The 72,089-nt window shown below is 43.9% G+C and overlaps 1 protein-coding gene across 3 annotated transcripts; it reads right to left on the minus strand.

The window, feature by feature from the left end:
- Positions 1–6,451: 6,451 nt before the first annotated feature.
- LOC147097332 (uncharacterized) lies at positions 6,452–54,360 on the minus strand. 3 transcript variants are annotated; one of them, XM_085972213.1, is made up of 14 exons: positions 54,250–54,360; positions 47,748–47,859; positions 44,026–45,635; positions 43,385–43,449; positions 40,960–41,117; positions 39,221–39,348; positions 38,015–38,073; positions 36,063–36,199; positions 35,270–35,394; positions 26,645–26,706; positions 25,422–25,576; positions 14,036–14,145; positions 12,360–12,461; positions 6,452–8,765 (listed from the first exon to the last, which is right to left on the minus strand). In XM_085972213.1, the coding sequence occupies exons 2-14, from the start codon at positions 47,806–47,808 to the stop codon at positions 8,706–8,708; spliced, it is 2,832 nt and encodes a 943-aa protein (XP_085828339.1). In that variant the 5' UTR covers positions 47,809–47,859; positions 54,250–54,360; the 3' UTR covers positions 6,452–8,705. The 3 variants fall into 3 exon arrangements, with proteins under 3 accessions (XP_085828339.1, XP_085828338.1, XP_085828337.1); XM_085972212.1 differs by lacking the exon at positions 54,250–54,360 and adding an exon at positions 54,000–54,236; XM_085972211.1 differs by lacking the exon at positions 54,250–54,360 and adding an exon at positions 53,953–54,236.
- Between the last annotated feature and the right edge of the window lie 17,729 nt (positions 54,361–72,089).

Consider the following 72,089-nt stretch of genomic DNA (forward strand, 5'->3'; position numbering starts at 1 on the left):
TGGGCGTCGCTGGCTGGCTAGGCCTGCATTTAGTGCCCATCCCTAATTGCCCTTGAGAAGATGGTGGTGAGCCGCCTTCTTGAACCGCTGCAGTCCATATGGTGTAGGTACACCCACACTGCTGTTAGGAAGGGAGTTCCAGGATTTTGGCCCAACGACAGTGAAGGGACGGCGATACAGGTCCAAGTCAGGATGGTGTGTGGCTTGGAGGGGAACTTGTAGGTGGTGATGTTCCCATGCGTCTGCTGCCCTTGTCCTTCTAAGTGGTAGAGGTCGTGGGTTTGGAAGGTGCTGTTGAAGGAGCTTTGGCGAGTTGCTGCAGTGCATCTTGTAGATGGTTACACTGCAGCCATGGTGCGCCGGTGGTGGAGGGAGTGAATGTTGAAGGTGGTGGATGGAGTGCCAATCAAGTGGGCTGCTTTATCCTGAATGGTGTCGAGCTTCTTGAGTGTTGTTGGAGCTGCACTCATCCAGGCAAGTGGAGTGTATTCCATCACACTCCTGACTTGTGCCTTGTAGATGGTGGAAAGGCTTTGGGGAGTCAGGAGGTGACACTCGCCACAGAATTCCCAGCCTCTGGCCTGCTCTTGTTGCCACAGTATTTATATGGCTGGTCCAGTTCAGTTTCTGATCAATGGTAACCCCCAGGATGTTGATAGTGGGGATTCAGCGATGGTAATACCATTGAATGTCAAGGGGAGATGGTCATTGTCTGGCACTTGTGTGGTGCGAATGTTACTTGCCACTTGTTAGCCCAAGTCTGAATGTTGTCCAGGTCTTGCTGCATATGGACACGGACTGCGTCAGTATCTGATGAGTCTCAAATGGTGAACAGTGTGCAATCATCAGCGAACATCCCCACTTCTGACCTTATGGAGCGAAGGTCATTGATGAAACAGCTGAAGATGGTTGGGCCTAGGACACTGCCCTGAGGAACTCCTGCAGTGATGTCATGTGATTGAGATGAATGACCTCCAACAACCACAGCCAACTTCCTTTGTGCTAGGTATGATTCCAACCAATGGAGAGTTTTCCCCTTGATTCCCATTGACTTCAGTTTTGCTAGGGCTCCTTGATGCCACACTTGATCAAATGCTGCCTTGATGTCAAGGGCAGTCACTCTCACCTCACGGGTTCAGCTCTTACCCATGTTCGGACCAAGGCTGTAATGAGGTCAGGAGCTGAGTGGCCCTGGCGGAACCCAAACTGGGCGCGAGTTAGGAGGTTATTGCTGAGTAAGTGCCGCTTCATAGCGCTGTCGACGACACCGTCCATCACTTTGCTGATGATTGAGAGTAGACTGATGGGACGGTAATTGGGCGGGTCAGATTTGTCCTGCACTGGCGTGTGACTCATTGGAGAGCTCTATCAAAGAGCCGGCACAGGCTGAACGGCCACCTCACGTGCTACATCATTTTACGATGCTTGCAAACATTGCAGCTTATCACTAGCGGAATCTCCTTTCTATTCATGCATGAAACTGGTTAAGAAAGAGACAGTTGGACAAAACCACAAATTGCTGCTCACGTAATACTATTACTTCACTTACTGTCGGAATTATTCTAGACACAGGGGTCAAGTTTAAGAATTCAGGCTAGTAGCAATGGGCTTCAGCAACTGCACACATTGGAAACTCATCGGCTGCGCCCCCCCCCCAAATGACCAGAACCATCCATTAGTGCACATTCGGACGAGTTCCTGTCAGAAACCCAGGGCAATTTTATTAAGCGCCTTCTGAAATTTTAAGAAACATGTCGAGTTTTTTTTTAATGGAAAAAGTTGCATTCACATGGCATCGCAGCAGGACATTTTCAGCACCAATGAATTACTTTAAGTGCAGTCACTGTTACATAAGCAAGGTAGTCACCAATTGCACAGTGGCCATTCTTGACTTTATTGCCCTAATCTCAGCTGTTCACACATCCAGTGGCTTAGAACTGTTTAATTTCTCACATTATCCCTCCTATTACCCCATTCCACCCACTTATCAATGGATGTTAAGCACCTGAGGCCTCATTCTAAGCTATTCAGTTCTCTTGTTAGAAAGATGTCCATTTGCAACTCTTTCCAATGCTTGATCCCATCAAAGATCCATTTATCTGCACTCTCCACCTATGCTCACTGATGTGCATTTACAGCAAGTGTGTTTCTGGTCCTTTTACTGGCACAAGTCACAACCCTTTGAGGAGGATACAAAATGCGCAGTTTGATCAGAGAGACTGCACGCACCTTGCCCCAGAGCACCACTGCTTAAAAGAATGTATACTCTGGAAAGTGATTTATTTAATTCAACTTACTTATAGCAGTCACCCAAGTGCAGCAAGGAATTAGGATGAAGTACAGACAGGAAGAGTCCATTCGGTCCGTGCCAGTGTTTAGGCTCCACACAAGCCTCCTCCCACCTTCATCTAACCCCAGCAACATAGCCTTCTATTCCTTTCTCCCTCATGTGTTTATCTAGCTTCCCCTTGAATACATCGACTATTCACTTCAATTACTTCCTGTAGTAGCGAGTTCCACATTCGGAATTCCCTATTGGATTTATTAATGGCCGGTCTTCATTTATGGCCCCTTGTTCGGTTCTCACCCACAAGTGAGTCTTTCCTACATCTACCCTAGCAAGCCCTTGTCACCCCGCAGTCGTCTTTTTTCTAGAGGAAAAAAAAAAGCCCCAGCCTGGTCAATCTTTCTTGATGGGTAAAACCTCTGTTCTGGTATCACTAGTAAATCTTTTTAGCACCTGCTCCAATGCCTCTACATTTTTTTTATTTTTTTTTTATTAAATGAATATGGAGACCAGAAATCTTCACAGAACAGAGTGGGGTCTAAATCAAGGTTCTATACAAGTTTAACAACTGCTGCTTTTCAAATCCATCCCTTTAGAAATGAACTCGTGCTTAGTTTGCTTTTATGGCCTTATTAACCTGCATCACCCCATTTCCCCAGGCATATGTGGCCTCCCACCACCAAAATAGATGACCTGAGAGATTGGGCTTATATTTCACTAGAGTTTAGAAGAATGAGGGGACCTCATTGAAACTTATAAAATTCTAACAGGACTACAGACTAGATGCAGGAAGGATGTTCCTGATGGCAGGGGAGTCCAGAACCAGGGGTCACAGTCTAAGGATAAGGGAGCAAGCTATTTAGGACCGAGGGAGGAATTTCTTCCACAAGTTCACCACTCTGGGTGAATTCTCTACTACAGAAGGCAGTTAAGGCCAATTCATTAAATATATTAAAGAAGAAGGAGTTAGATATATTTAAGGCTAAAGGGATATGGGGAGAAAGCAGGGACAGGGTACTGAATTTGGATGATCAGCCATGATCTCCTTGAATAGTAGAGCAGGCTCGAGGGGCCAAATGGCCTACTCTTGCTCCTATCTATGTACCTTCAGGAGGCTTACTTTAACTCAGTTTCTAAATTAAGGCAGTTGCTAAATTAAGGAAGTTTCAAAGAGTGATAAATTTGAATACTATCCTTCCTGCAAATCAAGTATTCAATTCTATTGCTGATCTAGCCGTTTGAGGAACTTGCTCATTCTTGGCAACATTTAGTGCAAACACTAAACCTTAGCCAAAATAAAAAACCAGAAGGACTGGTTATTTAGGAGCACCTTTCCCTCTGCTCAAAACTCTGCATTCCAGTGGCGGTGTGGCAGCCAATTTGTGCACTGCATCACATTCAATGAGTCTCTTTGCACTTTTGCAAAGAACAGAAAACGCTGGAGAAACTCAGTAGGCCAGGGCAGCATCCGGGGGGGGGGGGGGGGTGGAAAAAAAAAAAGGTAACATTTCAGGTTGATGACCCTTTGTCAGAACTGGAAAAAAAAAAACAGGAAAAGGAATAGATTGTGAAGCAAGTTAGGGGCTGGGAAAGGGGGGGGGGGGGGGGGGGGGGGGGGGGGGGGGGAGAAAATACAAACAAAAAAGGGAAGGTCAGTGATAGGATAGAAAGCAGGAGAGATTGAGAGACGGAGATAGTTTCCTGTACCACCACCTTGCCTTTGGTTTATCCGGAGGTTGTATGTCCAGAAACCTCAATCTACCAGAAATCAGGAGCCGTTTGTTTTTTTTCTTCTCGTGGCTGTGTCAACAGTCGGGCTCTGGAAAGTCTCTGAAGCTGTTGCTAAGCTAGAGACGCTTCTAAAAAAAGGTACAGCCGACTGTTTAGAAGCTGTTGCTAAGCAAGTGTTTGTTGTCAGATACAGAGCTGCAAATCTCCGTATGCTTCAACATTAACATTGGTGTCTGGCAGTTTTGATAGATCGGCAACAGCTCGGTCCCGTCGGTGCCGGATATCAAAGTTTCCTGTAATAGGACAGGTTAAGGAACAAAGGATGGCTCTGGATGAAGTGTGAATTGCGCTGGCAGAATGAAAGACAGCCACCCTGTGGGAGGGAAGAAAAAGGCCAAACAAAAAGTGGATTAAAAAAAATGTAAGAAATTCATTGCATGTTTTCAATGGTCTTGGTTAAAGGATGACTATTAACCAAGAAGAACAGCACCAATGACAACTTGCATTTTATATAGTATCTTTAACAGAAAACCATCAAGGTCGGGCATCAGAAATAAACAGACACCGAGCCAAAAGGAGAAGATTTGGAGGGGTGACCACAAGCTTGGTCAAGAAGTGAGTTGTAAAAAAAAAGTGCATGAGGTGGCGGCTTATAGTACATATGGGTGGGACCTAAACAGCTGAAGGCACATTTGCCAATGATAGAGCAAAGGGAAGGAGGATGAATGAAAAGGTTGGAGGAACAGCTGTAGAGCATCAAAGAGAAGGGCCATGAAATCCAGAGAACAAGAATTTTAAATTGAAGGTGTTGGATGACCAATATAGGCGAGCAAGGACAGGGGCAATAAGGGAGGAGGACAATACAGGCAGTAGAGTTGAGCGTGCTGAAGTCGAGGATGGCAGATGGGAAATCAGCTAGATGGTCTCAAGCTTATAGTGACAAAGTCATCCATGGGCTCCTTGTAACAAGACCACTATAGAACAGTTAAGTGCAGCTTACCTTACTCACCAAGCAGCAAAGGCCAAGTCAGGCACAACTGCATTACCAGTACTACTTGTGGCTACTTCAACTAATGCGAGGAGGTTTGAGAACAACTTGCATTTACAGAGTGGTCCTCTTGTGCAGGAGAAGCCCAATGCCTCACAATAAGAAGGGATACAATGGGCAATAAGGGTGTGAGAAAGATACATGCTTTGACTATCAGGTTCAATCAGGGAATCATTATCTTCACTGCACCCCTCTCCAAAATGTGAAAATGTCATGTACTATGGTCTCAACAGTAAACCTATCCAAATTAAAACAGCAAATGAAGGGGGGAAACCAGAAATGCAACTCCTAGGTTTTATCTCCATGCTGGAAGTCCATTAGATAGCCATGGAAGGATGCAGAAGAGATTTATGAGGAGCTCTGGATGAGAAGCTTTAGCTTTTCTAGTCTCTTCCCCCATAACTAGAGCCCTTTATAGCACAGAAAGGTCACAATGAGAGCAAAGAGGCTTTCAAAATTATGATGGGGTTTTTGACAAGGAAAACAGGGAAATTATTTCTACTTGTCAGAGTGACAGTAAAGAGGACATCAAACTGAAGAGGGAGGTAAATAGAATTAATTTTGAAGAGAATTAGAACATGGTATACCCTACCAGAAACCCAGGGGGAGTGGGGGTTTTGGGGGGGGGGGGGGAAAGAAAGAGAAGGGTAGAGAAAGGAAAATCAGAATCAAGAGTTCTTGGGAAAGGAAGGTCCATAAAATGTTTGAAAAAAATTGAGGGTATAGGAAAGGGGATTAAGTGGACAGCTCAGCCAACAAGGGTGCAATGGGTAGAATGGTCTCCTGTGCTAGACAGAATGTGATTCCATGAGCTGAATCTGTACATCAGCAGCCAATGAATGTTCTCCGGTACCAACAGCAGACCCACTGCAGGCTAGTGTGTATGGTATAGTGTAACTTGCATGCCATTAAAATAGTGGGTTATTTAAAAATATTTAAATCCATCATGGAGCAAATATGGTTTATTAAAGTTAAGGCTATTGTTAAATGATGCCATTCCCTGCAATCTAGTTTTCCCCCTTTGATTCTCATTTTAAACTAGGACATGTTCCAGCTAATTGCAACAAGCCACTACAAATATAGCTAACACCAAGTCAACAGCTACTATTGAGCACACAATAGTGTCTTTGCTCCTAGACTCCAGAAAGACAGACATTTTCTAAGTACTAGCTGAACATGGAGATTTGCATATGAAGCAACTTGGGACACACTTCGGCTTTAAAAAAAGTGCTATAAAAATGCAGGGTGTTGAACACTAGACTCTGCTTAATGCAGCTTTTTTTTTGTTCCATCGAATGTTGAACTTGTACAGGGTAGGTGGTAAGAATGTGATTCAGACAGAGACTGTGCACGTGTGGGAAGAAAAATACAAAGTGACTAGAAAGTTTCAAAAGTTCACTTTTTTTATTAAAAAACCTTACAAAAATATTTGACCTACTGAAAACTAACCTCACCACAGGCCCATTTATACATAAAGATACCAAGCATTCTGGTATTTTTTTTTTAAACTAATTCTTCAAGCAAATTTTAAACCACGGTCAGCAGTTTAACACATTAAATTGGTGCCGATAGTACAACTGGTCAATGTTGGACAACTTCCAATCGTAAACACAAAGCAACTCAACTGCACTGGTCAAGTTAGTGACCAAAAAGCATTACATTTAAATCGTGCTCATATACCCGAAAAACTCACAAAACAAGCCATCATGACAGAAATGTTCTAAAATGAGAATGTATATGCAGAAGCCCAGTACAACGACCATTACAAGCAGTCACACCCAGTTGCAAATACCAACCTACATTGGAATGGAACGGTGCATCATTACCACAGCGTTTCTAAAGCCAATGTGTTACTGGAGGAAAGCATGAATTATATAATTGCATGTATACCGAAGTTTCTAATAGCCATTAGCTGGAGGTTTGAAATGCCATCTTGCTAAAGCCGAGGCCCATGATCTCATTGTTGGCCCGAATGATGATAGCAGTTGGAGCCTAGTGCCATTTTGCTCAGGATTTTTTTTTACAGTTGAGTCAGCGGACCAGTTTAAGAGGATTTGCCATTTCAGGAAATGCTTGCGACACATTTACCAGAAGCTAAACTCAGTTCAAACTTGCAATCCTGGCTGCCTGTTCAACAGGAAGCTCTCAAATGGGCATTGGATGGCATCCAGGGAAAAAAAATACACACCCCCCCACCCCCCACAGCTCAGTACAAGATTTCATTCACTTTTTTTTTTGGAAGAGTCTTGTTTTCAGGTACAAGTGGTCAGAACAAGTGATTCACCAACATACCCCTGGATCTTTTCAAATTTGTGCATTATAAAACACTTTTAAAATATTTAAATTTAAAAAAAAAGTTGCGAATGTGATTTAATGTGAGCCAAACGTACACATCTACTTTTGCCACCATTTGTCAGTATTGGTCACTCCCAGCTCAAATGGCAGGTTAATTTTCCAATGGTGCTTTAATTTCCAAAAGCTACTCCCTACACTGGTGTAGTGAATATACGACCATAGTGATAAATAAAGGGCAGTGTCCAAATGTGAGCCAATAGCCAAGAACTTGGATTGAAAACCGGTGGGACTCAATCCACAAGAGAGCACGGACAATGCACCAAGTCATTAAGTCCTCTTTCACACCTTCAAGCCCTTAATTCCAACAAATAAACTCAAGTGCAGTGCAAAAGCATACATTTTTGAAAAGCATATACAGGAAAAATAAAACAAGTGCAAAGACCAGTAAATCCTCACTGTCCTAATTAGTTATATTTTGGGACGTGAATCTGCACAAGATATAGTTGGTCACAAAGAGTTAACAAAAAGTTGGTGGACATGATTATAACTACACAGAAAATTCTTCAGTGGATTTAGTTTCCAACCACAACAATCTGGAATGTGACACTTCATTCAGTTTGCAATTGTATGTAACCTGAATAGTGCATCTGATGCAAAGCAGCCGTTTCTCCGCAGCACCTTCAGGTATTACAGCAGAGAGTTTGGCATTAGAAACAGGCACCCCAAGGTGAGCAGCTGCCTATACATCACTTCCATCAGCTATGTACAAATGGCAGTATCCCTTTTTCACCAAGCCAGGTAGAACCACCTCAGGAGAGAACATTGACCAAAGCCCACCCAGGCAAAAGCCATTAACTGCACATGCCCCATTACTAATTACAGCCACCATTTTGACATTTGTCCACACTGGAGTAGGTTCTATCTACTGGGTGCTGGTGATGAGATGCACACACTAATCTGGAAACAAGATCACCAAGGAGAAAGCAATCATTTCCCAACTGATTATTTTGCTGCAATAACCAACGATCCCAAATCCTAACTTTGACTGGCCTGCATCTCATTGCTAAAACAAGGTCAATGGCAACCATTTGAAAAGGGATACTGTAACTAGTAATTATATAATTAATAAATGAAGGACCAAGAAAGCCTTGTATGACTGAGAGTCTGAACACAAAGGGCCAAATGTCACCAGCAAGGATAGAAACATGAATACCAAGAAATTTGGGAATAGCTTGACCTTCCCACTGAACCTAGTTCATCACAAATACTCCTGTCAAGGTGATAGCAAAACCAAGTTAGGATCAATTACATCTTCACTTCTCCTGATCATCTTGGCTGGAATCATCATGACTCAAAGGAATAATTGACATATGCTTCATGGAGTCTGTAACTTTCCCGATTTACCTGTTTAAACAAAAACATAACATGACCACTAGGCAGTGTCCTTCTCACTAAAAAAAATTAGAACGCAGTACTGAATTTGAAAAAAAATTGTATCTCAGTCTCCATCAGTCACAGCCAAGTATCTGTAGTCTACTCAAACTAGAAGTTAATGCACATACTACCACCACCACCTCCGAAAAGAGCCACACGGTTTTCAAAAGGTTTGGTAAAACCATATCCTGAGTTTAATTTCATACAATTAAAGTGGGTGAAAACCTGGCAAGAGGATTAGCCCAGATCACCAAATTATCCAGAACCCCATTAGACAACTAGGGAAGCTGCTCAGATGTACATCTCCCCATAGGCAGAACTGAACAAAGCAAATAATCCTTGATCTCAAGATGGAGTCTGCATCCTTCATAGGGATTGAAAAGGTGGTGTGGTGAACTAGTTCTTGCTCCTCCACTCAATTATGCAGTTATTAATTGAATTTCTCAATTAATTTTAATGAGTCAGTGTACTGGTTGTTTGAGGAGGTCAAAAAGAGGGGAGTCATAACATCTTTAGAATCACCAAGGGTTTTGGTTTCAACAAAAATTTGCATTTAGGAAACAGGAAAACCTGGAGAAGAATACAAAGGACAAGCAGTGTGTACCATCTACAAGATGCACTGCAGCAACTCGCCAAGGCTTCTTCGGCAGCACCTCCCAAACCCACGACCTCTTCCACCTAGAAGGACAAGGGCAGCAGGCGCATGGGAACACCACCACCTCCAAGTTACATTTTTTCCTCACATGGCAGCTGTTGATTCTGCCATTGCCATTTACACTTCATCTAGACTCATCTGTTTCTTAACTTGTCCCATTGCCATCTCCTTTTGCCTTGCACCATCATCCCTTGTCTCAATCTCTCCTGCCTTCCATCCTATCAGACCTTCCCTCCCTTTCCCTGCCCTTGCTTAAAAACCAATTACATCAACTTTTTCCAGTTCTGAAGGGTCATCGACCTGAAACGTCAACTCTTTCTCTACAGATGCTGCCTGACCGGAGTATTTCCAGCATTGTTTTTATTTCTCACACCATCCTGACTTGGAAGTATATCGCAGAGCCTTCATCGTCACTGGGTCAAAAATCCTGGAACGCCCTACCCAACAGCTCTGTGGGAGTAACATCACCACATACTGCAGAGGTTCAAGGCGGCAGCTCACCACCACCTTAGAGAGCCATTAGGGATGGGCAATAAATGCTGGCCTTGACAGGCACCCACATACCGTGAACAAATGAGGAAAAAAAGTGGGGAATTCCAGGATATTGACCTGGTGAAACAGCAGAGACATGTCTAGGTCAGAGTGCAATGGGGTGGGGAGGGGGAAAAAAAAAAAGTTAAGGTTGATGGTCATCACAATACTGCTGTGCATCCTTGGTGGTCGAGGTCACAATGAGGGGAGATCCTAGCAAAAAGTAAATTGGCAATTGATGCAGTGTGCCTAGTAGACAGTACATACTGCAGCCATGAGCCAGAGTGTGGGTGGATATGGATTGCAACAGCGATGTGCCAATTTTAAGCCAACTGCTCAGCCCAATAATGAGCATTGCATCATACCAGAGAGAGAGAGAGAGAGAGAGAGAGAGAGAGAGAGAGAGAGAGCTTAGTAATGCTTCTAAATTCCAGGTGCCATCCAGAGTTTATATTTCCCACCCCAACCCCAAATACTTCCCCCCCCCCGGTTCACTTGCAAGCAGAAATATCTTCATTTTTTTAATGCAGTACCTAAGGAATTACTAAATTCCTTTTGTAATGAGCCGACATCTAGTGGCAGATAGTGATTACAGCCTGTGATACAGCTACACAGGCCACACATCTTTCCACAAAAGCAAAATAGGCCTTTTAAAAAATGTCAAAAAATTCATTAATGGTCAATCTTGGTCTGAGCACCATCAGCAACTCTATACACCTGCAAGTTAAGCACTGCCAGCATTTAACAATTTACTAGGAGCCAGAGCAGAAAAAGTTAAAAGCTCATTCCAAACCATCCTGGATGAAGTTTTCCTCTGCAGACAGTTAGCAAACTGGGTTGTTGTGGGCCCCACACATTCCAGTTAAAGCATGTCACTGGGCCCAGCTTCCAGTCCGACTAAGGTTATGCACTATACTGTGGTCATGCAACTAGGACAATGTACAGGGGGTGCACCAAATTACAACAGCAACCTGTGCCAGTGGAGCAGAATAGATTTGAGAAGTTGCACACTATGAAGAAATGTGAAAGAGGCCCCATCTGGTGGATGTAAATGATCCCATGGCACTATTGCAAAGAGCAGGGAGCTCTCCCTTGAGTCCTGGCCAATGTTGCTACCCCAACCAACTTCACTATAAACAGATGATCTAGTCATTTATGGGATTTGCTGTGCATGTAAATTGGCAACTTATGTTTCTCTATATTATAGCACTGACTTCAGCCATTGAAGCACTTTGGGACAGCCAGAGGCTGTCTGTAAAAAAAGGGGTCCCATAAATGCAAATCTCATTTTGGCTTCAGGCTTCAAAACAGAATAAAGTGGAGTGTGTCCCTCAGCCATGTTCAGTTCATTTCCACTAGTCATTAGGCAAAATGTACATTAAAAAAGTGCAATTACAAAATGTACTGTTGAAAAAAGTGCAATTAGAGTAGCTTAACAATTCAAAAAATTGAGTCTTCAGGGTAGTTTTCTGCAAAAATATAATTCTAGAACCAACAAGGGAGCAGGCCAGATTAGATTTAGTAATGGTGATGAGCCAGATTTAGTCAACAGGCCTTTCAGGAGTGAAGTTAGGAAACACTTCTACACAAAGGGTGGCAGAAGTTTGGAACACTTCTGCAAACTGCAATTGATGTTGGGGGTCAATTGTTCATTTTAAATTGGAGATGGATAGATTGGTGTTAACCGAAAGGTATTCAGGGATGTGGCAACGGTCTCATTCAGATCATGGCTGATCTGAATGAATGGTGGAACAGGGGAGGGGGAACATAGGCCAGAGGGGCTAAATGGCCTACTCCTGTTCTTCCAATGGTTGTCAAATGGAGTTTAAAAAAAAACAAATACACAAACTGCACCTCTTGCCCCAAATGGGGAAACCCAGATTAGTTTGAGATTTTAATGACTTCTAGATCATTTATATGGCTCCTTTCAGGTAGCAAGTGTGCATAATTGATCGACAGTCAGAAATAGTGAGGAGAGAAATGGAGGCGGCTGAAGGCAAATCCTAATTTTGGGGGGGGGGGGGGGGGGGTGGGTGGGAAAAAAAAAAAAAAAGAGACAAGGTGAAGAGAAAATTTAATGCGATACAGAACAAAAAAAATGAAACTGCAGAGGCTTTAAATCTGAAAATTGAAAAAAAACTCGGTGGTCAGGCAGTATCTGTGCAAAAAAGTCAACATCTCCGACATCTTCAGGAAAGAGCTAAAGGCTTGAAACTGTCACAAGGCCAGAGGCTGCCTGGCCTGCTGAGTATTTCCAGGGTTGTCTCAGCCAAACAAAAGCAATGGTTACATAGCAAGACTGCGACTCATTAATTAGGTTTGTAGGTGATTATTTTACTTTAATGCTGGGTGGAGTGTAAGAATTTTTAAAAGCTCACCTCTGGCAGTGGTATGTGGACACTTGCGTTCTCATGCTCGACATCCCATGCTTCGAACGTGAAGCTTTTCTGGCATGCAGCACAGAACCTGTATTTCCAGCACTAAACCCAAGACAAGAAGTCACATCAATATTTTATATCAACACCACACAACCTGTTTTTCAAACCAGCCCTTAAATAAACAGATACCTGCAAGACTACATTTAATGCTGATCGCTGCATTCAAATCGAACCCATTATTTCTGGACACAAGTTACACCTCCCTCTTTTAGGGAGGGAAGCCCCACACACACAAACAAAGCCATTTAGAAGTGTGAACTCAACTCTTCATTCAACCTCTTAAATTTGATCAGGATCTATTGGGAATCGACAGTTATAAAAGGTGGTCCTTCATGAGGGCATGGCACTGAAGGAAGCTTCATACCAAAAAAAAATCCCTCATGTCCCCCTCCAGCAACCCAAATAGGTTACTGTGCCACTCATTCCCTTCCATCTTCCAGGGTACAGGAAACTTTTAAAAATCCAGCGCGGACAGGACCGACGTGGTGCCGGTTCATCAAAAATTCCAGATAACCGAACGCTATAGTAAAAGATACGGAGCGGAGAGCTCCATATAAAGCAACAAACCCTGTTGCTTAGCAACAAGTTCAGAACAATGGCCACAAGTTGCAAGCGTCTCTAGCTTAGCAACAGCTGCAGCCACACCCTTGCACAGCAACAGATGGAGGAACGCAAGTCAATATGAAGTAAAACCTTCCTGAATTTTGCCAGTTAACCGAGATTTCCGGTTATTTAGGTGCCGGTAAATCGAAAGCTTCCTGTACATGATTTTCTAGCAGCAGTCACTGGGTCAGTACAATCTGCTAATGGTTTGCTTATTTACCAACAGAAAATTAAGTCTTTTGCTGCTCTTTAACCAGAACGGTTAAGGAAATTTGGGCTTGATTATTGCCAAGCAATGGAATGGCGTTATTGTACAAAAGACATTTCCTTGTTGATTAGCCCGAGGAAAGAGAAGGGGACAATCAAATCCTGAAAAGGTGGTAGAGGGAAAAACCCTCACATTTTAACAAGTACTTGGTCTGCAGCCTTGTAGGTTCTGACACCGAGTTGGAAAGTGGGATTAGGCTGGATAGCTCTTGCTTGGCCTCCTTCTGGGTTGTCAATTTCTATGATTAACCCAACCAGCAGTAAAGCCGGATTCTTGTGCCCGTCCTACAGTTAACTTGGCCCAGAGCTGCGGTGTACACAACCTTGGCATATTTACAGCAGGGCTGGACTACTTAATCACGTACATTCCAATCAACCCAATATTCCCACTTCCAGGGAGAAATGAAAAAAGTTCAACCTGCTTTTAGTAGGGATTGATTGTATACTTGGTATGGTGGGCAGCACCGACAAGATTCAACACACCCAATACTGCCCACGCATGTAGAGATTGTGGAAAACCAGGTGTGCCAAATTGAACACATGGCTGCAGTCAGGATGAACAACTGTAGCCTTAGCAGTAAAAACACAGGATATTGAAATCCATAAAAATTTAGTATTTAGCAACACTTGAACAGATCAAAAGATCCTCGTTTTTTTTTTTTTTTTTAAAATAAGTCACAGCGTTGGGTCCTGCACAAGTGAATGCCACACAGCATGGAACTCAATGTGACTTCACTCTCACTCACAAGAAAAGCCAGCACTGGGACAGCGATGACCGCCAGGCCACACAGCAGGATGATTGCGATCCCAAATCCCGGGAAATGAATGCGTTCATATGGCCGGTCTAGTCTTGCAGCTGAAAAATAAATTTTAGATATTCATAGCCATGCTTTCTTATTTTTGACAAGATACAAATAAAACTGGCTGGCAGGTTGGAGACTCAGTTATTACATTTACGTTGAAGCTAATTGATGGGGACAACTAATGAACTTCAATATAGACAACTGATAAGTATGAGGCAGCACACTTCTTGGAAATCAGTGTCTAAATGGTGCAGATACACAAATCACAAAGTAGTGACACTGGTTAATAAGGTCATTACAACAGTGACTCCACTTAAAAAGGTACTCCATTGGCTGTAAAGTGCTGCGAGATGTCCAGTGGTGGTAAAAGGCGCTACATAAATGCAAGACTTTCTTTTCTTTCATAAAAGGAAACAAAACACTGGGGGTTCATTTTTTTTTTTTTTTTAAATAAGAGGGATAGAATTGAAAAGCAGAGAAGCTATGCTGAACTTGTATCGAACCTTGGTTAGACCAGAAGTACTGAACAGTTCTGGTCTGCATATTATAAGAGTGAGGCACTGGAGAAGGTGTAAAAAAAAAAATTTTATTTTATTTTTTAAAATTTTATTACTTAACTAGAATGAACAGGTTATACCCATCAGGATTGAGGAGGCCGAGGCTCTCTAGCGATGGCCTGAGTGAAAGGGTCAGAGAAAACATTTCCACTTGTGGGCAAGACCAGAACTAGGGGCCATAAATAAAAGATAGTCATGAATAAATCCAATCAGGAATTCAGGAGAAACTTCTTTGCCCAGAGAGTGGAACTCGCTGCCACAGTACAGATACATTTAAGGGAAAGCTGGATAAACACAGGAGGGAGGAGAAGGGAATGGAAGGATGTGTTTTTGGGGCGAGAGGAGGGGCAGGAGGAGACTCGTGGGGAGTATAAACACAGCATGGGACCAGTTGGGCTGAAGGGCCAGTTTGTGCTGTAATACTTTGTAGCCCTTTGGTAAAGGCACTGCATCAATGGAGCCCCACACTATTGGGATTATCTAAACATGGGATGATCTGTGCTAGTCAAAGAAACACAGCAGCAGCAGGGGCAGAGAATCAAACAGCAGCTCGGAGGACACTTACTACAAATTAGATAAAAACCATTTTTTTTTATTCCACCTACACAAATCTCCTGTTTTAATTAGAACAGGTTGGATCAGGTCAATGCATGTAGGCATGATGAAAGAGAATCAACTTCTGGCAGGGAAGACAGCAGCACACTCAAGTGGCCATTTGGCCCATCGTGCCAGCTCATTGAAAGAGCGATCCAATTAGTTCCACTCTTTCCTCATAACCGTGCAAATTTTCCCTTCAAGTACATTTCCAATTCCCTTTTTAAAAAAACGTATTAATCAGTTTCCAGGCAGTACATTCCAAATTTGGCAGATGGAGTATATGTGGGAAAATGTGAGGTTATCCACTTTGGAAGAATGAAAAAGCAAATATTTTTTTATTTTATTTATTTATTTATTTTTTAAGTGGAGTGAGCTTGCAAAATGCTGCAGTAGAGGAATCTGGGGGTCCTTGTACATGAAACACAAAAAGTTAGCATGCAGGTACAGCAAGTAATTAGGAAGGCTAATGGAATGTTGGAAGTCACACCAGGTTATAGTCCAACAGCTTTATTTGAAATCTCAAGCTTGGAGTGCTGCTCCTTCATCAGGTGAAGTGAAGAGATGCATAGAGGCACAGTGCATATAGGCACAGCATATATAGTCAGAGAACACCGTCATCTGGCAGTGTTCTGACTATATATGCTGTGCCTATATGCATCTCTTCACTTCATGAAGGAGCAGCGTGATTTCAAATAAAGCTGTTGGACTATAACCTGGTGTTATGTGACTTCTCACATTTGTCCACCCCAGTCCAACACCAGCATCTCCACATAATGGAATGTTGGCCTTTATTGCAAGGGGGATGGAGTATAAAAGGAGGGAAGTTTTGATGCAACTTTATAGGGCACTGGTGAGACCGCACCTGGAGTACTGCGTACAGTTGTGGTATCTATATTTAAAGGAAGGATATACTTGCATTAGAGGCAGTGCAGAGAAGGTTCAGGAGGTTGATTCTTGGGATGAAGGGGTTGATGTATGAAGAAAGGTTGAGCCTATACTCATTGGCGTTTAGATGAGGGGATCTTATTGAAACACAAGATTCTGAGGGGGATTGACAGGGTGGATGCCGAGGAGGTGGTTTCCCCTCGTGGGGGAATCTAGAACTAGGGGGGCATAGTCTCAGAATAAAAAAGGAGTTGCCCATTTAAGACAGAATTTCTTAGAGGGTTGCAAATCTTTGGAATTCTCTACCCCAGAGAGCTGTGGAGGTGGAGTCATTGAATATATTCAAGGCGGAGACTGACAGACATTTGAACTGCAGGGGAGTCGAGGGGTATGGGGAGAGAGCAGGAAAGTGGTCTTGAGGCCAAGATTGGATCAGCCATGATCTTATTGAATGACAGAGCAGGCTCGAGGGGCCGATTGGCCTGCTTCTGTTTATGTTCTTATTGCAACTGCGTAACAAATTCTCATCCCCCTCTTTTGCCAATGACCCTAAATGTGCAGCCTCTGGGCACCAAAGCTCCAGTGGAAACAGTTTCTCATTTACTCTGAAAACCCTTCATAATTGTGATTATTAAATTTCCCCTCAACGTTTCCTGTCGAGATCATTCTCTGCCACTCCAAACTAGTTAAAAGAAATTTAAAGCACCTCAATCACCATGAGCAGATTCATTTAAATGCTGATGTTAAATACATTAAAACAACAGGTTCTCTCATTGGCATCTTCCTTAAACAGTGGCAATAATGTGACGAACTGAACAACCACTAGAGGACACTGCAGTACCATTTCACTGCTGCTGTAATAGAATTATATTGGATCATCAGTCACAACAGTAATGGGAGAGTTTAAACTGGAGTGGCCATGTCTTGCAAGATGCTCAGCGGCATCGGTTTTACCAACATGAGGGAGTCGTCTGCCAAGCAGCGCTCCCACTAATACGATAGCAAAATACTGCCAATGCGGGAAATCCAAAACCACACTGGGAAAAACTCAGGCCAGGGCAGCATCTGCCCAGCAGTCAGGAGGTCCTGAGCAAGCTGCTCACTGGCCTTTCAATTGGTGGTTTTTGGTTTGGGGGGGGGGGGGGGGGGGGGGAAAAAGGGAAGAGGAGAAAAAGAGGGTGCATGTGCGGAAATCTGAAGGGCCACGGAACCCGTTAAAAAGGGACCGTGCATGGAAAAAAAGGGAACATTGCTGGATATTGGCATCACTGGCAAGGATGGCATTTATTGCCCATCCCTAGCTGCTGTAGAGAAGGTGGTGAGCTGTCTTGAACCACTGCAGTCTGTGTGGTGATAGTCCCAGTCTGTTCCAGGATCAAATGTGCAGCAAAATGCCAAGCCACATACAGCGTCCTCATTAGAACGCTGGATTGGTTCTGCTGTCCTAGTGCTACACTTCACATCACCTTCATGAGTCTAATAAAACAGCACACCATGTGGAAACTTCTTGGGAAGGGAACAAGTGATTTGCAGCTATTAATTCACATTCATCTAGTGCCCACTGCAATAAAAAGCTGCAACTGAGCTAACTAGACAAGTGCAGCTAGTGGAACGTGACTGCAAAGAAAAAAGACTTGCATTTATATAGCACCTTTCACAGCCACCAAACGTCTCAAAACGCTTTAGTCAATGAAGTACTTTTTGAAGTGTAGTCACTATTGTAATGTAGGAAATACTGCAGCCAATTTGCACACAGCAAGCTCCCACAAACAGCAATGTGATAATGACCAGATCATCTCTTTGTTATGTTGATTGACAGAGTGCTGCACTGTCAGAGGTGCCGTCTTTCAGATGCTCTCAGGTGGATGCAAAAGATCCCACGGCACTATTTCGAAGAGCAGGGGAGCTTTCCTGGTGTCCTGGGCCAATATTTATCCCTCAAATCAAATCAAAAAAAGAGATTCTGGTCATTATCACATTGCGGTTTGTGAGAGCTTGCGGTGTGCCGTGTTTCCTACATTACAACAGTGACTACACTTCAAAAAGTACTTCATTGGCTGTAAAGCACTTTGCGATGTCCCGAGGTTGTGAAAGGTGCTATAGAAATGCAAGTCTTTCATTTAGACAGCAGCCGATTGTACATGTACAACTGAAATTACAGTCCATCTTGCTGGCTTCGACATAACTGCTAAACAACCACAAAGTGTTAATTGCACACGGTGTAGGAAACAAATTCAAATACAAGCTTTAACAGTTTTAAAGTTTTGCTATACTTTCTAAAAATATTATTTTTTAAATCTAGGACACGTCAGCACTAGAAATAGCTGCATCTTCAGCCAGCTCACTACTGTATATTGTTATTCAGGCAAGCACCCAATCAGAAAACGGCACATCTTGCTTTTGCCCACTGATTTCAGAAGCTAGTCTCTGGAGGCAGCTCATTTCAGCCCACAAGACCTCCCAACCATTAAACAGAGGGGAAATAAAAACACGCCAAATTACTCTATGTTAACGTGGCAATAGAACAATGGTTGCCAGCCAACGCTAATGGAACAAGACAAATCACTGGGGGGTGGGTGGATGAGAGGAGCGACTAGAGACGCACTTGAGAATTTACTCGAGTCAGGAGCATGAATATCACCACCAGATCGTTCGAAAGTGGTGTGGTACAGGACAGCACTTCCCCACTGCTGAAGAAATACATTGACAGATCAGGAATTAACACTTTGAATGAGCAATCACATTTGTTCTGGGTAGGTGATTATGTAGGATAATAGAATTTAGACCTGCAGCAGCTGAATGAACAGATCAAGACCAACGGTTCAGTATCGCAAGTGTTCTTACGGTCTCTTAATGGTATCTGCTCAGCAGCTACTTTGTAAATAAGAGGATGTTTGAACAAGGAAGGCTGGGTGTATTATGCAACTCGTATCCAGTTTATATTACAGTCCTGCTTCGAGAAGGCTGAAGCAATATATAAGTGGGAGGCTGACTGCATACCTCATGGAAAGGACCCTAGCTGCTGCAGGGACTGTTCTCACTGGGCATGCTCTTACAGGCTAGCTAGAGCGACACTGCTGCCCTGTGCAGGTCAGAGACACGGAAGAGGGTCCCCACACCAGAATAGGAAAAGGAAAGCAGCAACATGAAAGTTGAGATTTAGCAGTTGCACGAATGCAACACTATCTTGCGTTGATATAGCACTGTTAAGGTGGGGGAAAAAACACATCATGGTGCTTCACAAAAAGGTGCAGTCAGACTAACAATGGATGCTGAGCCAAAGGAGATGTTGGGAGGAGCAGCAATAGCTTGATCAAAGAGGTGGGTTTTTGAGGATCTTTAAAAGGAAGAGGGTGAGGTGGAGTAGATCTTGACCATGCAACAAGAGTCCTTGTTGGTCACCAAAGCCACCCAGCTAAATTCAGAACCTGAGGAACAGAATCACAACTACCACTGGAGAACGATTCTGCAACACAAGCTAGCAATTTTCTACAGGCCATCAATGAAAGACTAGCCATCCTGAAAACCCAAGAGGACAAGAACTTCTCCCCTGCAGTAGACATGTGCAACAGTCAGCTGATGCTGTGTCAAGGTGATTATTACAAGGACAAAAATCAGACTACATGAACCACACCATAGCTCCTCAGTGGCTTTGCCTTCATTGGGAGCGAGAGAAGAAATCAATTGGGCAACCAGCTAGGGTCAAATGGATGGCTTTCCTGGTAGAGGTGGGACAGGCAAGAATATAAAAACTGTTGCCCCAAATAAAGCAGGGTAAAGCTCAAAATTGGATGACTGCAATCTGTGCATCATTGGGGTGATACGACTTGGTTCGGATCACCGAAATGGATTCAAACATGGCTGACAGACGATTCTTTACTCAAGTGAGCCACCGTGAACCATTATTCACTGGAGGGACCAAATTGCACAGTTGAGGCAAGGCATGTTGAAATTCAACCGCAATCACCCCAGGACTCAATTACTCCAAAAACAGGCCACGAGCAAAAATATTTAAGACCTGCATTTCTACAGCACCTTTCACAACCAGACGTCCCAAAGCGCTTTGCAGCCAATGACGTACTTTTTGAAGGGTCATCACTGTTGTAATGTAGCAAATGCACCAGCCAGCTCCCAATGACCAGATAATGTTTTAGTGATGTTGATTGAAGGATAAATATTGGTCAGGGCACCAGGGATAACGCCCCTGTTTTTAAAATAGTGCCATACTCTGACCCGTGCAGTGCTGAGGGAGTGCTGCACTGAGTGAGCCTAGATTTGTGTACTCAAGTCTCTGGAGCAAGACGAACCCACAACCTTGTGACTCGGAGGCGAGGGTGCGACCCATGGCTGACACCAATAGGATAATGTGACTGGCAATGTGAATCCAACTCCTCTAAACCCCTCTTAAAATATTAAAAGTTAGTTGATGCATTTAAATCACAGGAGTCTTGCAACTGGATGAGAAATGGATTAATTCCCAAAGCCCATTAGATGGACATTTGACACTCCAGGTTGTAGCTCTTGCAAGCTGCAGACAGACATTGTGTTGACATTTCTGTAGGATTAGAAACTTTGACTTTTTTTTTCTTTTTTTATATAAGACCCACCAGAATTAGTGTCTTTAACGTAGTAAAACATCCCAAAGGGCTTCACAGGAGTATTAAGACAATAAATGACACCAAACTGCAAAAGGAGAAATTAGGGCCGGTGACCAAAAGCTTGGTCAAAGGGGTAGGTTCTAAAGAGCGTCTAAAAGGGGAGAGAGAAGAGGTGGTTTAGGCAGGGAATTCCAGAGCTTAGGGCCGCAGCAACAGAAGGCACGGCCACCAATGGTTGAGTGATTATAATCAGGGTTGCTCAAGAGGGCAGAATTAGAGGAGCACAGATATCTCAGGGGGGGTTGTGGGGCTGGAGGAGATTAGAGATCGGGAGGGGCGAGGCCATGGAGGGATTTGAAAACAAGGATGAGAATTTTGAAAGGAGGTGTTGCTTAACCAGGAGCCAATGTAGGTCAGCAAGCACAGGGGTGATGGGTGAATGGGACTGGCTGCGAGTTAGGACACAGGCAGCCGAGTTCTGGATGGCCTCAAGTTTTTTAGGGTAGTACCAGGGGTATCTCTCAGGGCACAAGTTGCTGGGAAAGAGATAAAAGAAATTCATGTAAAGCTATAATTAAAGGATGTCATCGCACCTGTAGTATACAGCAAGGGCTGTGATTAATTTCCAAAATTAGTGGTGGTTTTATAAGCTACTGCAATTAGCATTGTTTTAAACAAAGATCGGTTTAGTTTACCACACAAAAAATCTGATCAAAATCTTCAAGTACTACTAAAGCTAAATACAGCTACAAGGATTACACTTTAAATCTGAAGCAACACCCAAGTATCGGATATTGTACACAAAGTTGCACTCCGGTACATAGAGGACAAGGGGATTGCTTACGGGAACCATTGTTGACAAAAAAAACCTACGAGGAAAGGGGGAGGTTAAAGCCTAAAAATGCAAGAGTTGACTGCTCAGGGCAGGTGCTGTCCCTCAAGTGGGACTGGCAGACCTGAAGGCAGCACACAAGGAACCTCAGGTGGCAATGCCTGGGACTCTTGAGTATTGCTTGAAGAAAACTTTCCATCTTCTTTCACAGAGGGAGCAACAAGCTTTTAGCTAAAGAGACATTTAAATTGGGCACCTAGTATTAGTCTGTTCAGGGGGGGCACCTAGTATTAGTCAGTTCATTTTGGGGGGGGGGGGGGGCAAAGAGGCAGCAAGATAAAAGGAGTCAAATATAGCAATCATTTTGGTGTAACCATGCATGTTGGCACCCAGAGAGCCCCAGGTGGGCAGAGGAAACACTTCAAGGACACCCTCAAGCCTCCTTGAAAAAGTGTAACATCCCCACCGACACCTGGGAATCCCTGGCCCAAGACCGCGCAAAGTGGAGGAGAAGCATCCGGGAAGGCGCCAAACAGACTCTTCGGCAGGAGCAAGCGGAAGCCAAGCGCAGGCAGCGCACGTCCAACCCAAGCACCCCACCCACCTGCCCCTTCAACCACCATCTGCCCCACCTGTGACAGATTGTAGGTCCTGCATTGGACTCAGTCACCTGAGAACTCATTGTTAATGTGGAAGCAAGTCATCCTTGGTTCTGAGGGACTGCCTAAGAAGCAGCTTAAGAAACCCGATCCTAAATGGCTGCCTCAACTAGGAGGGCCAAATGAACAAAGGTCAGTATCCAGACTCTAGGTAATTAAAAAGGTAGCTCCTGCAAAATTTAAATTACCAAAACATTCCCCGGAATCCTGTTGCTAGCTCCTTAAAATGGATAGGAAACATGCAGCCTATACTACTTCAAACCCTAGGATGTACATTTAATCCAGAGGGAACATTGTAGACCTATAGACACAAATTATTGTGGCGTCTAAACTTCAGAAATTACATTTTTTTTAAAATTTTGCAACAACCTTTAAACTGACCGACTTAAATTGCAACAATTCACTAGTCTTCAGCTCCAATCATGAACTTCAACCCACAGTGAAGGCTCAATGACCCCATTTGAACAAAGAAAGTAGCCACAATGCCACTAGTGGCAGCTGGAATATACACACACAGCTGCCAGAATTCCATCATATGAAAATAAGGTCATGTGGAAAAACCTTCATGAAACCATGGCAACACAGGTTGCCTGCAGAAGGCAGTTAGTCCCATGAGAATTTTTTAATTTTTTTTTTTAAAATCTTCAACCAAGCCCCAAGTGTTGCTGAAACACTAATTAGTGGTAGCGTCCACTGGGACTCCATTACCTTGTGTAAAGTAAGCTCCAACAGCAAGTCAGCCATCTTGCCCCAATATTGGTATGGCTTATTTTCTACTACACAACAGCAAGTGATTTCTGTATCCATTTTAAGACAACTGCATGTCAAATTTCACTTCTGGAACTTGTTCGGGGGGGGGGGGGGGCCGCGCGTCAGTTTTATCCAGAAAACCAGGAGGAAAAATCAGCCCTCCATTTTGTTAATCCAGTGAGGAGAATTGGCCACAATAGCCCCCATGGTCAGATTGCACAACACTCAACTCTAGGCTCGCATGACAAAGGGCATTTAGATAAAAAGGTACTGGAGGACAATTAGCACTCATGGAACTGATAGAAGTCCATGCCTTCAGGAGAAGGGGGAAGAAAAGAAATTGGCCAAGTAAAGCAGCCTCATTTTGTAGCAGATCTTGATCAAAGGTGGCAGGTATGCACCCAATTTATTTGCCAGTTCAAAGCCTGGTGTAAAAATTTGATTCTGTTCCAGAACATCACTCTGTATATGAAACAGTTTGCAACAAGTCTCATCCGCACATATTTCATCCAGTCTGACCAAGGTCATGTCAGGCCAAGAGTAAAGAACCAAGGATTTACAAAAAGGCTAGGCCCAACCAGGAACATCTTCCACATGCACTTGAAGCCACATTAAGTATCATGCCAACAATCTACACAAATAGGTAGCTCACATCCATGGTGTAGTCTGCAGTTGAGGCAATCAAAAAAGGTACCATGTTCTTGCTAATTGCTTCACTTACAGGAAAGCTGTCCCAAGTACATGGAGGCTGCCCTTTCCATTTACCCACTCCCAACTGGGCCATGGATTTTAAGCCAATAGAAACATAACCAAGAGGTTATTGTAATTTCTTAGCAGAGCCGTCTTTGGATGGCACCTGTATCTTCTGAAGGCTGCAAAACCAGACACAATGAAAGCCAATGCAATTTTAGATCAGCTTCACCAATATGGGCTTCCATGGTGCAGTGTCTGGCCCATCTGCATTTCATGGTGGACAGATCAAATCAATCAATGGCCACACATGGGTTGAGAAGGAACCATGGACAACAATGAGAGAATGCAGACAATCCCAAGGTTCAGACCATGAACACCAACCCACAAGGATGACAAACTGACCAAAACACCTTAGTCCAGTTTACACAGTGAAGGCTCAATGACACCATTGAACCAAGAAAGTAGCCACAATGTCACTAGTGGCAGCTGGAATATATACACACACAGCTGCCAGAATTCCATCATAAGAAAATAAAATCATGCGGAAAAGGCAGAGTCCAAAATCACACTTTTTGGACTCTAGGGGAAATCAAGGGATAGCGAGATTGGGCAGGAAAGTGGAGTGGAGGTCAAAGATCAGCCATGATCTTATTAAATAGCAGAGCAGGTTCGAGGGGCCGTATGGCCTACTCCTAATTATGTTCAGAGGCAGAAGATGGGCAACAGAGGTTAGAGTGAAATGAAGGCGGTTCGCCAAAGCAATGTTGAAGATCAATGATTTGAGGGGTTTCCACTGGCTGTGCCACAGAAGGCAGTGGCTTATGTTTGATTATTTGTTAATACGGCAAGGGTTAGCTGGAGGGTGCTCCTCTTCCATATTTAGGACTGCGAGAGATAGGGTGGACACTGGGCCCTGGCAGCCTTCATTGGTGAAGACACAAAAACATATTGCCTTTCATTTCATGCCCAGTTTTACAGCTCATGGATGGCACTGCAAAAAGCACCATCAAATCTCATGAGGGTCATTGAGAAGTAGGCAGCAGGAAGAGTTTAGACCCAACATTACAGGCCACAATTGTATAGCATTAATTGGTGCTTTGATCCTAAATAGTATTGCAATATATTTTTCAAGAATAATCATTCGAAAGGGAATGGCTTCCTTGAAAGCCAGAAAAAAGGTCAGATTTTACATTTTTGCAAGAGAGCAACTCAACATTAATATGCAGACGCATACAAAACAACCCCGACAAATGAAACTGCAAAAATTTGAATCCGATTTGTAATTAGACAATTGCTTTTGGATTCTGCTACCCACAAAAAAAAAATCCTTGTACAATGGGTTTGGGGCACGATTCAAATCTTGGGATGTTTCAAGGACATCTGACTTAAGGATTACACAACTACCCCACCATTTGCCTGTCTGCACTCACTCGCAGCAAGTCTAAACAGCACAATTAATGATCTCTTCACAGGGGAAAAAAAAAGTAGCTCGAGGTTAGAATAGGTCTTCACGGCATTGTAGGTCGACTTTATACTATGAACATGGATCATGGGAAAGTGACAGGCTCACACAAGCCTCGGGTGATTTACTGGCTGAGAAAAATGCTCAAGTTCGCCAATAAAATTCAAATCAAAGTGGTCATGACAATCCATTCTTCTATAAGCCGATTTATTTTGCCTATGTTTTCAGAGGTTATTGGAGTCAGAACTTTTAAATCAAAAAAAAAAGTGCACAATTCACACTACAGAACCACTTACCTCCAACAGTGAAGGAGTAAGCGTCAACTGTAAAGTCCGTCCCTGCCAAAAAACCCTCCGAATCAACGGAGTTGAAGAATACATCCAAGACTTCATCGCTTGCAGGCGGGGTACTCAGGAATACCAGGTCACTTGTTGAAATCACAGATCCACTCCTTTGGTTTGAGGGTCAATATTAAAAAAAAAACTTGTTGATTAGAACAAGCCAAATCATAAACTGAATACTTGACAAGCTACAAGGAGGAATTAATATGGCTACTAATAACCATCTAGGTTTACATGAAGACAAAATAGACACTTCACCCAGAAAGTGGTTAAGGCAAATAGCATAGGTGCCTTTAAGGGGAAGGCTAGAAAAGTACACAAGGAATAGAAGGTTATGCAGATAGGGAGAGATGAAGTAGGGTGGGAGGAGGCTCATGCAGCACAGATCAGTTGGGCTGAATGGCCAGTTTCTGCGCTGTAAATTCTACATCATTCTAGAAGGGTACCAGCATCCAAGGAACCATCCCTCTGCAGGACTTAGTGCTTCAGGAATGTTGCCTGTACAACCCTGGCTCCCTCCATTTTAAATAACGGAGTTTTTTTGTCTTCAATCAATAGTGACAGCACTGTGTGCAGGGTAATTCCACAGGAGCCAATGCCCACAATTTACCAGCACCTGGTCAGTCAGCTGGGTTGACCAGTGTCCATTACTGTCAAGAACTACTTCACAATTTGCACACACCTAGTCTTGCTTTTGAAAGAAAAAGTAGCTTTTCACAATTAAAGCACAATGCAACTCTCCAAATAATTGAATTGTGACTTTGTACTTTGATTCAAAATCATTAAATTCCCACTGTCATGTACATTGCGTTTTTAAGCACAGTAACTCAAATCATGAGTCGGCTGTAATTCTACGAGATGTCCAAAAGCTTCTTCCTCCACTACTGGAGGACAGTAACCTTCTGCCCAGACTCACTGTTCCTTGGGTGGGGGTGTGGTGGGTGGGGGGGGGGGGGGGGAAATTTAATTTAATTTCCCCTTCCCACTTCAAACCAGGTCAAAGTTTTAAGCTGGTGAATCAGGAGGTGTAATCTGAACTCCATTCAAAAACTAAGACCAAAAATCAAAACTAATAATTTGGTATCACACAAGATTGAAAACAAATTAAAGAAACAATTAGATATAGTTATACAAATAAAGGATTGAACAGCTGTTGTGGGAGAACAGCAAACACTTACCCAAACTGTTTCATCACTGCTTGCATGAAATGGCTGTATCTCGGCTTCAGGATTGTCTGCAACTAAAAGACGTCATTGAATAGCGCCACAAAAATCAAAACACTCCCAATATTTTGTGGCCAAGCAAAAAAACTTTTAGCACAGGTATTCAAGAGGCCAGAAAGTCCACCAGAACTGCTTGATCACCACCAAGGACAAGCTAATAACCAACACAAAGCATTCCAATTTTCCACCGCATGGAAACTTAGTGGTCTTCTAAAAAAAAGCTACAATAGGGGCATGATAAAAATCTGGCCTTGCTATTCCTGCCTAAAAAAAGCTATAACCTATCAATCCTATAGCACTCAAACAAATCCAGGAGACACTTTGTTCCCCAAAGTGGTAAGAATATGGAACTTGCTACCACAGGGAGCACTTGAGGTTAATAGCATTGATTCATTTACAAAGAGATAAGCATAGGAGGGATTACATAGGATATACGGCACAGAAACAGGCCATTCGGCCCAACCAGTCCGTGCTGATGTTTATGCTCCACTCGAGCCACTTCCCTCATCTAAATCTCTCAGCATAACCCTCTAGTCCCTTCTCCCTCATGCTTGTCTAGCCTCCCCTTAAATGCATCTATACTATTTGCTTCAACCACTCCGTGGTAGCAAGTTCCATATTCTCACCACTCTGGGTAAAGAAGTTTCTTCTGAATTCCCTATTGGATTTCATGGTGACTATCTTATATTGATGGCCTCTAGTTATGCTCTTCCCCACAAGTGGAAACATTCTCTCTGTATCCACTGTCAAAACTTTTCATAATTTTAAAGAAGTCCATTACATCAGCCCCCCCCCCCCACCTATTCATCCTTGCCCAATGTATACCCTCACATTTCTGGCATCATCCTTGCAAATCTTCGACACCCTCTCCAATGCTTCTATATGGCAACCAGAATTATATGCAGTTCTCCAAGTGTGGTCTAACCAAGGTTCGAAACAAGTTTAGCATAACTTCCCTACTTTTCAATTCTATCCTTCTAGAAATAAACCCATGCTTGGCTTGCCTTTTTTTTTTATGGCTTTGTTAACCTATGTTGATACTTTGTGATTGGTGTATTTGTACTCGGATCCCTTTGCTCCTCTACCCCATTTAGATTCTTATTTTCCCCAAGTAATGTGACCTTCCTATTTTTCTTACCAAAATGTAATACCTCATGTTGAATTTCATGCCAATTATACACCTATGCTGCATGTTTTTTTAATGTCTTGTAGTTGCAGTCCTCCTCCGTATTGACAATCCCCCCTAATTTGGTGTCATGCAAATTTAGAAATTGTTTTTTATTCCAAAGTCTAAATCTTTAATATAACTTATAAACAGTGATCCCAGCACGGATCCTTGTGGAACACCACTTCCCACCTTCTGCCACTCTGAATAGCTACCCTTTACCCCTACTCTGCTTTCTGTCTTGAAGCCAGCCAGCAATCCATTCTGCTACTTGGCCCCGACTCCATATTCCCAAATTCGTTTATTATGCGGTACCTTATCCAAGGCCTTTTGAAAATCTAGATAAATTACATCTACTGCATTACCCTTGTCTACTCTGTTACCTTGTCAAAATTTTTTTAATTAGGTTGGTCAGGTAAGAATTTCCCTTTTGAAATCCGTGCTGACTTATATTTTTGGTTTCTAGATGTTCTTCAATTTTCACCTTTTGTAGGAAATCTATTATTTTTCCTACCACTGATGTTAAGCACCAGTTTCCTGGACATGTTCCATCTTCCTTCTTAAAATATAGCTATTACATTAGCCATTTGCCAGTCCTCTGGCACTACACCTTTTTCTAACAATAGGTGTAGTAATGCCTCAGCTCTCTTCCCTAGATCCTTTTAAAATGCACGGATGTAATCTGTCTGGACCAGGGGTTTTATCCAGTTTCATATTTATCCTGACGGGCAGACCCCAGGTGGTGAAAATAGGCAGAAACACCTCCTCCACACTGATCCTGAACACTGGAGCTCCCCAGGGTTGTGTGCTCAGCCCCCTTCTGTACTCAGTTTACTCACGACTGCGTGGCCACACACAACTTCAACTCCATCATCAAGTTTGCTGATGACACTACCGTTGTAGGCCTGATCACAGATGGCGATGAGACAGGCTACAGGGAGGAGGTAAGAGCCCTAGGAGAATGGTGCAAGTACAACCTCTCCCTCAACATCAGCAAAACAAAGGAGATGATCGTGGATTACAGGAAGCAGCAGGGGGAGGGACACACCCCAATCTACATCGAAGGGGCTGAGGTGGAGAGGGTCAGCAGCTTCAAATTCCTGGGTGTATTCAATACGGAGGACTTAACGTGGTCCCATCACATCGACGTTGTAACCAAGAAGGCATGCCAATGCCTGTACTTCATGAGACTGAGGAAATTTGGAATGGCCCCCCAGATTCTCACCAACTTCTACCGGTGCACTATCGAGCGTATCCTGTCCAGCTGCATCACTACCTGGTATGGCAACTGCACCGCCACAGACCGCAAGGCTCTACAGATGGTAGTGAAAGCTGCACAACACACTATAGGAATTAAACTACCTGCTGTGCAGGATATCTACCTAGAGAGGTGCCAGGGGAAGGCCCTGAGAATCATTAAAGATGCGAGTCACCCCAGCCACAACCTCTTCGCCCTGCTCCTGTCCGGTAAGAGATACCGAAGCATACTGTCTCGTACCAACAGGTTTTGAAACAGCTTCTACCCCCAGGCCATAAGACTCATGAACGATTAAATTATTTTTTTATTACTGTTTTATTATTACTGTCTTTCGATTAGTATTTTTATTATGCTATGTTTATTCCAATGTTGGGAGGACTCGCAAAAATCAACATTTCATTGTGCAGTACACACGTCTGCTGCATATATGACAAATAAAATTGAATTGACTATATATCTCAGTTTTATTTTAAGTGCACATTACTAGTCTCAGCATCTGATGTAATCTCCACCCGTTCTATCTCCCTGGCAAATACTGAAGCAAAATAATTTAATATTTCTGCCATGCGGTCTTATCCTGTCCATCCCTTAGTGACCCAATTCCCATCCCGACCTCTTATTTGCATGCCTGCAAAATATTTTACTATTGTTTTATGTTCCTTGATATTGAATTTCATAGTTCCTCACCTTCCTAATTGTTTTTGGCATCTCTCCTAATCTCTTGTCATGCTCTCCCTTGCTGCCCATGTACTTCATGTGTGCCTTTCTTTACTCAATTTTTCCCCTCATGGCTTTATTCATCCACAGTCTCAGTATTTAGTTTGTTCTTGGTTTTTTGCAGAATATATTTTTCTTGCACGGTTTTAAAATGTTTCCCCATTGCTGTTCTACATTAAGTTTGCCAAACTGATTTCCCCCAATTTCAATTACCATCCCCTCTAAAAATCAGCTTTTCACCAATCTATTACCCTGGTCTTTATGTCTTTCTCAATCATCTTAAAAGCATATATTATGGTCACTGTTACCTAGATGCTCCCCTACCTTTACTTCTCATCTGCACTGGTTCATTTCCCCATTAGATCTAATAGCAAATCCTCCCTTGTTGGGTTAGAAAGGAGTCCTGTACACATTGCAGAACTTAAATTCCCTTATCCATCACTTCTGTCCAATTAATCTCAGGGTAGTTGGGAGGAGTGAGTTATGCAGGGAAGCTCAAGTGGAGCATAAATGCAGACATGGACTGAATGGCCTGTTTGTGTTGTATATTTATGTAATTCTCAGTGCTGTATATTTATGTAATTTTATGTAAAACTGCCCCAGTCAAGGAAAGTAAATTTTGGTGTGCAACTAGACTCAGTTAGTTAAGAAACAGTTACTGAGCCACATTGGCTATCAAATCTACCTAGTCAACCTCACTACCATCAAGCTGGGAGATCAACCCTGGTTTAATGAAGAGTGCAGGAGAGCATGCCAGGAACAGCACCAGGCATACTGAAAAAATGAGGTGTCAACCTGGTGAGGCTACAACACAGGACTACTTGCATGCCAAACAATGGAAGCAACATACGATAGAGCCAAGCGATCTCAACCATCGGATCAAATCAAAGCTCTGCAGTCCTGCCACATCCAGTCATGAGTAGTGGTGGACAATTAAACAAACAGTTAACAGGAGGAGTCGGCTCCAAAAATATCCCCATCCTCTGATGGCTGAGCCCAGCACGCGAGTGCAAAAGGCTGAAGCATTTGCAACTATCTTCAGCCAGAAGTGCAGAGTGGATGATCCATCTCGGCCTCCTCCCGAGGTCCCCAGCATCACAGATGCCAGTCTTCAGCCCATTCAATTCACTCCATGTGATGTCAAGAAACAGCTGAAGACACTGGATACTGCAAAGGCTATGGGCCCTGACAACAGTACTGACTTGTGCTCCAGAACTAGCTGCGCCCCTAGCCAAGCTGTTCCAGTACAGCTACAACACTGGCATCTACCCGGCAATGTGGAAAATTGCCCAAGTATGACCGGTCTACAAAAAGCAGGACAAATCCAACCCGGCCAATTACCGTCCCATCAGTCTACTCTCAATCATCAGCAAAGTGATGGAAGGTGTCGTCGACAGTGCTATCAAGCGGCACTTACTCAGCAATAACCTGCTAACTGACGCCCAGTTTGGATTCTGCCAGGACCACTCAGCTCCTGACCTCATTACAGCCTTGGTCCAAACATGGACAAAAGAGCTGAACTCGAGGGGAGGTGAGAGTGACTGCCCTTGACATCAAGGCAGCATTTGATTGAGTGTGGCATCAAGGAGCCCTAGCAAAACTGAAGTCAATGGGAAAACTCTCCATTGGTTGGAATCATACCTAGCACAAAGGAAGTTGGCTGTGGTTGTTGGAGGTCATTCAGCTCAATCACATGACATCACTGCAGGAGTTCCTCAGGGCAGTGTCCTAGGCCCAACCATCTTCAGCTGTTTCATCAATGACCTTCCCTCCATCATAAGGTCAGAAGTGGGGATGTTCGCTGATGATTGCACACTGTTCAGCACCATTCGAGACTCGAGACTCGTCAGATACTGACGCAGTCCGTGTCCATATGCAGCAAGACCTGGACAACATTCAGACTTGGGCTGACAAGTGGCAAGTAACATTCGCACCACACAAGTGCCAGGCAATGACCACCTCCAACAAGCGAGACTCTAACCATCCCCTTGACATTCAATGGCATTACCATTGCTGAATCCCCCACTATCAACATCCTGGGGTGTTACCATTGATCAGAAACTGAACTGGACCAGCCATATAAATACTGTGGCTACAAGAGCAGGCCAGAGGCTGGGAATTCTGCAGCGAGTGTCTCACCTCCTGACTCCCCAAAGCCTTTCCACCATCTACAAGGCACAAGTCAGGAGTGTGATGGAATACTCTCCACTTGCCTGGATGAGTGCAGCTCCAACAACACTCAAGAAGCTCGACACCATTCAGGATAAAGCAGCCCGCTTGATTGGCACTCCATCCACCTTCAACATTCACTCCCTCCACCACCAGCGCACTGTGGCTGCAGTGTGTACCATCTACAAGATGCACTACAGCAACTTGCCAAAGCTCCTTCAACAGCACCTTCCAAACCCACGACCTCTACTACTTAAAGGACAAGGGCAGCAGACGCATGGGAACATCACCACCTACAAGTTCCCCTCCAAGCCACACACCATCCTGACTTGGACCTGTATTGCCGTTCCTTCACTGTCACTGGGCCAAAATCCTGGAACTCCCTTCCTAACAGCATTGTGGGTGTACCTACACCATATGGACTGCAGCAGTTCAAGAAGGCGGCTCACCACCATCTTCTCAAGGGCAATTAGGGATGGGCACTAAATGCAGGCCTAGCCAGCCAGCGACACCCACATCCCATCAATGAATAAAAAAGTGTCAAGTTTGCTGTACCCAGTGGTTAAAACTACAAGAAGCCTTTTGCATCCCTGGGTTAAGGAAGAGATACAAACCTCCCTTGCCAACCTTCCTATTTGCTATACAGTGATCAAGAGGGACTATGCAGACAGGATTGAACTCAGTACGATGCTTCCACTAGTCAAGTAACATGGCAACATCACATCTAGGTTCATGGATAAAGAATGAAAAAAATACAGAGGGCAGCTCGCAACTGTGGAACAATATTGTAGCAAGGCATCAACACCATCGGAAGGAGAAAACTGGTGGGTGGGTCGTCAAATTACATAGAAACAGAAGATAGGAGTAGGCCATTCAGCCCCTCGAGCCTGCTCTGCCGTTTAATGAGATCATAGCTGATCATCCAAATTCAGTACCCTGTCCCTGCTTTCTCCCCATATCCCTTTAGCCTTAATATATCTAACTCCTTCTTGAATATATTTAATGAATTGGCCTCAACTGCCTTCTGTGGTAGAGAATTCCATAGGTTCACCACTCTGGGTGAAGAAATTCCTCCTCATCTGTCCTAAATGGCTTACCCCTTATCTTTAGACTGTGGCCCCCTGGTTCTGGACTTCCCTGCCATCAGGAACATCCTTCCTGCATCTAGTCCAGTTAGAATTTTATAAGTTTCAATGAAATCCCCTCATTCTTCTAAACTCTAGCAAATATAAGCCTAATCGACCCAATCTCTCATGTCATTCCTGCCATCCCAGGTATCAGTCTGTTGACTGTACAATAAATTCCACCCAGTACAGCACTTGCCACCTCCAATACAAGGTCGAAGTACTTTAAATTCTTCAAAAATCTCAATTTAATTATTGAGAAAAACAATTTATATCATTTGATCCAACACATGACAGGAGCAAATAATTAAATTTACCAAGAAACAATACTCAGGAATGGGACCATGGATCCAACAGGATATTTGCTGGCAGTGAAATTTTCTTCACTCAGACAGCCATTAAGTTTCTAAAGGTCCAGATTAAAAGTACAACAGGTAGAAGTGTAGACAAGCTACCCATGAGTTGTGCTTGGACATTTACATTCTACCTCACTTGTGGTAAGCCAAGACTACACAAGAACAGAGAAAATACTAGCCTCCCACCATCAGACTGGTACCTGGGATGGCAGGAATGCCGTTATGACGATTGGGCTTGTACTCGCTGGAGTTCAGAAGAGAAGGGATCTCATTGAAACGTATAAAATTCTAACAGGATTAGAGACTAGATGCAGGAAGGATGTTCCCGATGGCAGGGGAGTCCCGAACTAGGGGTCACAGTCTAAGGATAAGGGGCAAGCCATTTTAGGACTGAGATGAGGAGGGATTTCTTCACCGAGAGTGGTGAACCTGTGGAATTCTCTACCACAGAAGACAGTTGAGGCCAATTCATTAAATATATTCAAGGAGTTAGATATATTTTAAGGCTAAAGGGATCAAGGGATATGGGGAGAAAGCAGGGACAGGGTACTGAATTTGGATGATCAGCCATGATCATTAAATGGTGGAACAGGCTCAAGGGGCCGAATAGCCTACTCCTGCTCCTATCTTCCATGTCTATGCCACAATCCTAAAATGTGTAGTATACTAAACTTCCCCCTCATGACATCCAGTAAACAGATTCCTACATCCCCACCCCCCCTCTCCTAAACAGACCACTACATACCAGAAGTACCATACTTTGCGTGTTGTACTACCCAACGTACACTACAGTCTATATCCCTTGAAGTAGCAGAATGCAGTGCAACTTTGGATGTACCATGTCCTGGATAAGTAAATGCTGTAAATAAATCAAGAACTATTGATATTTAGCCCAACACTGAACTAGAGGCTACAAGGGTCCTTTCCAACCCATTGTTCAGATGCATGCATTGTATGCAGACAAATTTGAGAGGGGGGTTAATCTGGCTGTCAAGATTGCCTACAAAAGTGACTACACTCAAAACGTAATTAACGTTAAAAAAGTGCTTCGGGACTTCCTGAAGACGTGAAAGGCTCTATAATAAAACTAGCTTAAAACCATAAAATGTAGAAGTTGGTTCTGTGCCACCTCAAGAAAATGTTGCAACTTATGTACAGGAAACTTTGGTTTATCCGGAGGTTAACTGTCCAGAATGCTTGAGCCACCGGCAAAAATCAGGAGCCGTTTCGTTAGGGTTTTCTCTTTTCGTTGCTTTTCTTCCCCCCCCCCCCAACCAGTCAGGCTCTGCAAGGTGTTGCTAAGCTACAGAGACACTTGCAAGGTACGGCTGACTGTTTAGAAGCTGTTGTTGCCCGATAGAGCTCAAAATCTCCATATGTTTCAACATTAGCACTGGTTTGTCCAGCAGTTTTGATGGGGCAGCAACAGCTCGGTCCTGTCGGTGCCGGATAGCACAAAGTTTCCTGTATTTACTGCATTGCACCTTTACTTAAAATACTCAATTTGTGCGCTCCAATTCACCAATTATTTTCAAAATAAATATTAACCCACGTAAAACCAAGTAGTGCAACCAGTTACCAAGTTGCAATATGGGCATTTCCCACATGACTGGTGCAGGCCAGTCAGGGAAGTGAGCAACCAAAGTAGAACAAGTTCACCTGCGTCATGGGCACAGCACATCAGAAGCAGAAGAGAAGAAAGTGTCCCAAGACAGTGCAACTTCAAATACCAGTAAAGGATCAGCAACAGGCCAGCTCTGAAGCCAGCTATTACATTTTGTTGGAACTTACTGCCTGGGTCACAGCTTTGCCAAGGCTGTGAAAATATGCAGAGCGCGAGTCTCGGAGCGTCGTATTGTATTCTCGGTTGGTGATTGCAAAGGAAACCGGAAGGACGTCAAAGTTCACACTGGACCCTAGGAATAAATACATTGAAACAATGTCATAAAATGCACGTGAATGCAATTTTTCCCCCATGAACAAAATATAAAAAAGAAATCCCAAACTTCCCATCCAAGTGATTTTGAAGACGGGTTCAACCCGAAATGTCAACTCAAATTTCTCTCCACAGATGTTGCCTGACCTGCTGAGTTTTTCCAGCATTTTCTATTAGTGATTTTAGAACTGTGGTCTTAAGTTAGATGCTTATCCAGCTTTCAGTTTTAAAGAAGGATATTGGGGTCCATGTATTTGAACTGTTCAAGGATATGGAATTACAATAAGCCCTTTCTTCCACCCCATCAGAGACCTTCCCTTTTGTTCTTCACTTCCTCCAGCCACCTCACCCCCCCTCCCACACACCTTCCCCTGCTTGGTTACATCGAACCTTTGCCAGTTCTGACAAAAAGACCAAACATTTTCTGCCTGACCTGCTGAGTATTACTAGGATTTTGTTTAGATCCTACATTCCCCTGCAAGTTTAACTTGGAAGCATGGTCATGTTGGACTGGGTGCTACAATTGACACATTTGATTTACTATATTACCAATATTAGAGAGAGAGTGTGTCTATGGCACATCTACAAATCACAGGTGATTCAGTGAAGCCTCAAAATGGACCAATGTTGGTCAGTCATGAAACTTACCATTTACTTTCAGAGACCTCAGATCCACAGAATTATTAACAAGGTTGGTCAGCAGCAGCAATGCCTCAGCATCATCGACATGTATAGAGGTAGTCAGGAGTGCTGTTCCCTGAATATTCACATCTCCTTGAATAGGTCTGCAAGCACACAATAGTCAAATACAAAACCCAATATCTACAGACTTTGATTCTTTAGACTAATTATTTTCAACAGAGCAATCTAGTGATTGATAGAGGTCATCGAGAGATCTAAACTTGGAAGTTGCCAATCCATTATGGCAACTCCTTATGTACTACTGTGTCACAAGCAACTATCAGACATTTTAGATAGCATGGAGAGATTTGAATAGAAATCATTTACTCTAATGCATTTGAATGCAGAAGGAAGTTACTTTTCAAACAAGAGCAGACCAGAGTTATAATTATGGGCCAAAGAGCTAGTTATCTGTAGGGCATTGTTCTGTGATCTGTTCCTACTTCAATACACAGTTCTTGAAGCACCAGACAAAGCAGCTTGGACATTGATGGCCGATTGTTACACTAAATGGAGCTTTATTTGCACACTTTTCACTTCAGTGATTTGATGAATATTCTCCCAATACTTTGATTTGCTTGCATGATCACCAACAATAGATCATTTGTTGTTAAGTCATTCAATTAGTTATTAAACTTTTTGTTGGGAGTAATCATTGAAGGAACATTCCATTACTGCCTGGCAAAATTATTCAGCCATGCAGTAATTCACCCAGCTGTTTGCAGCTTATATTAATAATGTTTACAAAATGCACAAAGAAAATAGATGTAGATTTGGTTTGCAGGCACCACATTCAAGGTACACACAGCAAATAGAGTTGCTAGGAAATAGGATCACTACTTTGAAAGTCATGTGGAATCAATGCTACCTTCAAAACTCCCATGCTAGATAACTTCCTTTAACAACTCAGCATAGATGCCACACCCTCAGATTCCTTTTACAGAAAGGGATCCCCTGCCAAGTCTTGAAAACCCATTAGAGTTCTCAACTGCTGGACAAGATTTTAAATTCACACCCAGTCACAATTGTGTGACAGCCACACGTGGGTTACAAGTTCAAGCAACTCATTGTTCTTCAGCTGGATACTTTCCATTTCCTTCCCAGATGGATTTCCATTGTCTGATTTTAGATAACAAGGTTAAGATGATCCTTTCCTTGCCATAATGTCAAAAGGCGACTGCAAGAGGTTTCATTGTGCAGTTTACAAATTCATAAGCCATAAAACTATCTTGGCAGTCACAACATTAAGTACTTTCAAGCCCAATTTCCTTCCTTTTGCATGAACAGTTGGCTGCTTTAGTCACCATTATGAAAGTCAAACTGCACACAGTGCACAATAGAAAAGTGGATGCCACAGGTTTGTGTTGGCTAATAATTTTTAAAGCACCAATAATCTTTTTGAAGTCAACCTACAACAACAAGTCAGAAAAACTGAGGCCAGGCAACATCCGTGGAGAGAGAAAAAGAGTCAACGTTTCAGGTCGAAACCCTTTGGCAAGACAGGTTTCAACCCGAAACGTTGACTCTCTCCATGGATGTTGCCTGACCTGCTGAGTCTTTCCAGCATTCTGTTATTTCGGATTTCCAGCATCTGCAGTATTTTGCTATCGTACAACAAGTCCACAGCCTTATCTGAAGCCCCGGATCAAGTTACAGCCCTATTAGGTCAGTCCACTCATTCTGTATATATTGTTTTACTCCCATCTCAGGATGGGGCAGATTTCCTGTCACATGATGCTGGACATCCCCATTATGAAGGAGGTCAGCTGAGGTCATTGAGGATTGCATATGCCATCTTTTGGGGATTTGAATTAGTCAAAGTAATGATTTAGCCAACTTTTAAAATGCTTTACAAACAGTTGTGACCTTGCCTGTGGTTTTGGGTAAGGAACATTAATCTTGCTCAAAACATTACTCACATGACTCTTCCAATATTAAATGCTTGGACCAGATACTTTTCTTCCAGGGTTGCTACAACCTTGTAAAACAAAGACAAGGCTTTTTAGAGACTTGTTTCCTGGAGTCTACCATTAAAAAATGTCATACATAATATACCTTTTGAAACAGTGGGGGAGGGAGAGGAACAGCTCAATTTAAATAGGCTTAATTCAAGCTACTGGTAACAAATTGAAGCAAGAAAATTGAACAGGAGCTGACTTCACATTTGAATGAACTTAAATTGTGGGCAATTAAAAAACACAATTAACTCCCTTCACATAACCAGACAACAGGAGATCACGCCTGATCTGAAGAATCACCAATTTATATGGAGCCTTTAACAAAATAAAAAAAGGTGCTTTATTGTGAAGGAGGGGGAAGAAACAAAGAAAAAAGATTTAAAATGGATACGCTAGCATACCAGTTAGGTTATTGGACCAGTAATACAGCAGCCTGAATGGACAATCCAGGGAACACATGTTCAAATCCCATCTTGGCGGCTGAGAATTTGAATTTTTATTCTAAAAGCTGGTATCAGTAACAGATCAAGAAGCTGTTGGCTTGTCATAAAACAACTGGTTGACTAACGTCCTTAGGGAAGGAAATCTGCCACCCTTACCTGGTCTGGCCTATGTGACTCCTGTCTCAAGCCAGGAAGGTTAACACTCCCTCTGAAGTGGCCAAGTAGTTCTTTTAGGGATGAACAATAAATGTTAGCCTTGCCAGCAAAGCTCACATCTCAAGAATAGACATATTAAAACTATGGTGGCGAATCAAGCCCCATTAAAAAACAAACTTCCTTTTGTAAAATATGACTGAAAGGTGCAAGTTTAGATCGAATTGATCAGACAGACACCAATTAATGGAACGCTCACACATGTTTTTAATCTTCATGGAATAGTTGACTTGGGATATTTTAAGTTAAAGGTGCGATATAAATGCAAGTTGAGTAGCATTAATTTACAAAATAATTAAATGTGTATTGTAAGAAAGGTACGACAGGCACAAGTCCTTACTCAACATGTTAGTTGGCAACGTTAAGAGTTCCCCTATAAGCCACCACCAGATAAGATTGACAAAATGGCTCCCGTTGGCTGGGTATGTGAAGGGAGTTAATTGTGTTATAGTTGCCTGCAATTTAAGTTCATTCAAATGTGACTTCCAGATGTTTGGTGTAGAATACATACCCAACCGCTCAGACGTTGAAGCAGCTCCTGATAAAACGTTGCCTCATCAGACCATGGGCCAAACCCCGTGCTCAAAGCTGTAAATTCGATTAGGATTCGCTCAGGCTCCAGGTTTACTAGGCTATAACCTGACAAAAATAAGCAAAGAATCAAAAAAGGAACTGTAAACTCTTCCCAATTGAGAGTGTGACGGTCAACCAAATTAATGTTACTCGATAGTAAACATGAGTTTCAGGCAAGTAATTCATAGTATGGAAGATTGATTCTACTCCTACTTAAACTTACATGATTAATTTTGATACTGCCAAGACTAAGCACCACAATTCAACAAAATTAAGTGCACCATTTTAAGTCAGGATTACTACATTACAAGTGTTGCATTTTAATAGGGCAAATATCTTTTGCAGCCCCACCTAGGTTTATGGAGCAGGCATGGGGCAACACTACAAACTTTTCTACATTCCTTCTTGGTATTGAACTACATGCTGTGAGCTTCCACCAACAAGGAGAGCAAGCCAGTTAAGAACATTTCTCTCCCACGAAGGTTCACTAGACGGATTCCTGGGATGGCCAGACTGTCGTGTGGAGGAGAGATTGGGTCGACTAGGCCTGTATTCACTAGAGTTAAGAAGAATGAGGGCAGCTCATTGAAACATAAAATTCTGACAGGGCTAGGCAGACTGGATGTTTCCACTGGCTGGGGGGTGTCAAGAACACAGGGTCACAGTCTCAGGATACGGGGTAGGACATTTAGGACTGAGATGGAGAAATTTCTTCACTCAGGAGGGTGGTGAACCTGTGGAATTCTCTACCACAGAAGGCTGTGGAGGCCAAGTCACTGAATATATTGGAGATAGATAGATTTCTAGACACAAGGGGCATCAAAGGGTATGGGAGAGAACAGAAATATGGTATGGAGATAGAGGATCACCCATGATCATATTGAATGGTGGAGCAGGCTCGATGGGCTGAATGGCCTACTCCTGCTCCTACTTTTCTATGTTCTATATTCTCCCCCCAAACTTTGCAAAAGTCTGCCCAAAGTGCCAATGGCCCAGGGCACCTTAAAAGAATTTGGACAAGATGCTGCTTCAGAAACCTCCCGAACATGTTTCTTCAATAGCTGCCATACCTTAGCCTTTATCTAAATGTGTGGCTAGGTTCCATCAATTTACAAGTATTTTCATGTACAAAGAACCTCAAATACAAGTTGCGGGGGGGGGGGGGGGTGGAGAATCTAACATTTGAAAGTTTGATAGAACATCCCCACAAGTCTTACTCAATCCTACCCAGCAAGGTCATTAGAGCTGGGAGCTCAGATTTGATTATACACACACACCTCAACATCAGAGCTACATGTGGACTCAACCTAGGATTTACAGAGGAGATCAGCCCAACATTCTTGAGACAAAGAATAAAAGGCTAAGGAAAACTATAGCTAGCCAAAGAGTGAACTTCATTCCAAATATGTACACTTGCCATATAGTAACTTGTTTAGTGTATATGCATATCTGGCCTTGAAGGTTAAGCCACTCCAAACAGCATCCTGCCTCAGTAATCTATAATGGGGCAGGAACTACCTACCCATTTCACAACTTCTAAAAAAAGTTTGTTCAGAGGGACTTGTATCTAGGATTGAAGTTTAACCCTCTGGCTAGGAGTCAAACATGACAGCCATCACACTATCCATTTGCAAGTGGACCTCATTTAAGATGAAAGAAAGTCATCAAATCACTCACCATTGCAGACAACAGAGCTGGCATTAATCTCCAAGTCAGTTGGAACCAGATCTTTACGGTAGACATGTGTAAGCACAGTTCGAACAACATCAGAACTACTGGGCAGGGCAGCACCCTCCTGGAACACCACTTCACTCTCTACTTTAACAGACCCATTCCTGTGCATCAATGAATACAACAGTTATTGTTTCAAATCCAAAATATATCTTTTACTTCTTGGCTTTGGAATAAAGCATTTGTAATTTGGCATCACAAGTCTGCAGTTTGATTGTCAAAATTAGGCCTTCAAGGCTGTACAAATTGTTGTTCTGTAACAAATCCATCTTCAGCAAAATGCACCCTTCAGATCACATCAATTCAGTTAGGCAATGAATAAGCAGGTGGCCCATTTGCCAAATGGTATAATTAAAACGCAAGATGATCATTCTTCAATTTGATTGAAAGACAGACAAAGCAGTATTGTTGTTCAATCACTAAGAATTTTCACATCCCCACAGGTGAGCCCCAACCACATCAGTAGATTAGAAAAGAAAAAAACTTCAAACTTTGGAATTCATACGAAGCTTGCACTCAAGTTGCCGCCAGTTAGTAGTTCCCCCTTCCTTCTACCAGCTTTAATTTTTCCCCTCAAGGAAGGTGCATGGACTAGGCTTTCCATTATCTGGCTTTCCACTATCCAGCCATTCATTGTACAGCAGTCTGGGGGGGGGGGGGGGGAGAGCTCGAGAGCAAAATCAAGGCAAGGACAGGATCAGCTATAGCAAAATACTGCAGATGTTGGAAATCCGAAATAACAACAGAAAATGCTGGAAAAACTCAGCAAGTCAGGTCATACCCGAAACGTCAACTCAAATTTCTCTCCACGGATGTTGCCTGACTTGCTGAGTTTTTCCAGCATTTTCTGTTGTTATTCAGGATCAGCTATAAACGTTTCCTCTCCTTAGCCTCGGGCTGGGAAGCCAATTCTAGTGCCACAACCCCAGCCGACACCAAGCTATACTTGATGCAAACCAGCACTGGAGAGCTCTCAAACATTCTCCCCAGTAAATTTGGGGATTCTGATTTATACTGCCACTTTGTGGATGTGCACCCAAAAATCTTTTTGCACAGACATGCAATTGGCAATATAACTGCACCCTTAAGGCAGGCTAGAGATTGAATTTAGGACCATCCTGGGCTGCATAAGCTCAGCAGGTCATGTCATGCAATGCACTTACAAACAGTCAAGGTGTCCAACTAGCCACTTAAGTGGAAACTAGGGTAACCAGTGCCAACTGGGATGCAGTATCCAGTCTTAAAAGGTGTGTATGGAATTCTGTCAGTCAGATATACATTCCCTTAAATAGAAAGACTTACATTATATAGCACCTTTCACAACCACTGGACATCTAAAGCGCTTTACAGCCAATGAGGTACTTTGAGTGTAGTCATTGTTGTAACGTAGGAAACGCAGTAGCCAATTTGTGCACAGCAAGCTCCCACAAACAGCAATGTGATAACGACAGACAAGACTAGATGCAGGAAGGATGTTCCCGACGGTCGGGGAGTCCAGAACCAGGGGTCACAGTCTAAGGATAAGGGGTAAGCCTAGGACCGAGATGGGGAGGAATTTCTTCACCCAGAGAGTGGTGAACCTGTGGAATTCTCTCCCACAGAAGGCAGTTGAGGCCAACTCATTAAATATATTCAAGAAGGAGTTAGATGTATTTCTTAAAGCTAAAGGGATCAACGGATATGGGGAGAAAGCAGGGACGGTACTGAATTTGGATGATCAGCCACGATCTCAAATGGCAGAACAGGCTCAAGGTGCCGAATGGCCTACTCCTGCTCCTATATTTTATGTCCAAATAATCTGTTATGTTGATTGAGGGATAAATCAGCACCCAGGACACCGGAGATAACTCCCCTGTTCCTCTTCGAACTAGTGCCGCGGGATCTTTTACGTCCACCCGAGAGCAAACGGGGCCTCTGTTTAACGGCTCACCCAAAAGACGGCACCTCTGACAGTGCAGCACTCCCTCAGCACCGCACTGGAGTGTCAGCCTAGATTTGTGTGCTCAAGTACCTGGAGTGGGACTCGAACCCACAACCTTCTGACTCAGGTGAGTGTGCTACAACTGAGCCACAGCTGACAATAGGGCTATTTTACAGATTTAATTCATTAATTGACAATACAATAACCTTTAGATGAAGCATAGCACAACTGGCACTGGTTTGTACCAAGAATGGAAATTTAGCTTGCATCACTGTGCACATTAGTAGGTTCTATATTGGGCAGAAATCCTTAATTAAAAATAGGAATCACTAAGAAAAAAAAACAAATTTGCTTTGAAGGAGGTGTGCAGTTTAAGCAATCCAGTTGCAACAGAGTCGGACTAGAAACATGATAAACCCCAAAAAGACATTGAAAGTAACTTCTACTTACGCAAAATGTAGAATCTTGGTTCCGAGAAAGCGGTCAGCATAGCGAGCATAAAAGATGGCGTCCAGCTGAAATAAAGCAAGTTAGTTGATAAACTTACCGACACGTGCATTGCTACATTTAACAACAAGCAGAACCTAACTAACTACTAATGGGTCGCAAGTTGCGCACCACGCTACCCTGCTGTGCGAAAGAACAGTAGAGTAAGGAACGGAGACAGGCTTCAACTGTTAAAGCTGAAACAGAAATCATACTATGACAAGTCATCCAAAACTCAAACCATTGACAAGGGATGATGTTGTCAGGATTGAGGATCCAGATGCATGGAACAGGAAAGCTACAGTTCGAGGAAGTACGACCAAGGTCATACACTTAGAACCAGGAAGGCAGTCAAGATGGAGGCCTCTACAGATACTGTACCTAGTCCACATGTGCTCAATAAAGTGTCTAGCAAAAGCTAGCTGTTCTTTATAAAAACTAGTTATTAGTGAACATAACATTGGTTTCAGTTCAAAATAAAAAGAATGTAGCGCCTCTTTATAAAGGCTATTTCTTGTCAGGTTTGGGGGCAAATATGACCAGAGTCGAGCTCAATACAATTTTTTAGCTACACTCATTTCTAAAGTAAGTAACTACATACTTACAGTTCCTTTCACAACCGTCTCCAGCTCTTGGTAGGCTTCTGAAGAGCGATTACTTAAAGCATCTGTGTAATTTAGATCCAGGATCCCAAATTGCAATAGAAAGGGATTGTAGATAACTGAAAAAGTGCTCTGTCCAATCTGGGAATGCGATGAAGCAGTCTCACTTGACTCAATTGTAAAACTGGCAGCTTCTGGTTCAGTTCCGACAGTAGTCGTCATTGTAAAAGGCTGCACCTCCGACACATTGGCATCTATGCCATTAGCTGCTGAATCTGTAAAGGGATCCTGGTAGCTGGTACTGTACAATGAAGTGGAAAGTGTCGCAAAAATGTTTGGTTTCCAGTTGGTGGGTGTTGACAAAGCCTCAGAAGCACTTGGCAGAAAGTTGGTAATGGATGAAGTGGTGGAGAAATACTCTTCAGAGCTACTAGGCAGCTCGGCAGTAGTGGAGAATTCTTCCTCCAAAATAGTTGGCTCTGTATGTGGCAGTGACATGGAAAATGCTGCCTTGGAGCTACTGGATGGCCAATTCGTAGTAGAGTATTCCTCAGAAACATCTGGCAGCCAGTTAGTAGGAACAGGTGAAGCAGCTGTGGAGTACTCAGCGTCAGAAACATCTGGCAGCCAGTTAGTAGGAATAGATGAAGCAGCTGTGGAGTACTCAGCATCAGAAACATCTGGCGAGTGCCAGTTGTCCTCTGAGCTAGTTGGTGACCCAGAGTTAGTAGGCCATGATGTAGCGAGCTGCTTAAACGTACCAGAGTTCCAGCTGGTTGCATCAGTTTTCAAATGTGTCGAGAAGTCTGGCTCGGCACTAGATGCATGAAGAGTAGACCCTGCTGCTGTGGACAGTATGGATCCCGGTCTCGTTTTGATTATTTGTTCAACTGATGTCAATTTGAAAGTGCTAGACTCAGCGCTTCCTGAAGACACAGTGTGCAACTCCATTTCATCCAAAAAGTGTGTAGAGTTGAGAGCAGACGAATTTTGCAAATTGTCTTTTGTATCAGGTACCAGAGTTCCCTCAGAACTGAGCACAGGCTGGGTTGAAAATTTAAACATGGGGGTGGTCACTTCTCTGTGCCAAGCTAGTCTTTCATCTTCACTGGAGATTTCAATTGTTGAAAACACTGGTAGGAAGGGCTTTGCAGATGCCAAGTCTAAAGGTTTGGCCCCCGTGTTAACAGAGTGGTCAGATTGCACCATTTCTGTTGCCTCTGTAGATACTAAGTTTGACACCATTACGTTAGGCAAATGGATGCTCGACGTGGATGATTTTCCCTCACCATCAGGTGCACTGCTCTTTTCCATTGCTCGACTTTGCAAAAAGCGAGTCATTACATCGCTGCCAATACTTAAGCCCACGGCTGTGGTTAGAGATTTTCCAGTAGATGGAAAAGAAAATGCAATTTCCTGCTTCCCAGGCTTTTTAGTTAAAGTTGTCAATTTGATTAATGGGGGTTCTTCATCTGAAGGTGCCCTCATCGGAGCAAGTGTAACGGAAAGTGATGTCTGCTCCCCCGATAAAGTAGCGTGCGTGTCAACTACAGCATCTGCTGATCGCAATTGATCCAGAATGGCCTCGTCTACTGGTGCTCCAAGGAGACTCCCTAAGAAAAAAAAACTGCCGTAGTAATCTAACTTCTGATAATTTTCTTTCCTTAATGGAAGCCACTTGGTCAGGTAATGACAGAATATGGGGACATTCATTATAAACAATTAATTAGTTTTGAGGCTGCAAACTGACCACAGGGAGATTGGATGATGTAGGGAGTTGCCCAGGTCCCTTCCCTTATGGATTTTGCTGGGGACAAGGACAGAGGTGAGAGTGATTTAAGCTGATCAACAGCTACAGAAGTATTGTGGTGAATGGAGGACCAAACTTGGGCATTTAAAAGCACCTCTGTGACTGGAGAAAAAAAAAAGAGTGGAAATAATCAGATGGCCTTGTCAGTGATTGAGATAATAGGAAGAGAGGCCATGTGAGATGGCACGGTCAAGGAGGTGAACATGTATATGGGTAGGGAAGTGGTGAAGGGAAGACAGGAGGGCAAAGCGAGTTGATGGATTTTGAAGTTAAAAAAGAGTCATCACTCATTGCAGTGATGACAGTAAGATTTGGTGATAAGGACCACACTGGTGGTTTGGGAGAGACAGGTGGTAGAAGGTATAACTAGGCAGAGAGGCTTCAGTAAGTGGCATGGGGTCATTACCCATAAGCCAAGTTACAGTCACAGTAATGTCAATGCAAATATCCATAATAAGGTCATGCAATCAAATCCCAGTTCTAGTCACAGACTTGCAAGGAACTGAATGTGAGAGAAATATGTTGTAACAAGAGATGGTGAATTAAATAAAAACCTCTTGGCTATGGGCTGCATTCAGTTTTCTTCATGCAATTAGCCCAAGGCAAGAGTTTATCCCCACCCCCCAGTTATGATCACTGCAGAATGATGCAACATGTTGCAAAATTTCAGCAAATACAGGAGGTACAGGGAATGATGCAATGCAAGGCAACATTTAAAAAAACCATGTAAATGGATTATGCAGTGAGCTCTCAACAGTCCCTTTTGTAGAACAATCCCCAACAATTTACCCATCACTGCAGGTACACTTTTAAGCCAAGTTCAAGTTAAAGGAAACCTCAATACACAGCACAGTTTGAGTTCCCCCTGATAAACAAGTCACTAGCCAAGTTCTCCCCTTGCCTTGTTGGTAACCACTTATTGGAACTTGGCCATTTGGACAGTTATGGATGCCCAAGTTAAAATTTTTTTATAAAAACACATCTAAAAAAAAGTTAAAATTGATGGCCTGGAATTTACAGGGCCTATGACAGTGTACTCAGCAGCAAGTACCCTGCAAGTTCCAGGTTTCCACATGCAATGCACACATACATGAAAACCCAGAACTTGACCGGTCAAGTTTCTCCTTGGACAGATCACACACATCCACTGGTAATGGACATTCACTGGCACAGAGTCAGGCTATTTGCCCAACTACTGCCCAGCAAATACCCACCAAACCCTTACACCTGGTAAAGGCAGGCACAAGGCCTTCTTTTACCAGCATAAAAGGGTTAAAATAAATGTTTACATGCATTTAAAATTATTTTTGTCCAAATTTATTTTTCAAAAAATTTAAAACATTTAAATGGTATTTTAATTAATTTTGAATCTGATTTATTTTTATTCCAGTGCTGTGAAAGTTTTTTTTTATATATATAAAAAGGAGGTTTATGGGGACTCTGCACGTAACTGGAATCTTCATAAGCAAAATAGGAATCCCTTGATTGGTTGGGCCAGCCTGCCTATGTGATCCCAGACGCTTGTGAAGCACGTGCACTCTGGGATACATGGGCCTTTACGCAGGTGCACGCCTGCAGGCCCAGCAGCGCAAGTCTTCGAAGGTCCAGAGCCATCGGGTAGGTGTGGAGTTTTCTTGCAGGTCCACAGCAAGCCTCCGACTGCAATTTGTTTCAAAATTTAGCTTTATCATCAAGCATGAAAAGCCCATTCAATATTTAGAATCTCAGTGCCGAAGGTTAACCTTATTGTACAGAAAAATACTCAATGACCAACTGCACTTTTTTTTTTTTTTTTAAATGAAGGCTTTCGAAGCACACAATGCACCTCACTGGAGACAGTTGTTTGATACTGGCTACAAATCTTAACCAAGATATCACAAAAATCAAGCAGTCAATGAGTTGTGAAAATGCTTACCTATAATCACAAATATGGAAAGCAGAAGAGAACACATTTTAGGACAGTGCTGCCACTTCATGTTTGCTTTATTCAAGTCTGGTTCAGCCAATGCAAATCATTCTCAGTAGACCTTTGAAAAGAAAAAAAAAAGTGTTTATTCAGAATACTCCACTGCTTTTATAGAAGCTTTCATTAAAAAAAAAAATCCCTGTTTATACTGCCCAATAACAATTTGCCACAGTAAAACAACATTTGTTTTGTACTTTTCCACCAAGCTAAGCTTCTCCCAAGGTTTCTCCCTTCCCTAGCCCTGCACCTGTATCTTTCTCTAGTTTATCTCCTATCGCCTCAAACACTGAGCGCATGAGCCATCCAACTGCCATTCCTGGCCCAGCTACTAGCCAACACTACACAAATCTCTCCTTTTGAAAAAGTGCCATCATCACCTGCCTCCCAAAGAACCCACCCTTAAGCCCTCGGATCTTGCAAGCTATCCTTGGCCCCCATCTAAAACATTGCCCACAGCAACATCATCCAAAGACATCAAGTTTCCACAAGAATGCCAATAACAAACCTCACCACCACGATTTCTGCCACTCTCTCCCCCCCCACCCAACCACTGCTGTGTAGTTATACTGCTTGTCCAACATCCAGTTTTGGATAAGCCAAGCCACAATTAAACATTCGGAAGAGCAAAGACATTGTCTGTGGTCACTCCTCTTCTCCCTCCACAAACCCACCCCCCCCCCCCCCCCCAAAAAAGCTTTGTGCAGTCACCAATTCCATCCCCCTTCCTGGCCACTGTCAGTCCGAACCAAAATGTTCAGATTATCCCATTTGACCCCAAGCTCAGCTTCCGACCCTCTACCTCGAACATCACCCGTCTCCACCAATACCTCTGCCAAAAACAATCAGGTTTTTGTCCCTGCCAGACTCAACTATTCCAATGCTCTCCTGGCCAGCCTCCCATTTCTCCACAAAAACTAGTCATTGAATACTGTGCAGCCCATATCCCAACCTGTACAAAGTCCCATATTAGCCATCATATTTGGTTTGTACAGTCAACACAGGCAAGTCCTAGGGGATGGTCAATCAGAACCCCAACAATACCAGTGGCATGCACACATGTCAAAAAACAAGCATGGTTAGAAGCAGAATCCACAAATTCCTGGGAGCAGAGTTTGCAATTGCTGATCAACTTTCTATTAAATGATCTTGGAAGAGGTAGTGTCTCAGAATAGTACAACTGGTACAAAACAGAAAAAACCACAAGCCCCCCCCCCCCCCCCCCACAAATGTAGGTAATCCAGTGTCATATTAGAGATCAAAAAGAACCAATAACACGTCATAGAATTTATATTCAGCCCATCATACCTGCACTAGCTCTTCAACTGTATACGCTAATCCCATTTCCCTAAATAGTCCCAATATCAATTTGAAAGGCTCATCCAATTCTTAAATTAGGTAGTCAAGTCACTGCCTCAATAGCAACCCACAGTAAAGCATTCCATGTTTTAAATAACCGAGATTTTCCAATTTGATCCTTTAGTAATAATCCTGTGCCTTAATACCAGTTCACCAACAATGGAAATAACCTTACCATTTATTTACTGTCAAATACTTTCATAATTTTGAAAAAGTTCTCATAAAAAGCCCTAATTTTTCCATGCCATTCTTCGTAGCTGTAACCTTTCAATCCTGGCATCATCCTTGCAAATTATCTCTGTACCCTTTAATTTCCCCCCCCCACCACCAAATTATGCAGTGATCAGACTGCACACAATCTTGAAAATATGGTCTAGCCAACAGCAATTCAAGATCACTTCCTTGCTTTTAGCATCCAGAAACCCATTTGCTTTTTCTATCTGGATACCCAACCCTTTAAAGATCTGCGATGCTACATTCCTTAGATCCAATAGTCAAGAGTCTATTTTCCAAAGTTTAAAAAAAAGTAGAGGGGTTGGGAGCAACAGCTCGAAGTGCTTTGTGTACCATGTGTGGAAGTCCATTTACTGACTTGGTGAATCTACAGGCCCTGCTTACACTGGGACCATTCTTTGGTACAGCACTGTGCTGTCCTGAAGGGATGGAATATTCTGCCCCTCCATGTCACCAGAGGTTAGAACCATCAGGAAAGACTGGGGCTCTTTTCTCTAGAAAAAGGCAAAGGCCGAGGGGTGACCCAACACAGGTCTTTAAAATTATGAAGGGGTTTGATAGGGTAGACAAAGACGTTTCCACTCGTAGGAGAATCCAAAACTAGGAGTTATAAATACAAGCTAAGTCACTAATAAATCCAATAAGGAATTCAGGAGAAACTTCCTTACTCAGAATGATTAGGACGTGGGACTCGCTACCACACAGGAGTAGTTGAGGCAAATAGTGTAGATGCAGTCGAGGGGAAGCTAGATAAGTACATGAGGGAGAATGGAATAGAAGGACCTGCTGACAGGGCGAGATGAACTAGTGATTGGAGGCTCATATGGAGCATAAACACCAGTTGGGCAAAGTGGCCTGGTCTGTGCTGTACATTCCATGTAATCAACTGCTTCATTATCTGAGGAGTTGTGAATGGTGCTGAACACTGCAGTCAGCAGCAAACATCCCCCATTTCTGACCTTATATTGGAGGGAAGGTCAATGAAGCAGCTGAAGATGGTTGGGCCTAGGACATTGCCCTGAGTAACTCCTGCAGCGATGTCCTGGGGCTGTGATGATTGACCTTCAATCACCACAACCATCTTCCTTTGTGCTAGGTATGACTCCAGCCAGTGGAGTGTTTCCACCTCCCCCACCCCCAATTCCCACTGACTCAGTTTTGCTAGGGCTCCTTGATGCCACACTGTCAAATGTTGCCTTGATGGCAAGGGCAGTCACTCTCACCTATAGATTTCAGCTCCTTTGTCCATGTTTGGATCAAGGCTGTAATGGGGCCTTGCCAGCAACACCCACATCCCATAAAACTAATTTTAAAAAATTGGACTGTAGACAAGTACCACTATCTAGTCCTTAGAAAAACCTTCCTCTATCTGGATAGCAGACAACAAAGGAGGGAAAAAAAAAAAAAAAAAAAAAAAAGTGTAGCTACAAGAAAGGTTATCCAAACTTCCATCATGGTAAATTGAAACGGTGATCCTCTGAACACTTTAGCACCACATGCTAATAGCAGAGGGCATTTCCCCTATAGAACAAGTTTAATATGCAATCCACTGTGAAATGTCAAGAGAAACCCCAGGATGACCCCACTAAAATGAGATTGGGAAACTAGTGTATTTGATGCATTTATAATTCAAATTTATAAAAACTGCATTTTACACTTATCCAGCTTGTTGAAATTGGATCAAGAGATATCGGCCCCATCTCGGCTCTGTAAACACTGCTGGGATTGGAGCACATTTGGCCAGCAGCTAGAGGTTAAAGCAATGCAAACCGACAATTCGCAGTTTAAAGGTTTAAATCTCTGGCTGGGCACAAAGACCATTAAAGATAATGTGACTACAATCAATCATACTCGTGTTTTCTCAACTAAATAGTGCCCTATCTTCATAAACTGCACAGCCCCCAACATTATCCAAGAGCCACAGTTTTAACCATTTCCAGGAATTGGAGTGCCTCTGCTATAAAATTCGTCAGCACAGTTCAGTTTTACGGCTTCAATTTATGCCATTAACTGCCAAAATGTTCAATTTAAACCAAATCACTCAGCTCTTCAGACTAGCTTGCAGTTGGAAAGTTAACAATTAAGAAGCTTTAACCAAGCTTATGGCCACCCCTCCTAATGTCTCTTTCTCCCCCCCCCCCCCCCCCAAAGTGGGTGCCCATTTGCTTTGTGAGGTGCCGCAGGATGTTTTATCCACATTAAAAAAGGCACAATGCAAATGTCGTGGAAGGACCAAAGCCTATACATAGCACAAGAAAGCATCAAGATTGAAAATGACAGACATTTCTGCCTCATTGCAAGCTTCTGCAGTCAGTCATGTACAACACAAGAGACAATACCGGATATGGCCATGTCGCAGTTATGTTACTGGTCTAATAATCCAGGGAACATAAGAAGTTCCAATCCCACCATGGCAGCTTGAGAATTTGAATTTAGTTTAAAAAAAACTAGGAATAATAAAAACACTAGCATCAGGAAACGTGACCGCGAATCTGTCGGATTGTCATAAAAACTCCCGACTGGTTCACTAATGCCCCTTAGGGAGGGAAACCTGGCATCCTTACCCAGTGTGGCCTATGATACCAGTACCACACAAAGGTGGTTTACTCTCAACTGCCCTCAAGTGGCCTAGCAAGCCAATCAAGACCAACTAGATATGGGCAATAATCAGCAGCAGTGCCATTTGTTGAACTATCTCTAAGCATTACATGCAAATATTTAAAAAAAGTATTTCCATCCTCCTGTTGAACCAAGATGGTTAGAACATGCATACAATAGCAAAATACTGCAGATGCTGGAAATCTGAAACAGAAAATGCTGGAAATACACAGGCCAGGCAGCATCCATGGGAAGAGAGAAACAGAGTTAACGTTCCAGGATTTAACCAGTTCTGATGAAGGGTCCCAGACACGAAACGTTAATTCTGTGTCTCTCTCCACAGATGCTGCCTGGCCTGCTGAGTATTTCCAGCATTTTCTGTTATTTTGGTTAGAACATCCATTGCATCACCTGTCTGGGCTTAATGTTGAGATCACTGCTTTTATACACAGTAGAACGGTTGAGCATTTGCATAGGTGCATAGTTTGGGGCCTCGTGAGCGATGTAGAGTCTAAAACCTAAGCAAGACTTATTTTTTCCCATATACCCCCAAATTGCCGATGCCAACAGATCTTGTTTGGATTGGAAACTTACCCACCCATAAAACAATCGTGCATACAAAGAGCAGGCCCACCAAATTCAAACCACAGAGGAGCCAGCGAGTAAGAAATAGAAAATCATTGAGTGCCAGATCTCAGGGCTGCAGGTTAGACATTCACACTGAGGCAGGAGTTCCCAAACTGTGGTACGTGAGATATCTCCAGGGGATACCCAGGAGAAATTATCCAATGGAGGATTTTATTTATTGCATTTTTTATAATAGGCTACTCAGATGAAGCTTTAAAACTCTGGGAATGTTATATAAAAGTAGCTAATTTACTTCAAGATGTACCAATGAGAACTCAGATACCCAGAGACAATGACAGAGACCTCACCTCCAATCACCGTACAATGCTTGAGAATTAAAAGGGGTTAATCTTAAACTTCTTTGCTGGTAGGGGTACGTGGGCAGTTGGTAGATCTGGAAGGGGGTACGCAGTAAGTTTGGGAGCCTCTATTCCAGGTTCCTTATAGCTGTAACCTTTAAACCCTTCCAACACCACAATTGCACATCTAAATAGTGCAAGTAACCAGGAGCGGCCAATATACTTGCACATTATGTAACCTCTCCACATTTGCCATGTTAAAGTCAGAGGCTATCCTGCGCTCATTTGTGAAACAGCTGCCTAGAGGCTCTCATCTCAGCCTTAATTTCCCTCCCACATTCCCTTAAAACTATACAATTAGAGTACTAATGCAAAACTGGCACCATAACTGCAGCCAAATAATATTTAACATCTAAAACAGCATTTTAAGCTGATGAAAACTCATTGAAAGTTAATGCAAGCTCAGAGGGAAAATAGCCAAGAAAAAAAAAAACCCCAGCATCAGATCTTGAGTTAGCTTTTAAACATTAGAAAATATTATCCAAGCAAAGTGTGGGATAAACTAGGACAACCGTAAAATGGAAAAGACAACATGAGAAAATAAGGCTGCAGAATTAAAAATACCTTCCAATTTTTTTAAATTTTTATAAAAACTGCAATTTAGTTCATCTCCACAACTGGAGTACTGGGTACAGCTTTGGTCTCATTGCCAAAGGAAGGATAGACTTGCCTTAGAGGCGGTGCAATGAAGGTTCGCTACATTGAATCCTGGGATGAAAGGGCTCTCCTATGAGAGGAGATTGAGCCTATTTTATAACAAAAATAAAACACCTGGCATCAAAAGACAGAAGAAGGAGAACTTACAAAGCTGATACACGAAGCATTAAAGTCCATTCTGTAGGTATTGCAATAATCCACCAACGTTAAACAGGAGTTAACACGCTACACCTTCGACAATCACCTCATCGCTATTTTGCACAAAAGTGCAAGAAAACCAGCAATATATTGCCCCATATAAGAGTTATGTTGAAAAAACCTACCTCTAAAATTGAATCTTAACGGAAATACTAACAACAAAGTGCATCACCTCTTGCAATAAGCTTAGTGTAGGTAGACTGGTTTTCAACAGTTCTTCACTAATTCACTCGGAGTAATCAATTCACAGCTCGAACTTGGTCGACCAGCATTTTATAGAATGGAGGCTTACTTTGAGCGGGAAAGGGACAAAGTGAGGAGAACAAGCGATTGGTCGAAAACACGAGTTGAGGTTTTGCAAAAGGCAATCGCTTCTCGACTGGAAGAGTTGCATAAAGAATAAACGTTACAAATTTGCTTACCAATACAAAGGGGGGGAAATCACACCATGTACTAACTAGAAGCTCCTGCCCTACAGTTTCATTGTAGAAAATGAGTCAAGGAAACTGACTGGTCCTCCTGCCATTTATTCCTCGCTCCCATTGTAACAAACGTCATTTGATGTTGCGCCCTTCTGATTGGAAAGTGGTCGGCCCTGGGTCCCCATCAATGAGTCTCAGCTGGTCTCAATTGACTGTTCATCGACTCATCCTGGCCACCATCTGATCAGTTGTTGCAGAGTGCATGGGCTTGGCACTTGAAGAATCTACTGTTAAATGACATGTTCCCATCCAGTCACTTGTTTTTTACTCTTTCAAATGTGTTTCAATATTTCGATTTGCTGTTCCTCTTTTGGTAAAACCATAAATTTAGACAGATAAAAACTGTAAGTAAACCATTAAAACTGTGAATAAACCAATAAAACTGTAATAAACCAATAAAACTTCAAATAAACCTTAATAATCAAATTAAAATTTGGTTCTCCAGCCCAATCATGCACTCCAGTCCCCGCGGCGCCCACCGGTCACGAAAGTGATCTAGCGCGCCGGCGGACACCGCGTGCTCCAGCTCTAGGGCCACCCGGGCGCGAACATGGCCACGGAAGAGAGGGAGGCAATCCGGCCGGACGACCCCTTCGATTTGCTGTTCCTCTTTTGGTAAAACCATAAATTTAGACAGATAAAAAACTGTAAATAAACCATTAAAACTGTAAATAAACCAATAAAACTGTAATAAACCAATAAAACTTCAAATAAACCTTAATAATCAAATTAAAATTTGGTTCTCCAGCCCAATCATGCACTCCAGTCCCCGCGGCGCCCACCGGTCACGAAAGTGATCTAGCGCGCCGGCGGACACCGCGTGCTCCAGCTCTAGGGCCACTAGGGCGCGAACATGGCCACGGAAGAGAGGGAGGCAATCCGGCCGGACGACCCCTTCGATTTGCTGTTTGAGCTCTTACAAACATCCTGTGAAACGATTGGTCCGTTGATTTTGACTGACGGGTCAATTTCCAGGCTGGAGATGGACTTTGCTCATTGGAACTAACTTTACTTAATATAGTCCATATTCGGATGAACAAACGCACGCATGCACGCAGGTAGCCTCCCTCTCTTCCGTGGCCATGTTCGCGCCCGGGTGGCCCTAGAGATGGAGCACGCTGTGTCCGCCGGCACGCTCGAGCTCTTTCGTGACCGGTGGGCGCCGCGGGGACTGGAGTCCATAATTAATCTGGGCAACCAAATTTTAATTTGATTGGTGGAGGGCTCTTTAAAAGGGTTATTGGTTTTTTTTTGTTAGTTAATTTGTGCACTTGTTTTTTGGTCGAATGAAAAGAGAGGACTTTGCTCATTGGAACTAACTTTACTTAATATAGTCCATATTCGGATGAACAAACGCACGCATGCACGCAGGTAGCCTCCCTCTCTTCCGTGGCCATGTTCGCGCCTGGGTGGCCCTGGAGCTGGAGCACGCGGTGTCCGCCGGCGCGCTCGATCACTTTTGTGACCGGTGGGCGCCGCGGGGACTGGAGTGCATAATTGGGCTGGAGAACCAAATTTTAATTTGATTATTAAGGTTTATTTGAAGTTTTATTGGTTTATTTACAGTTTTATTGGTTTATTTACAGTTTTAATGGTTTATTTACAGTTTTTATCTGTCTAAATTTATGGTTTCACAAAAAGAGGATGCACGCAGGTAGACAAATGACACATATGCACGCACGCAGACATGCACAATGGAAGTTACGCATGAGCGAACGAACGAACGGAGGAGTGAATGACTGAATGATTGAGCGATGCCAGTAGGACTGGCGTATACGGGTTCTTTCTTTTCTTGTTTTCTTAAATAGTGGCAGTTTGTACTGTAAACATTATTGATTTACCTGTAAAAAAAATTATTGTTTTTATATTGTTGACCATAAAGCTGTTTTTGAGGCTTTATCCTTTTTATTGTGGTCAATGAATGTAATGGATCTACTATGTAACTGATGAGTTGTATAAGGACTGTTGTACTTGAATGTTAAATTTCTTTTTTAAAAGGACAACAGGTAATACCAAGCAAAAATGAAGAGTTACTAGATTGCCAATAGAACTGGCGTTAAATTGTTTCTCACTATGGGTACCTGTACTGTTAATATTGTTGATTTTTCTGTAAAATTTACCACTGCATTTGTACTGTTAATCCTAAAGCTGTTTTTAAGGCTTTGTTTTATTATGGCTAATGAATGTAATGGATTTATTATGTAATTGATGAGTTGTAACAAGTACTACCATATTTAAATAAATATGTTTAATTTAAAAAAATTGAAAAATTATAGTCCATATTAAGCAATGGAAATAGTTTAAAAATACACAGTCCACTTTGCGGCCAAACTGATTTTTCCCATGATTGTGTGTGTTTCTAGGTTGAATGGGTGCATGTAACAAATACAATTTAGGCCTGGCTAAGAAAGCCATCAATTGGTCCAGGCAGCGGGCGGTCAAGGGGGTCGTCCGGCCAGATTGCCTCCCTCTCTTCTGCGGCCATGTTCGCGCCCGGGTGGCCCTGGAGATGGAGCACGCGGTGTCCGCCGGCACGCTCGAGGACTTCCGCGACCGGTGGGCGCCGCGGGGACTGGAGTGCATAATTGATTTGAATAACCAAATTCTGATTTGATTTCTTAACATTTATTTAAAGTTCTATTAGTTACAGTTTATTTGTTTATTTTTTGATTGCTGCTACCAAAAGAGGAACAAATACAATTTAGAGGATGCTTTATACATTTACACTAATAAGTCATCTTATCATGGAAAGTTAACAGGCAGGTACAGCAAGCAACTTGGAAGGCAGATGGTGTATTAGGGATGGGTTTCTTGAGCAGTAAGTAACTGAACCGACCAGGGGGCAAGCAACCTTAGATCTGGTCCTGTGTAACGAGACAGGATTAATTAAAAATGTCCTAGTAAAGGATCCCCTTGGAATGAGTGACCATAACATGGTTGAATTCCATATTCAATTAGAGGGTGAGAAGGTTGGATCTCAAACAAGCGTGCTAAGCTTGAATAAAGGAGACTATGAAGGTATGAGAGCGGAATCGAGTAGAGTGGATTGGGAAAATAGATTAAAGGGTAAGATGATACATGATCAGTGGTGTACATTTAAGGAGTTATTTTACAACTTCCAAAAAATATATATTCCACTGAGAAGAAAAGGGTGTAAAAGAAAAGACAGCCATCCGTGGCTAAGTAAAGAAATTAAGGATAGTATTCGACTAAAAACAAGGGCATATAAGGTAGCCAAATCTAGTGGGAGGATAGAGGATTGGGAAAACTTTAAAAGACAGCAAAAAATAACAAAAAGATTGATTAAGAAAGGGAAGATAGATTATGAAAGTAAATTAGCAAAAAATATAAAAACAGATAGTAAGAGTTTTTATAGTTCTATAAAAAGAAAAAGGGTGGCTAAAGTAAATGTTGGCCCCTTAGAGGATGAGACCGGGAAATTAATGGTGGGAAATATGGAGATGGCAAAAACACTGAATGAATATTTTATATTAGTCTTTACAGTAGAAGACACTAAGAATATCTCAACACTGGACAAACAGGGGGCTAAAGGGGGGGGGGGGAGGAGCTAAACACGATCAAAATCACTAAGGAAGTGGTACTCAGTAAAATAATGGGACTCAAGGCGGATAAATCACCTGGACCTGATGGCTTACATCCTAGGGTCTTGAGGGAAGTGGCGGTAGGGATTGTGGATGCATTGGCAATAATTTTCCAAAACTCCCTGGACTCGGCAAAGGTCCCAGCAGACTGGAAAACTGCTAATGTAACACCCTTATTTAAAAAGGGAAGTAGACAGAAGGCTGGAAACTATAGACCGGTTAGCCTAACATCTGTGGTAGGTAAAATTTTGGAGTCCATTATTAAGGAGACAGTAACAGGACATTTGGATAATCATAATTTAATAGGACAAAGTCAGCATGGTTTTATGAAGGGGAAGTCATGTTTGACAAATTTGCTGGAGTTCTTTGAGGAAGTAACATATAGGGTGGATAAAGGGGAACCAGTGGACGTAGTGTATTTAGACTTCCAAAAGGCATTTGACAAGGTGCCACACAAAAGATTATTGCTTAAGATAAAAAATCACGGGATTGGGGGTAATATTCTGGCATGGATAGAGGATTGGCTATCTAACAGAAGGCAGAGAGTTGGGATAAATGGTTCATTCTCAGACTGGCAATCAGTAACTAGTGGTGTTCCGCAGGGGTCAGTGCTGGGTCCCCAACTCTTTACAATCTATATTAACGATTTGGAGGAGGGGACTGAGTGTAACATATCAAAGTTTGCAGATGATACTAAGATGGGAGGGAAAGTAGTGAGTGAGGAGGACATAAAAAACCTGCAAGGGGACATAGACAGGCTAAGTAAGTGGGCAGAGATTTGGCAGACGGAATACAATACTGGAAAGTGTGAGGTTATGCACTTTGGCAGGAAAAATCGTAGAGCAAGTTATTATCTTAATGGCAAGAAACTGGAAAGTACTGAAGTACAAAGGGATCTGGGGGTCCTGGTGCACGAAACTCAAAAGGTTAGTATGCAGGTGCAGCAAGTGATTAAGAAGGCCAATGGAATGTTGGCTTTCATTGCTAGGGGGATAGAATATAAAAATAGGGAGGTATTGCTTCAGTTGTACAAGGTATTGGTGAGACCGCACCTGGAATACTGCATACAGTTTTGGTGTCCATACTTAAGAAAAGACATACTTGCTCTCGAGTCAGTACAAAGAAGGTTCACTCGGTTAATCCCGGGGATGAGGGGATGGACATATGAGGAGAGATTGAGTAGATTGGGACTCTACTCATTGGAGTTCAGAAGAATGAGAGGCGATCTTATTGAAACATATAAGATTGTGAAGGGGTTGGATCGGGTGGATGCGGGGAGGATGTTCCCGATGATGGGTGAAACTAGAACTAGGGGGCATAGTCTTAGAATAAGGGGCTGCTCTTTCAAAACTGAGATGAGGAGGAACTACTTCACTCAGAGGGTGGTAGGTCCATGGAATATGCTGCCCCAAAAAGCTGTAGAAGCTACATCATTACATAAATTTAAAACAGAAATAGACAGTTTCCTAGAAGTAAAGGGAATTAAGGGTTACGGGGAGCAGGCAGGAATTTGGACATGAGTCTAGGTTCGGATCGGTCATGGCCCTGTGGGTAGCAGAGCGGGCCCAGGGGCCGTGTAGCCTGATCCTGCTCCTATTTCGTGTGTCTAATTCTGTTAGATTCAGGAGATGGTTCTGTGATAGTGGATTGGCGGTTAGGATCAGATCAGCCATGATCTTATTGAATGGCGGAGCAGGCTCGAGGGGCCGATTGGCCTACTCCTGCTCCTATTTCTTATGTTCTTATGTTCTTATGGTATGTTGGCCTTTATTGCAAGGGGCTTGGAGTACAAGAGTAAGGAGTACAATTGTACAATACAGGGCTTTGGTGAGACCACACCTAGAGTACTGTGTACTCTTCTAATGGGCACATAAACAAATAGACTGTAACTAAAATAACTTTAAAACTTAACAAATTAAATTAAAATTTTGTTGGCCGGGATGATGATGCACTCCAGTCCCCTCAGCACCCACCGGTTGCGGAAGGCCTTGAGCGTGCCGGCGGACACCGGATGTTCCATCTCCAGGACCACCCGGGCGCTGAACATAGCCACGGGAGAGAGGCGGGGCAGTCGGGTCGAACGACCCCCCTCGACCGCCCGCTGCTTGGACCAGTTAATGGCAACTTTGGCCAGGCCCAGGAGCAGTCCTATGAGGAGATCCTCCGAACTGCCCACTCCCACCTGCCCCCCCCCCCGCCCCCGCACTAGGTGACCGAATATCAGGAGTGTGGGACTGAAGTACAGCCAAAAATCGAGGAGCAGCCCCTTCAAATAATGGAAGAGGGGCTGCAACCTCTCACACTCTATATATACATGGAACACGGACTCCTCCAGGCTGTAGAAAAGGTAGGCGGCCTGGAAGTCCGTGAACCTGCTTAAAACCATATTGCACGGGACTGCTCCGTGCAACACCCTCCAGGCCAATAGATAAAGGGAGGACTCCCGCTTGGAGAGCCCTCCATTGGGGAACCCCACCTCCGCCGGACAGCAATGGAGTACTGTGTACAGTGGTGGTCTCCTTACCTAAGGAAGAATATACTTGCCTTAGAGGCGGTGCAACAAAGGTTTACTAGACTGATTCCTGGGATGAGAGGGTTGTCCTATGAGGAGAGATTGAGTAGATTGGGCCTATAATCTCTGGAGTTTAGAAGAATGAGAGGTGATCTCATTGAAACATATAAAATTCTTAGAGGGCTTGACAGGGTAGATGCAGGAAGGATGTTTTCCCTGGCTAGAGAGTCAAGAACTAGAGGTCACAGTCTCATTATAAGGGGTCGGCCATTTAGGACTGAGATGAGGAGAAATTTCTTCACTCAGAGGGTTGTGAATCTTTGGAATTCTCTACCCCAGAGGGCTGTGGATACTGAGTCATTGAGTATATTCAAGTAAATAGCTGACCCCTTATTCTGAGACTGTGACCCCTGGTTCTAGACTCCCCAGCCAGAGGAAACATCCTCCCTGCATCTACCCTGTCCTTTCAAAGTTTTAAAAGCTTGGATCAAGTCATATATATTCTCTGGTTTTACAGTGAGAGCAAATTCTTATCCCGCTGTTCATTGATTCAACATTTACGCACCTAAGGCCCTAAGTTCTAGAATTCCCTGCCTAAACCTCTCCACCTCTCTTTCCTCCTTTAAGACGCTCCTTAAAACCTACCTCTTTGACCAAGCTTTTGGTCACCTGCCCTAATTTATCCTTATTTGGCTCTGTGTCAAATTTTGTGTCTTATAATACTCCTGTGTAGCACCTTGGGATGTTTTACTATGTTAAAGGCGCTATTGTAGGAATGGTCAAATTCCTATCTAGAGATTGAGTTCAACGCAGGCAATCAATCAAAAAGGTTTTTAATGTCAAACTAACGAGTTTAAACAGATTGATGCAAGAGAACTATCAATACAGGTCTTAACAGGTCGGAGGCTCCACGAGGACTGCCTGGGCGGTCCCGTGGATGGCGTCATGATGTCATCACGTTTTTCCCGCATTTGGGTGATCATGTGATTAGCGGCATGACATCATCGCGTTTGCCCACGCTCTTAAAGGGACCGCGCACTGTACATGCAAACAGTATATACAATGGTACAGATTTAGTCTGTAGCTAACACATCGTTAAAGGGAATTATGTACAGTTGTTCAGAGTCCCTCAGTGGCTCTGCCACACTATATAAATACAAGTTGTTGTTGTTGTTGCAGATGGCAAAAAAAGACCAGCAAAAGACACAAAGAGGGCATGGCTAGACATCGCAGAGGAGGTCAGTAGCAGGGATGTGGTGGGGGGAACTTTGATCCAGTGCCGTAAGGGATTCAATGATCTCATAAGGTCAGGAAAGGTGAGTGCAATGCCACACTCACCTACATCCTGACCTGCCTGTCACCCCCAACCCTATCACTCTGCCTTCCCAAGCCTACTCCTGCACATCTCTCCTCACACCAACCTACCTTGCAGGTCCAGCCATCCCTCTCTGTCTATGTTCCTTCTCACATCCCCATCTGACTAACCACCGCTGACGCTCACCCTCATCCTAATGGAATCATAGCAAGGAACACCACAGAAGGAGGCCATTTGGCAATTGTCATAAATCGCAACTTCTACAAGGAAGTACTACTGAACGGCCAGCTGAGGGCGCCACCCGAGGAGTATAAATACCAGGGCGTGGACCCAGCTTGGCCAGAGACAGTCTGGAAACAGGAAGCTAGTGACTACTAACTAGACCTCCATGTTTTGTTACAAGTCGATTAAAGCCTTGCTTTATGTACAACCAAGTGCGTAGTGAGTCTTTATTACGTCAGCCATGTCACACCACTCCCTCATAGTCACCATCTACAGATGTAGCCCATCCATTCCTTACAATCCTTCCATTACTCTCACTCAAAGTTCTCTTCTTTCCCTCCTTGCAGGAGAAGAGAGCGCACAACAATAGGGAGAGGCAGAGAACTGGAGGTGGCCCTCCAGTCTTCACTCAATTGACTCCTAGCAGAGGAGGAGGCCCTGGAGATCTCTGGAGTTGCAGAGCTGCTGGCGGTGGGAGATGGAGAGAGGGGGACCTCCCAGCAACCTGGTGACAGAATTACATCTCATACATGTTGTGTATGTCCCTTTAAGGGAATAACTGGTCTTAGACTGCAGTACCGGCAGTGACCACCCCTGTATAAAAGGCCCTAGCAGGCTTCTGTAGTTTCAGTTTCAAGCGGCCTCTTGTTCAGTAAAGTGTCTGTTAAACTGTTCTCCCGAAGTCCGTGTATTATTGAGGCGCGGACTTTAGAGTGGCGACGAGTAAGTTCGAACTCACCTGCAGTGTGGCATCATCTCACGGGGATCTCGCCTGAAAGGAAGGTCCTGGAAGGTCGTAGTCTGAGCAACGGGCGTCGACCGAGGGCAACCGCCCAAAGAATCCATCGGTGTTTGGAGAATTGCGGGAGAGACTGTGGTTCCAGCGAATCGTGCTGGTAGCAGGTAGCGCGCTGACCCTTCCAGACTGCGGCGGGCTCAAGCTCGATCGAGCGGCTCTACAAATTGGGCCGCGCAGCGTCGCCGGGAAAAGAAAACAAGAGAGAGAGGGTGGAGCGGTCGGTGCTCGAGAACAGGACAGCGGAGAGAAACTAAACGGGGGGGAAGGAAAGCGAGATGCGCCGAAGCTGCGGGTCGCCGCCATTACCCCGTAGAATGCTAGGAGCAGCGTGGCAGTAAGGGGAAGAAGCAAAAGCGCGGGAGGCACCATTTAATCCCGTTGGGGAAGAAGCAAAAGCGCGGGAGGCGCCATTTTAAATCGCCCAAGATGCCGAAAAGTGGCAGTATCACTGCTTTCGACAACGAGGTAGAAGACTGGACCACGTATGTAGAAAGAATCAAAGTGTACTGCAAGGCAAATGAGGTGGCCGATGGAAAGAGGGCGTCGGTATTATTAAATCTGATGGGTGCGAATACGTACGGCCTATTGCGGAATTTAATTACCCCAGCTAAACCAATGGAGAAAAGTTTTGAGGAGATTGTTCATATCTTACAGAAACACCTAAGCCCTACACCACTGCTGATAGCAAAAGATTCAAGTTCCATAAAAGAAACCAGCACAAAGATGAGAGCAATGCTGACTATCTTACAGAACTACGCAAGTTATTGAAGCACTGCCAGTTCGGAGCAGGGCTGGCAGACACCTTACGGGATAAGTTTGTCTGCGGGCTCCAGAGTGAAGGAACCCAGAAACGACTACTTTCAAAAAAGGACCTGACACTAGAACAGGCTTTCAGCGTGGCAGTATCCTACGAAGCAGCAGCACGGGGAGCTGCGGAAATACAACAGAAACCACAAGAATACAGCGCTAACGAAATGGCGTATGGAGCCGAAAAATGCTATCGCTGCGGCAGAACAACCCATGAGCAGAAGGACTGCTGGTTTAAAGACAAAATATGCAGGCAATGTGGGAAGATGGGACATATAGCAAGAGTCTGCAGGCTGGGAAAGAAGACCAATATGACAAGAACGACTAAGGAACAGTACAGGAAAGTAAAGAAACTGACAGATAGTAGTTCAGAAGATCAGGAGTGTGATAAGGACTCCGGGAGCAGGTGACTAAGTTGTTTAAAGCTACACAACGTGATCACAAAAGAAGATCACCGAACCATTTGGGTCACCCTCATGATAGCAGGGTCCCCAGTGAAGATGGAATTGGACACAGGATCAGCCCTAACTGTCATGAATCGACGAGACTATGAGCAGCTATTCTCACACATACCCTTAAAGGACACGTCCATTGTATTGAAGACATACACGGGGCAAAAGGTCTACCCCAGAGGAAAAATAAGGGTGCCAGTTGAATATAGAAACATAGAAACATAGAAGATAGGAGCAGGAGTAGGCCATTCGGCCCCTCGAGCCTGCTCCGCCATTCAATGAGATCATGGCTGATCATCCAAACCCTAGCACCCGGTCCCTACACCGACAACCATCCCACCCAAGCCCTATCCCCGTAACCCCGTAACCCCACGTATTTAATCCCCCCTAACACTAAGGGCCAATTTTTTTTATCATGGCCAATCAACCTAACCCGCACATCTTCGGAAAGGAAACACAGAAACTATACATGTATATACTACGAGATGGAGGACCATCATTATTGGGACGTGAATGGATCCGAAGACTACAATTGGATTGGCATTCCATTCTGGCACTAACTGTGACTGACAAAAAAGATGATGACGTCGCACCTGGACGTCTGTCACAAATTCTATCTGACGCGGAAGAGGTGTTCCAACAAGGACTTGGGACTCTAAAAGGAGTAAAGGCAACCATAAAGATTGAGGATAACGCAACCCCAAAATTTTTCAAGGCCAAACCGGTGCCATACGCGATATGCCCAGCTGTGGAAGCTGAACTGGAGAGTCTGGAGCATTCGGGGGTGCTGTCTAAGGTGGACTGGAGCGAATGGGCCACACCCATCGTTCCTGTAATGAAGAAAGCATTGAGCAGCACGCCTGGGGAGCCAAGGAAGGTTCGCATCTGTGGGGACTTCAAGGTGACTGTGAACCCAGTCCTGCACACAGTACAGTATCCGCTTCTGTGGATAGAAGATATTTTCACCTCACTATCTGGAGGGAAACGTTTTACAAAGATTGACCTGGCTCAAGCGTATCTACAAATGGAGGTGGAAGAAGCATCTAGGAATAACCTCACGATAAACACTCACAAAGGCCTTTACCAGTACAATCGACTGGTATTTGGGGTAGTATCGGCCCCGGCTATGTGGCAGAGGGCAATGGAACAAGTCCTGCAAGGGATCCCGGGGACCCAGCGTTATTTGGACGACATCCTGGTTACGGGCGAAAATGACAATGAACACCTTGCCAACCTGGAACAGGTGCTCACGAGATTGCAGGAATATGGGCTACGAGCCAACCGTCCCAAATGCGAGTTCTTCAGGAGACAAATCTCGTATTGTGGCCACATGATTGATGAGGAAGGGTTGCATAAGTCGCCGGACAAGATTGAGGCTGTAGTCAAGGCTCCAGCACCAGAAAATGTGTCGCAACTGAGGTCGTTCCTCGGGTTGGTGAACTACTACCATAAGTTCTTGCCGAATTTATCTACAATTCTGCACCCACTGAACGCCCTCCTTCAAACGGGTGTAACATGGAAATGGAGTGATGAGTGTAAGCGTGCCTTTCAGGAATGTAAATGCCAAATCACTTCAAAAGAAGTATTGGCCCACTACAACCCAACACTACCGATTCGGTTGGCATGTGATGCGTCACCTTACGGCATTGGAGCGGTGCTGTCACACAAATTCCGTGACGGTTCAGAGAGGCCAATAGCCTTTGCATCGTGCTCGCTAACCTCAGCCGAGCGTAACTACGCCCAGATTGACAGGGAGGCCCTCAGCCTGGTGTGGGGGGTGAAGAAGTTCAATCACTATCTGCACGGGCAGAAATTCACCCTACTGACTGATCATCAACCCCTGGTCTCAATTTTTAACCCAAAGAAGGGCGTTCTGGTGATGACGGCGCAACGGCTGCAAAGATGGTCACTTTTTCTAGGGGCACATCAGTATGACATAGAGTATAAAGGTACGAAACAACATGGAAACCCTGATGGGCTGTCACGCCTTCCGTTGCCTACGGCGAAAGAAGCACCTGCAGTGGACCCGGTGGAGATATTCCATGCAACCATAGTCGAATGTTTGCCTGTTACAAACGCAAGTATTGAGAAGGAAACCCGAAATGACCCGACACTCTCTCGGGTCTATGATTTGACGGTGAAGGGGTGGCCAGCATATGGCGACTCACTGTTGCCAGCATTCTCGCCAAGGAGGGAACAGCTGTCAGTGTGCCGGGGAACCTTGATGTGTGGATCCCGAGTGGTAATTCCACCCAAGTTGAGAGATAGAGTACTCAATGAGCTTCACGAGGGTCATCTGGGAGGGGTAAAAATGAAGAGCCTAGCCAGGGCGTTTGTGTGGTGGCCGGGAATCGATAAAGAAATCGAGGATATGACCAAGAGATGCACAGGATGCCAGAAGGTCCAAAACGCTCTACCACAGGTCCCGCTACATCCATGGGAGTGGCCCTCATCTCCATGGCAACGGGTACACATTGATTTCGCTGGTCCATTTATGGACTCAATGTTTCTAATCGCTGTGGACGCCCATTCGAAATGGCCAGAGGTCATTAAAATGTCCTCCACCACCACGGAGAAAACTATTGCAGTCCTAAGGACCATCTTCGCCAGGAATGGGTTGCCAGAACAGATCTGTTCCAACAATGGCCCACAGTTTGTGTCTGAGGATTTCCGGAGGTTCCTGAAGAATAATGGGGTGAAACATTACACATCTGCCCCATATCATCCAGCCACAAATGGATTGGCTGAGAGGTTTGTTCAGACCTTTAAAAAGGCCATAAAGGCAATGTATAATGACGACATACCACTGCAACACAAGGTGGATAACTTCCTGTTTGCTTACCGGAATGCGACACATGCAGTAACCAACCAAACTCCAGCCGTACTGTTTTTCAACCGGAGACTAAGATGTCGCTTGGATTTGCTCAAACCAAACATAAGACGAGATGTTGAGGATAAGCAGTTCCAGCACATAAATGAGAAGCCAACCAGGAGCTTCAAGATAGGGCAACCAGTCTTGGCCCGTGACTACCGAACAGAAAAATGGCAGCCAGGCACGATATGCACACAGCAGGGACCACTAATGTACACAGTGGACGTTGGAGAGAGCATCGTGAGACGCCATGCTGACCAGATTCTAGAGTCACAGGAACAAGCCAAACCTGTACCACAAGCATGTGCATCTGGTAATGAGCCCGAAGTACAGATTGCATCTACCTCAGAAGCAGGGGTATTGGAAGCTGACGAACCAACCAATGACAATGAGGCAGAATTGACTCCACCGCCAGAACAGGATGCTCGAGAAAGGCGCTATCCAGTCCGGATCAGGAAGCCTCCTCAAAGACTGAACTTATAAATGACTATTCCAGTTGATGTATATATTATTGGGAAAATTGTAATAGTAATTAGTTATTATTTAGTTGTTAAATGAATGTTATGTACTGTTTATCTAAAAGGGGAGGAATTGTTGTGTATGTACCTTTAAGGGAATAACTGGTCTTAGACTGCAGTACCGGCAGTGACCACCCCTGTATAAAAGGCCCTAGCAGGCTTCTGTAGTTTCAGTTTCAAGCTGCCTCTTGTTCAGTAAAGTACCTGTTAAACTGTTCTTCCGAAGTCCGTGTATTATTGAGGCGCAGACTTTACAATACAGCCACATGGGATACAGCAGCCATTCATATGGTGACTGATGTCAGCAGCCAGTGAAATGTCATCATGTGCATAATGGTAACGTAAATCATTCTTATTATAACAATTCTAATTCATCTCTTTACTCTCCCACAGGTCCATCAAGTGCCCCCCCCCACTGACCAGCCAGAGGAGGAATACGACTCCTCAGAGGAAGCTCCATTCTCTGAGGGTGCACCGTCAGTAGACCCAAGCGCAGCCAGTACCAGCACAGATATGCACACCTCAGTGGGTCCTGTGCGAGATAGAGTAGTGTGGTCACCTGGTGTCTCTCACATCACAAGTGAGCAGCAGCAGATGGTGTTGGCAGGGACAGCAGTGGAGACTCCTCGCCGGAGGGCGCAGGGCGCTCCCAGCTCTGCTGAATTGCATGCAGATGTTGAACCTCGGGGGCCATCGAGAAAGAGGGTGATCTTGGAAGGGCAGTGACAATTGCATGAGGCTCTGGCAGCTTTTGCAGCCGCGATGTCTGCAAATGTGCAGAGAGTCCATCTCCAACATGAGCACCACCATCTTGCAGGCGATGGCGACGGTGTGCTGTTCCCTGGAAAGGATGGCCACCTGCATGGAGCAGCAAATGCGCCGGTCACACGAGAACATGCTTGCTGTGGACAACAGATGGCAGACGTTTATATCCCTGCAGTGGGGAAAGAGTTAAACGGACATCGCTGGCAGTTTCACTGAATGGGGTAATAAAAACCACCTTTTTCTAAGTTGCTGAATTGGCAGTGGAGATAACATAGCCGGACATGGAAACCATAAGAGGCCGAGAGGATGTAAGTTCTGTTCTGGCAGGAAAGTAAAACAATGAGTTGGAAGTAAAAGAGGCCGAGAGAGGCAGGAAAGGAGGACAATGAGTCAGAAGTACAATGTTGATGAGACCCATTTGGCATAAACAGAGGTCATAGGTGCAACAACAGCTTGACATATACTTTTCAGATAATAAAGGCGGTACTTTAATGTAACGCGGCATAGGCAACCAATCAGTGAAGATGCATGCAGGCCAAGGTCCAATCAGGTGGCAGGAATGAATTTTGACATGTGTATTGTAATGTATAAAAACGTAGTGTTTGCTGTACCAATTTGGAAAGGTCTGGCTAAGACAGTGCAGACTGTTTCCCCACTGGTGCAATAAAGACAACTTGACTGTCGATCTAAAACCTTGTGTCGAGTGTTGGTTTAAAATACTCCACAACAATCCCTCATCTCGAGGAGGGATATAAACGTAGACTTAGGCGCTCATCGCCCCACTGCAGTGCAGCAAGCTGCTCTCCGGCGCGCTGCAGCCCTGTGGTGCCCCCCTCTTGCCTATGGATGATGTGGAGATGCCGGTGTTGGACTGGGGTGGACAAATGTGAGAAGTCACACAACACCAGGTTATAGTCCAACAGCTTTATTTGAAATCACAAGCTTTCGGAGCGCTGCTCCTTTGTCAGGTGAAGTGAAGAGATGCATATAGGCACAGCATATATAGTCAGAGGACACTGCCAGATGGTTACAGGTAATCTTTCTAACTGCCCTTTATCACACCTCGGCAGAGAGATAATCACAGCAATCAAAGGTGTGAATGGTGTCCAAACAGGTCAGTCAGGAAAACATTACATCAAAGAACAATGAGGTGGGGTCACAAGGGGTCAAATGTTGCAGATGCTGGGGTCTGTATGAAAAACTTGAAAACAAATGAAAATTGCTGTGATTATCTCTCTGCCGAGGTGTGATAAAGGGCAGTTAGAAAGATTACCTGTAACCATCTGGCAGTATTCTCTGACTATATATGCTGTGCCTATATGCATCTCTTCACTTCACCTGACGAAGGAGCAGCGCTCTGAAAGCTTGCCTATGGAGCATCAGGTCAGTGAGGAGAAGGCTGCTGTTGGTGTTGCGGCTGCTGCTGCTATGTGGCTGGTGCTGGGGCTCATCTTGGTCCTATTCTGAGATCCAAGGTGAGACAGCATAAGTGGCACCCATGCTGATGTAATAGATGGCAGGTAAAGTGGAGATCAGAGGCCCAATCACTCAATGTTCTGATAGTGACCAGCAACGTGATGAGACTGACTTCCGAGGTTGCAGAAATGACCTTTAAACTCCTGACAACTAAACCTCTGCACAAAATCAAGTGAGCAAGATCCTTCCCGTTAGTCAAGTAAGCAGGTGTAATGTGGGAGTACTTATGTGTTTTTCCCAGCTCTCAATTAATGGACTCGCACAATGGCCACTGAGCTCCCACCTCCCCTTCACAGGTGAGGTTCCCGAGGAATGTGAATCCCGTGCTCCAGCAGTTAAAGCCAAAACCTGCTGTTAAAAAGCCCCTTAAGGGTCTCTCAACAAGCATTTAAGTACTTCAATGAGGTCGTCCGCCTCTGCCGAGCAGGCCCGTGGCGCGCTGGGAAACGCGCCCAAGTTAAATGCGGAAGTCGGCGGGAGGATGGCGGGTTCCCGACGCGCTGGCAATTTCGGCGATTTTTACTGCTCACCCGCTCCCAATCCCGCATGCGCGGGACTGGGAAAATTCCGGCCAACGACACTGCATTAGAAGCCCACGGGCTAGAAATTCATCTCCGACAGTGGCGCAAAACGGGCGGTATCGGATCAACCGCCCGTTATACACAACGCCCAGGCGCTCTTTATAACGGGCGGCCAATCCAATATTGCCCATCTCACGCCACTGTCCGAGACGAATTTCTAGGCCAACATCTTTAATCCATTTAATAACAAACATTGAAATTTGACATCCATGATTAGCCACTGTGACTGCAGGTATTGTTCTGTCTTTGTATGTCTGTGATTCGCTGAGTGCCCCGTGGACAGAAAGGTATTATAAAGGAACTTTCAGCCTTGGCGGTCTCTTTTGTAATTGGAGGGCGTAATCCAGGGTGGGAGACTTGGAACAAAGAAAAGGTGAAAAAGATTAAGTTGAGTGTAGAGTGAGATAATTTAGATTTGTATTAATTTACAGAATTTTTTTTATTCATTCTCGGGATCCAGGACAAAGCAGCCTGCTTGATTGGCACCCCATCCACCACCTTAAACATTCACTCCCTCCACCACCGGCACACCATGGCTGCAGTGTGTACCATCTACAAGATGCACTGCAGCAACTCACCAAGGCTTCTTCGGCAGCACCTCCCAAACCCGCGACCTCTTCCACCTAGAAGGACAAGGGCAGCAGGCGCATGGGGAACACCACCACCTCCAAGTTCCCCTCCAAGTCACACACCATCCTGACTTAGAAGTATATCGGCCGTTCCTTCATCGTCGCTGGGTCAAAATCCTGGAACTCCCTCCCTAACAGCACTGTGGGAGCACCTTCACCGCACGGACTGCAGAGGTTCAAGAAGACAGCTCACCGCCACCTTCTCAAGGGCAATTAGGGATGGGCAATAAATGCTGGCCTTGCCAGCGACGCCCAGATCCCATAAGCGAATTTTTAAAAACTCTTCATAAAGCCCTGCATCGTCCTCTGCTTCAAATATTGACTTACCCCTTCCTCTTTGTGATAAAAGGTGCCACCTGTTTTGTCTCACCTGTACATGATAGGAACATAGAATTGCCAAATGAAAAAAGACCAAGGCCCATCTAGTCCATCTTCTACCATCCCGGTAGTCGCAAGATACAAGGGTAATGGAGTTGTTGACTAATCATAGCAATCAATCTCTATCAATTAGTCTGCAACACCTATTTGCATACAAATAATTACAACAATTAGAGTAGCCAGTTTGGAAAACATGACGCAGGCTATGACTACAGTTAACATTCAAATTTTCACTGCAGTCAATGATCACACTTCTGAGCTTTAGAGTTACCAATAGCACTCACTGAATAAAGAACTTTATAATACCTGACCAATTGGATTTTCACTACTGCACAAATAGCAAAGTTTTCACAACTATGCCACATAGAAACATAGACATAGAAACATAGAAGATAGGAGCAGGAGTAGGACATTCGGCCCCGCGAGCCTGCTCCGCCATTTAATGAGATCATGGCTGATCATCCAAATTCAGTACCCTGTCCCTGCTTTCTCCCCATATCCCTTGATCCCTTTAGCCTTAAGAAATATATCTAACTCCTTCTTGAATATATTTAATGAATTGGCCTCAACTGCCTTTTGTGGTAGAGAATTCCACAGGTTCACCACTCTCTGGGTGAAGAAATTCCTCCTCATCTCTGTCCTAAATGGCTTACCCCTTATCCTTAGACTGTGACCCCTGGTTCTGGACTCCCCCGCCATCGGGAAGATCCTTCCTGCACCTAGTCTGTCTAGTCCTGTTAGAATTTTATGTTTCAATGAGATCCCCTCTCATTCTTCTAAACTCCAGCGAGTATAAGCCCAATCGTTCCCAATCTCTCCTCATACGTCATTCCTGCCACATTTTATTCCCTG

This window comes from Somniosus microcephalus, chromosome 32, assembly GCF_052327205.1.
Source record: "Somniosus microcephalus isolate GS21.2 chromosome 32, FLI_Smic_1.0, whole genome shotgun sequence".
Taxonomy (NCBI): domain Eukaryota; kingdom Metazoa; phylum Chordata; class Chondrichthyes; order Squaliformes; family Somniosidae; genus Somniosus; species Somniosus microcephalus.

What these genes read in the sequence shown, in the direction of transcription:
- LOC147097332 (XM_085972213.1), bottom strand. Translation starts at nt 47,808, where the DNA reads ATGAAGTGGCAGCACTGTCCTAAAATGTGTTCTCTTCTGCTTTCCATA. An exon ending in TTCAACGTCTGAGCGGTTGG is followed by an intron (nt 38,074 to 39,220) that starts GTATGTATTCTA and finishes TTGTTTTACAAG; the next exon opens with GTTGTAGCAACCCTGGAAGA. An exon ending in TCCCAGTGCTGGCTTTTCTT is followed by an intron (nt 12,462 to 14,035) that starts GTGAGTGAGAGT and finishes TCTTGGGTTTAG; the next exon opens with TGCTGGAAATACAGGTTCTG.